General features: G+C 40.8%; 2 protein-coding genes across 2 annotated transcripts; both read right to left on the minus strand.

Annotated features, from left to right (window-relative positions):
* Positions 1 to 28481: 28481 nt before the first annotated feature.
* Positions 28482 to 31388, minus strand: LOC133830444 (protein NRT1/ PTR FAMILY 2.10-like). Its single transcript, XM_062260418.1, has 4 exons — positions 31186 to 31388; positions 30853 to 31070; positions 30218 to 30777; positions 28482 to 29685 (listed from the first exon to the last, which is right to left on the minus strand). The coding sequence occupies exons 1-4, from the start codon at positions 31289 to 31291 to the stop codon at positions 28788 to 28790; spliced, it is 1782 nt and encodes a 593-aa protein (XP_062116402.1). The 5' UTR covers positions 31292 to 31388; the 3' UTR covers positions 28482 to 28787.
* Positions 31389 to 34444: 3056 nt separating this feature from the next.
* Positions 34445 to 34867, minus strand: LOC133832191 (secreted RxLR effector protein 161-like). Its single transcript, XM_062262566.1, has one exon. The coding sequence runs from the start codon at positions 34865 to 34867 to the stop codon at positions 34445 to 34447; it is 423 nt and encodes a 140-aa protein (XP_062118550.1).
* Positions 34868 to 72089: the final 37222 nt, after the last annotated feature.

The raw sequence follows: 72089 nt of genomic DNA on the forward strand, positions 1-72089 counted from the left end.
GGATGAGGTAGCCTAGGCCCTGATCATTCGCCGCAAGGTGGAGTTTACCGGATTCCTAGAGGCCTTTAATGCCTTCCAGCTGATCGTGGATCGATTGGGAGCCGAGATTGGATTTTGGCCTAGATTAGGGTAAAATGTGGCCCCGTTTGCTGCGGACTTACTCGCCCAAGTGGGGACGTCCATGTCCACTCTTCAGCTCAAACGCTATGCCACATTGGCTAACAATGATACCTTCTTCATCTCCCAGGCCATTTGTCATCAGGCCACGGCAGTAACCTATTTTTTTGTCTTGTTTATTTACTGTCGTTGTCTTTTTGTGTTTTTTCTAACTCTACTTTGTTTCAATATGCCATACTGGCTCATAGAAATGCGGACCTTGTGGCTGAGATGGCCATGAAGTTGGAGATTTCTCAGATGGATTTGGAGGGGGTCATTAACCAAAGAGAAACTGCTAAGGAGGCCCGTACCAAGGAGACTGCCTGGGTCCAAGCTTAACACGAGGAAGTTTTGTCCAGGAAGGATGTTGACCACAAGAAACTATCCCGTGCATGTGGCTCAGAGGCTTTGACCAAGGCGCTCTTGGAGGTGGTTGTGGCCCAACTTTGTCAAGAGCAGGAGAAGGTGGAATCTCTCAAGGCCCAAATCCAGGCTTTCGAGGTCCAAGCCCAGCTGAAGTCGAAACAGAGCGAGGAGGCTCGCAAGGAGAATGAGTAGGCTGACGAGTTGCTGGCGGCCACTTTTGAGGAAGCCATTTATATGGTCTAGCTCAAGGACAAAAATATGAATCTCCTCCTTTACTTGCAAAAAAGGTCGAGTTTAAGACTAAGGAGAAAGAGGATGTGGTGCTCCTTGATGGGGATCAACATGATGAAAACGCTCCAGACATCCTGGATTAGAACAAAGCCGAGGCCTGAGCCTTTGTACTTTTATTTGGGGCTTCCTCTCTCCTTTTTTTTTTGTAAACATATTTTTTATGGGCGCGGATGCACTTAAGACAATTGCTTATCTTACTATATTGTTTGCCTTTGCACAATGTTGACGCCGTTTTTCGTCAACAGTGAAATAAGAGCACGAAAACAATAACTGGTTATGGCCAAGAAAAATATGATAACACAAATGAGATTTTTTACGTGGTTCAGCAATTAACTCTGCCTAGTCCACGAGTCTTTGTTATTAATACTTAAGATGATCTCTGGAAATTCTTCAAGAATAAATTCTCCAAAGTTTTCTCTCAAGATCACAAAAAACCGGTCGGTCCTTTTTCATGGTGCATGACCTCTCTATTTATAGAGGAAATTCCATAATACTATCCCACATATTTCGGGAAGTTATTATGTATATGTAAATAAATTTAATGGCATTAAAAGCCTGTAATCCTATATACAAGGAAACATCCCCTGAAGATCAGGGGGCGTATAACTGAATAATAGATATCCCTTCATTATAGGGGATTTACAACAATCAATGTAGACAGCGTCTCTCCAAAATGACTCACTAGGATATTCAAAGTTATCAATCTACATTGTCAGTGCTGTTCCCACGCAGGTCTCTTACTGACTTTCGAGTTGTAGCACTTCCCAGAGATCATGCGACTTCGAGCTCATACTTATGTCAGGCTCGGAGCCCCTAATCCCAGGCCATCTGAGAACAGACGTGTTTTGTTGTCTGTCTTTCGAGCTTGTAATGGTTTCAAGGCTACCATCTTCGAGCTGCCCGCTACTTGTAGGTCTGGTGCCTAACGAATCCAGCTTTCGATATCACAATTCTTAGGGCTCGAAATCTGGGTGTACCATTTTGCCCCCTCAAAAGTATTTGTTCGAATCCTATGAGAAGGAAACTTTTGAACTACTTTCTTCGGGAATCGCACCGTCACACATTTGAGAATGGACACGTGTCAGTTGGGTATTGCTCATCCAAGGTACTCGAGTACCTTGGAAATCCGCCCACGATCGTTCGCCTGCCACCTTTTCGGTGCCATCATGTCATCAGTCCCTAACCGTCGGATTTTATAAGGATTCTAGCCAATGGCTCAGATTAATCCCTTTTTTACCACTTTTTACCATCTATATATAAGGCCCAAGTCATCGTCCTCCTCTTATTTTACACTCATCAGAAAAAAAATAAAAGATGCAAAACCAGAAGCCATCTCAGAGAGCTTTTTGCTTGTGCATGTTCTCCCTGCCAAAGAAACAAAGGACCGCCAGTTTGTTCGAGACCGTAAGGTTAAAGTTGCAGCCTCTCCTTCAATCAACGATTTCTCTGCAATCACCATCATTGTGTAAGTATCTGATGATCTTTTCGTTTTCCTTTATGCCGGTTTCTGTCTGTGTTGTTCTTTTATTTCTGGGAATGCACTAGTTTATTTTCTTAGTTTGACACGCTAGGAAGCTTTTGACCGATAGGCTTTCACGTTTAAGTCTCCATGCTAGGTTTAAGTCACTGGTTCCAAATCCAGTTTTGATGTAGAACAAGGTCTCTTTTTTCTGGGTTTTCAAAATTTGAAAGACATATCTTGCACACCAAGATATCGGGTACAAAATCTTAGTTTTAAAGAACGCATGATACCCAAGATTACCATTTCTGAATAACTGTCACCCTTTTTCCCTGATATTTTGGGATTTTCAAAAAATTTATCCACTCCCCTCCTTTTTCTCGTATAATACACGTTCCGATTTTCAATTGGGTTTTTAGTATCGAGCTCGTTTCATACCCGAGCATTCTCCGAGCTTGTCTTGTCAAGCTCTCAATTCTTGAATCCTTGCATGCATGGCCCTCACCATTTTTTCTTTCTCGCTAGATGTCACAGAATCTGGAAAGACGGTGGGGGTCGTTGCTGGCAATTCCTTACTCGCCAAAAACTCCGAGCTCAGAATCGCTGTTTGCTCGGAACCAACGTCTGATTCGTGAATACGATCTCGCGCGTGAACAAGAAGAAACCTGAGCCCACTATCGCCGCCAAATCGTCGAGGTCATAGAAAAGAATAGGAGAATTCTTTGAGAGGATCTTTATCCGGAAACTGATTCAGGGCCCAGGCCGATCCCCCTCGACCCTAAGTTAAGAGTGACCATCGCGTACAGTCCGGGAGAGCTCCAATTTTCACTGATGGGGGGGCCTTCTACCTCGCAGCCGAGGAGGGATTTCTTCGAGGCCGAGCACTACTGGAGCTCGGTTACCTCACTAGGTCAGATAAATGATATCCTGGCCTTCCATGGTCTCAGACTGTCCGGCTCCTTGAGTAGCTGAGCTCCTTCCTCACAAGAGCGAAGCTGTTGCGTCCCAGGACATGGAAATCCTGATAACAAGCTGAGGTATGCAGCTTGGAGCCAGGAGCATATGAAGGCAGGAGTGTTACTGCCTTTGAAGTCTTTCTTCAAGGACTTCACAAACTTTGTTGGTTTGGCTCCATTCTAGCTCAATACTAATTCTTACAGGGTTCTGTCTGCCCTGAAGTCATTGTACCACGAGTTGAAGTGGGAAGGACCCACGCCAGAAGAGATCTTGTATCTCTTTTGCTTGAAAAGCAATCCCTCCCGAGCTCGGGGAGGGGATGGCTTCTACTATCTTTTGAGCTACCCCAAGGAGAAAAAGGTGTTCGAGGATCTTCCCAACCATCCTCCTGACTTCAAGAAGGCCTTCTTCTGGACAGATGGCCTGTCCCCGTCTCGATACTATTCATTCAGGCGGATTCGTAAGTACCCCAACCCTCTTTATCTCTGTGCTCGAACTTTTGTCTGCAGGCTCATACTTAGTTGAAATGTGTTTTATTTTCCAGCAAACTATCTGTAACGACCCAAATTCACTAATAAGGCTTAAGGGCCTTGATTAGTGTGCCAGGAGGGCATTACTGGAATAATTGTGATTTAATGAGTAATTATATGGTTAATGATGCTTATATGATAATTGATTATATTATGTGATAATATGATATGTGATATATGCGAGAACCACATTATGATGTGGATGAATCTGCAGCCGGTGACTCGAGGCGATCCTAGGGCTAGATAGCGGGAAAAGTCACAACGGGGTATTATAATTTACTTTGGACAAGTCAGGGGTATTTTAAGTATCAGGTAGTGATTTGGATTATCGGGTGATGAAAATAAATAATTGGAGATATATTTGAGGTTAGGGTGTCTAGGTGGGATTATTGGGGGATTTTACCGTTTTGGCCTCGGGGACGTTTCCGGTACCCCGAGCCTTGGGATTAACTTAAAGGGTAAGTTAGACTTAAGGAAGCCTTTAGAAGAAAACACAAACCGACTAAGTATATTTCTCTCAGCTCACTTACACGCTCAAAGGAAACCAAAGGAAAGAAAAACACAGAAAAACAAAGGAAAAACTACTGAGTTTGAGAGGGAACTGCTGGAATTGAGCTGTGTCTTTGGGAATTGAAGGAAGTAATCTGGAGGATTAGCTCAGGAACTGATCAAGGTCTGAGATAGAGCTAAGGTAAGTTTTGAATTTTCATTTTTGAGGTTAGGAACTTAAAGAAATGGCTGAGTTTTAAATGGTTATGGTTTTGACATTCAAGGTGGAAATTGAGGCTTGGGACTTTGAAGATAGGTCAGGGGACTCTTGGAGAATCGATTCTACAGCTGAGGTAAGGTTTAAATTATAGTTTGATGGTTGAATTTGGGGGTTATCATGGCTGGTTTTAAGTTCTTTGGGTTTGGATTTCAGAAGTTGGAAGGAAGAGATTGAAGTGTGTTGGGCTGTGTTTTCTGGGGAATTATATTGCTTAGATCATGTTAAAAAGGTTGGGAGTTAATTGGTTTTGGTTTGGGTGCTTTGGGATAGCTTTAGGTGAGGTTTGGAGGTTGAAAATGGTGGTTTATTCTGGGTTCGAAGGGTCGGGCCGCGGCATGGTCCAAGCAATGCCGCGGCCCTTACCTGTTTTTGTGCCTGGGATGGCTCTGTTTGGGGGCCATGCCGCGGCATGGGTGGCCTATGCCGCGGCGCTTAAGGGATTTTGGGATTTTGAGATTTTAGGCTTGGGAATTTAACCTAGGGTGCTCGGGGTTGAGTCTTTTACCATATTTGGTAAAGTTCAATGTTTCGAGTACTAGAAGTTGGCTTGGAAGCTCATTTAAGGTTGTTAATGGTGTCTTCCTTCATGGTTGTGACTAGGTGTTGAGCTAGGGCTCGAGGATCGGATCGCGCTCAAGGAGTATCGCCCGTAACTAACTCATTTGAAAGCTAAAGGTAAGAAAACTGCACCCGAGTGTATGATTGTATTGGGACTAAGTGCTCCCGAGAGTTGTATTGTGTCAATGTTGGTATTATGCCAAGGGACACGTAAAAGCGGTCTAAGAGTACCGTACATGATTTTAGCGCACGGGGCGCGAATTGGCCACTGGGAGCCAGAAACAATAGGATAACAGAGGGAGCAGCCTGTGAGCGCTAGCCCTGGTTATCGTCTGTGCATTATGTATTATGAGATGAGATGCTTGGTATATGTAATACTTGACTGATGACATACTTGAATTTATGAGATGTTATATGTGTAATTGACTTGTCTGCTAATTGTTCATGCTCTGTTATTGCTGTGTTTTCTTACTGGGCCTTGGCTCACGGGTGCTTCATGGTGCAGGTAAAGGCAAGAGCAAGCTGGACCAAGCCTGAGGTGGAGAGCTCCGAGGTGAAATGTACATAGCCAGCTGTTCGATCACCATGGTCGAGTAGTGTGTCAGGACAGGGATTACCTAACTGCTCGTTTTTACCTTAGTATGGCTGGTCAATGTATTTGAACTTTGTAACTTTTGTAGATGGCTTTTAAACTGTCATTTTTGGGATCCCGTGTAAACAAACAATGTTTAGTAGTGAAAATGTAACTTTTGAGACCAAAACACTTTTAACCCTAGTTCCTCTACTGTTTCAGTAACACGATTTTACATTAATGGCTTGATCAGCAAGTCTAGCACTTTATGAACACACAGTGTAACGATCTTGGCTATCCAGGGCGTTACACTATCATCATCCTACTCCTACTGACGTGATGAAGAAGCATAGAGAGGCTCTGCTCCAACTCCCTTATGGCAGGAGGTCTCTCTCATATCTTTTTCATGAGAGTAAGCTCCGAGCTTGCGGGCTTTTGGGAGATGGCCAGTCCCCCTTGGATTGGTCCAACAAAAAGTACGACCTCTGGGAGCTCGTGCCTTTGCCAACAGGCATCCTCCCTCCAAGGAGAGAGGCAAGGCCCCTGCCTCCGGTTCGCCAACGGAGCCTGCAGTTGGGGAACGAGGCCAACGACGAAGCCTCGAGCTCGAGCTCGGATGATCAAGGTACAGTCATCCTAAGCTCGAAAATGTGGTCCCCCTCCCTATTAAAACACAAACCCAATAGGTTAGTATTAGGCAAGGATGATAGGGATCATTTCTATATATGGACTTGGGTAGATGATCGGGTTCATAGGTTTGATAGTTGGCTCGGGAAGTATGACACTATGTACAGTCTGAACGAGGTGTTGGACGGAATAGCCGTCCAATATGGGACCAATGACTATAGGGACCTTTCGAGGTTGACGTCCACCTATAGGGAAGGTACTCCCCCCGCCTCTTCTGAAGATGGGGGAATTTCGTGGTCTCCGAGTTCAAGCTCGGAGGAGAGTTCCAATTAGGTTTCTCTCCACTTGGTTTTTTTTTTATCTTCCAAGTTTGTTAGCACTATGCTCAACCTCAATTGGAACTGTGCAGGTACTATGGATTCCGACCTCGACAATATCCTCGAGAGTGGCGGTGCCAAGAGGAGTAAACGCCCCAGGGGGTCGCGAAAGGTCGACCGGCCTACCAAGGTCCTTAAGAGGACCGAAAAGACACCTCCTCCCCCGGCTCCACCTGCCACAAGCTCCACTGTGGTACCGACCTCACAGGTCAGTGCCTCCGTTATGGCCGAGCCTCAACCTCCTGTATTGGTTCACCCGACACTCGGTCCACCTCCCAAAAAGCCTTTTGCTTCTCTAACTCACAAGCTGTCAGTTTCTACTCACGTTGAGGAGTATGTAGTTGACAATGCTGTTGGATCCCATGGGGCTACGCTGGGCTCGGACGTCTTGTCCTGAATCGGCCAGAGCTTTAGCAGTTTCGATGCTCCCCAATGGCAATTTTTGAATAACGCCCGAGACTGCACCGCCCTCTACGAGAAGAGTATCGAGCTTGCCACCGCGGTAACTTTTCTTCCCCCCTTTTCTTTTTCTTAGTTATATTTATAGACGGTCCGAGTGTTAATGATGATTTTTTTTTTTGTCAGACTCTTGCTGTTTCTGCCCAGCTCAACTATAAGTTGAACAACGAGATCCATTCGAGCAAGTCCTATGCTCAGGAGGCGAAGGATCTTCAACTCAAAGTGAGTGATGACCTGAAGGCAGCAAATGCAAAGCTTGAGGCAGGATTCGAGGAGCTTAAGGCCAAGGTATCCGAGCTTGAGAAGCTGAATGCTAGGCTCGCGGAGCTTGAGAAGGAGAATGCCAGGCTCGTGGAGCTTGAGAAGGAGAACACTCGGCTCCAAGAGGCTAACAAAAAGCTCAAAGAAGACCAGGCTGCCACTTTTTATATAATTGAGGGTGAAAAGGCTCGCCTCCTTGCCGAGTATAAAGAGAAGAAGGACCAGGCGGTTGATTTGGCCATGTACAGAATGTGGGCCAATAATGAAGACCTCGATACCAGCTTCCTAGGTCCTCTTGAGGCAAAGCTCCTTCATAAGTGGAATGCTCGGCTTAAGGCGGAGGAGGCTGCTCGGGAGGCCGCCACCGAGGTTGCTTAGAAGGATAGTCATGCTATTCGTCCTGAGGGGTCCAATGCCACTGATGCTGGGAAGGCCAAGGAGACTACTCCTTCTTGAATCTCATCTTGGGGTTGCGTCCCCTTATTTTTGTAATTGTTTTATTTTATGCCCGTAGGGCTGATACAATTTATTTTTCTTTTAATACTCATGCTTTTTATTTCTTGGTTTGAAATATTTTGCACATTCTATATTAAAGAATCGCGTATGTTTATTTATTCGTATAAACATAATTTGGATTTAGGCTCGAAGCTCAATGCATTCATGCACAGTTTGCTCGAATTATTCGCTTCCGATCTCGTTTTTCATCAAGGTCGGATATTACTTTAACCATGAACCCGAAAGTACTTGTATGGTGTGTAATGCAAACGGTTTAGTTATATCTTTTTGTTTAGTTACTTTTTCTCGTCCTCGGTTATCTCTCCGAGGTTATGAGTTCGAAACTATTTTTCCATAAGATATTCCAGCCTCGATCTCGACTTATCTCGAAGTAGGTTTAGGTTCCAACTTATCGTCGATTAGTTCTAGCTGGTTTGTTCCAAACCTTTTAAGGTTGTGATTGGTTTGTAATCCAAACGTATTTATATTTTGATGATTTGGTTACATCCAAACTATGTAAGCTCGCGCGTCTGGTTACATCCAAACACTTGTACGTTTCTGATAATCGGTTATATCCGAATTACCTTAGCTCGCACATTTGGTTATATCCAAACACTTGTATGTATTTCGTATATGTCATTTTATTTTTCAAGATGATGGTATATATACCAATGATGCCCCCTTAATATCCTATGAGTGTGACCATAGGTTATTAAATTAAGAGAGATTGCAAAAATAAAGAGAAATATAACATATTGAACGAAATAAATCTTTATTTGATGGAATTCAAAGGTAGACAAAATAGTACAGATAAACAATCATGGTTACAGGCAACATCCTTCCTATACTATTGGTAGTAAGGTCTTAGGTGTTCGTCATTCCATGCTCGTGGTACCAGGCTCCCATCCAATCTCACTAGCTTGTAAACACTGGGCCGGATGACTGATTCTATCTGGTATGGTCCTTCCCAATTTGGCTCGAGCACACTAGCTGATGACTCTCGTGTTGCCAAAAATACGCGTCTTAACACCAGATCTCCCACACCGAACTTTCGATCTCGAACCCTCTTGTTGAAGTACCTGGAAGCTCGTTGCTGGTAGGCAGCGTTCCTCAACTGAGCTTCGTTTCTTCTTTCTTCAATCAAGTCTAAGGTTTCTTCGAGCTGAGTGTGGTTCGAGTTTTGGTCATAAATGTGAGTTCGGATTGTAGGAATTTCGACCTCTATAGACAACATAGCTTCGCAACTGTATGCTAGAGAAAATGGGATATGCCCCATTGACGTTTGAGCTGTAGTCCTATATCCCCAAGGACTTGGGGCAACTCTTTGGGCCATCGTCCCTTTGCTTCCTCCAACTTTTTCTTTAGCAAACTCTTGAGAGTTTTGTTTACAGCTTCGACCTGGCCATTCGCCTGAGGATGAGCTACTGATGAAAAACTCTTTATTATTCCATTCTTCTCGCAAAAGTTGGTGAACAAGTCGCTATCGAACTGGGTTCCGTTGTCGGATACAATTTTCCTCGGCATCCCATATCGGCATATGATGTTCTTTACTACGAAGTCAAGGACCTTTTTGGAAGTTATTTTTGCCAATGGTTCAGCCTCCGTCCACTTTGTGAAGTAATCTACGGCAACTACAGCATACTTCAGACCGCCCTTGCCAGTTGGGAGAGAGCCTATGAGGTCGATTCCCCATACCGCGAATGGCCATGGAGAAGTCATCATGGTCAGCTCGGATGGTGGAGCTCGAGGAATCGTGGCGAATCTCTGGCATTTATCGCATTTCTTTACGTACTCGAAAGAATCTGATTTAATGGTAGGCCAGAAATATCCTTGGCATATGATTTTCTTGGACAGGTTATGCCCCCCAGTATGGTCTCCACAGAACCCTTCATGAATTTCTTCGATGATTTTCTTGGCTTCGGGTGGAGTTACGCATCGAAGTAATGGCATGGAATACCCACTTCTATACAGCTTTCCGTTCAAAATGGTGTAACGGGGAAGTTGATACATTAACTTTAGAGCCTAGTTCTGGTCTTTTGGAAGGACTCCGGTCTCGAGATATTCGACTATCGAGGTCATCCAGGTAGGCTCAGACTCAATCATACACACATCTTCCTCCTCCGGCTCGTTAATGCTAGGTGCCGAGAGGTGTTCTATGGGCACAACGTTTAGCTCGTCATTCTCAGTGGAAGTAGCGAGCCAAGCTAAGGCATCTGCATTTGAGTTTTTCTCTCGGGGAACCTGTTCGATTGCATAAAACTCGAAATGTTCCAATGCGGATTTTTCCTTCTCTAAATAAGCTGCCATTTTCATGCCACGAGCCTGGTATTCTCCCAAGATTTGATTAACCACAAGCTGGGAGTCGCTGTAGCAATGTATTGCTTTAGCTTTGAGCTCTTTGGCTATACGAAGTCCCGCCAGTAAAGCTTCGTATTTGGCCTCGTTATTCGACGCCTTGAAGTCGAATCTTAAGGCAGAATGAAATCTGCTCCCTACGGGGGTAATCAAAATGACCCCTGCCCCCGATCCATTTTCATTAGATGAACCATCGACGTAAAGTTTCCACAGCTAGTGGGCTGGGGTTATAACTTCATCGTTGGTCATGCCAGTACATTCCACTATAAAATCTGCCAATGCCTGGGCCCTAATGGTCGTTCTCGGATGGTAAGTGATATCGAACTGTCCGAGTTCAACCGCCCATTTAAGAAGTCGACCTGAAGCCTCCGGTTTAGACAGGACTTGCCTAAGTGGTTGATCAGTCAACACATGGATAGGGTGCGCCTGAAAGTAGGGTCGAAGTTTACGAGATGAATGAATTAAGCTGAGAGCCAGCTTCTCCATCAAGGGGTATCTCGACTCTGCCCCCAGTAACCTTTTGCTGATGTAATAGACGGGTCTCTATACCTTCTCTTCTTCTCGCACGAGCACTGCACTTATTGCGTGTTCGGTGGTGGAAAGGTATAGGTACAGTACTTCTCCCGTAACAGGTTTTGATAAGATGGGGGGTTCTGCGAGGTGCTTTTTAAGTTCTTGGAAGGCCAGCTCGCACTCCTCCGTCCATTCAAATTTCTTGCCTCCCCTCAAAAGGTTGAAAAACGGAAGACAACGGTCCGTAGATTTTGATATGAACCTACTTAGGGCCGCCATCCTGCCAGTCAAACTTTGGAAATCCTTGTGTCTTCGAGGTGAGGGCATGTCAATCAGGGCCTGGATCTTGTCAGGGTTGGCCTCTATTCCACGAGCATTCACGATAAAGCCCAAGAATTTTCCTAAAGATACGCCGAAGGTGCACTTATGAGGATTTAGTTTCATGTTATACTTCCGGAGCACGCCAAAGCACTCTTCGAGGTCATCAACATGGTTATTGTTAAGTTGAGACTTGACAAGCATGTCGTCAACATAAACTTCCATGTTGCTCCCTACTTTTTCTGAAAACATCATATTTACGAGTCGCTGGTATGTGGCCCCAGCATTTTTGAGCCCGAATGGCATGACATTATAGCAGTATAGCCCCTTATCCGTTATGAAGCTCGTATGTTCCTGGTCGGGGGCATGCATGGGAATCTGGTTATATCCATAATAGGCATCCATGAACGACATCAGTCCATGCCCCGCCGTAGCATCCACGAGCTGGTTAATCCTCGGTAATGGAAAACAGTCCTTCGGGCAAGCTTTGTTGAGGTCTGAATAGTCAATACAGGTTTGCCACGTCCCATTAGGTTTTGGGACCAACACTGGATTGGCTACCCAGTCAGGGTAAAAAGCATCCTTAATGAATCGATTTGCTTTTAACCTGTCGACCTCCTCCTTCAGTGCCTTCTTTCTGTCGTCATCCAGCTGTCTTCACTTTTGTTGCTTCAGAGGGAAGCTTTTGTCTATATTTAGTGCGTGGCTTGCTATATTCGGACTTATCCCTACCATGTCTGAATGTGACCATGCGAAGACGTCCTGGTTTTTCTTTAAAAAGAAAATTAGTTGCTATTTTGTCTCTTCCTGGAGGTGTTTTCCAACCTTTACCTTTTTCGAGGGATCGGACTCCTCGAGCTGAATCTCTTCGAGCTCTTCTAAGGGTTCGAGGTCAACCTTCTCTTCAACCCTTGGATCGATCTCTTCATCAATCTCTAAGATCGTCCCGTCTTTACTTTGAATAATGACAAGTGCTTGTGCGCTCGTCTGTTTCTTTCCTCTTAAGGAAATGATGTAGCACTCCCTTCCCGCTAACTGATCTCCCTTAAATGTCCCAACGCCACTAGGGGTCGGGAACTTAATGGCCAGATGCCTTACGGACGATACTGCCCCCAGCCCAACCAGGGCGGGTCTTCCGAGCAGCACGTTGTAGGCCGAAGGCAGGTCTACTACCACGAACTCCATCATCTTGGTTGTTGAGACTGGGTAGTCTCCCAAGGTCACGGGGAGTTCGATGGACCCCATGCAAGCGGTTCCTTCTCCTGAAAAGTCATATAGCGTAGTCGCACATGCTTTCAGGTCGCGAAGGGAGAGTCCCATCTTTTCAAGGGTTGCTTTATAGAGAATGTTAACTGAGCTCCCATTATCTATGAGAACTCGGTGGACCCTTTTATTTCCAGCTGGAGAGTGATGACCACCGGATCATGGTAAGGAAACTGAACATGGGATGCGTCTTCCTCAGTGAAGGTTATTGGTTGGGATTCAATCTTTTGACTTTTTGGAGCTCTAGGTTCGGGTTCATAGGGAGACCCGTCCCCAGTCTTCAGCTCGTTAACGTATCTCTTTTGGGCATTTCTTCCCATGCCCACAGGATGAGGCCCTCCCGAGATGGTTATCACGTCTTCTCCATCTATCAGCGGGGGCCTATCTTCTTCCCTAGCTCAGGAATTATTGTTTTGTGTGGGATGCGGCGTGACTGCTCTCTGGCTCGTGGTCGCTTGATTATTATTCTGGCTCTTGACATATTGCCTGAAATAACCTCTCGAGATCAACCCTTCGATCTCGTCTTTCAGCTGTCGACATTCATCAGTAGTATGCCCGGTGTCTCTGTGAAACTGGCAATATTTGCTGGAGTCCCTCTTGGACTTCTGATTTCTCATTGGGTCTGGACGCCTGAAGGGGGACCTGGTTTTCATTAGCCAGGTATATGTTCTCCCGAGACTCATTGAGCTCGATGTACACTCTGTACACGGAGAAATATCTCTCCCCCTTCTTTTTATTTCCTCCGTCGGCCTCGGGGTTACTCCCTTCGTTCTTTTTTCTCTTGGAAGGGTTTTCCGCAGGAGGCTTTGAAGCCGGTGGGTCTACCGAGGTTGAGGCAAAGTTCACATTTATCGTTGTAGTTACGGGCTGGGAAGCCACATTAAGTGTCAACCTCGCTTCCTCTACATTGACAAACCTTTGTGCTCGTTTGTTAAACTCGGTTAGGGACCTCACCAGTTTCCTCTGCATGTCATCCCAGAGAGCACTTCCTAGCATAACTCCAGCTTGGACAGCCATTAAGTGACCGCTATCATCCACATTCCGAGCTCGGGCAACTTCCAAGTTAAACCTTGTAAGGTAACTTTTCAATGTCTCTCCTGGCTGCTACCGAACGTTAGTCAGGGTTGACGCCTCAGGTCTAACCCCCATCATGGCTCTGAACTGCTTCTTGAAGTCTTTAGACAGCTGATCCCAAGAAGTTATTGAGTGTCTTATATATTTTTCGAACCAGCTTTTGGCTGGTCCTGTCAGTGATGCTGAAAATAACATGCATCTGAGCTCGTAACCCACGTTACTTGCTGTCATTATGGTATTGAATGTTCTCAAATGGCTGTATAGGTCGGACTTTCCCTCAATCGTTGGGACGTGAGGGATCTGAAATCCTTGGGGAAATGGAGTGTTGGAAATATGGGGAGCAAACGGTTCAAGCTCCTCATCAGAATCTTCATATCGATCCTGACCTTGCTCATTTTCATGAGCCTGAAGGCCTTTTCTAACTGATCAATTCTTTCCTGGACTGGGTCCGCGGGGGGTCTTGTCTGGAATCAGTTGTCATCGATCACAATTCCAGGTTCGCGCCTCCGCAGGGGGTCTTTACGCCTATTTAAGCGATCCCTCAGGTCCGGGTTTGTCGGGTTAACATTACCCCGACTTTGATTCAAGTGTTCCCATAGGTCGGAGCGATTCCAGCGGTTCCCAATATTCTTTCGACCTCGATCATGCATGCTGACCGATCTGGTTTCTCCAGAGTCATCACTAGTAAAACTTGTCGCATGATTATTTCGAGATGGGTCTTTTTCGTGCCGACTCGTTTCTGCCATGCGAGACCGAGACGTTTGACTTTTTTCAGATAAGGCGCCTCTCCGCTCCTAGAAAGCTTCCCTGTTTCCCTGTCTCCTCCCCGCACGCCTTTCGTCCTGATCTCAAACTGGTTGAGCATTCTTGCGAGGAGGTGAAGGATATCTTATAGGCAATGGAGGGAACTGTATGGGTGACGGTGGCTGCCACCCATTTCATGGTCTGGATGGTCCGGAGTTTGCCCAAGATGGGTTGGTTGCATTTTGCGCGTTCCCAGGGACTTGAGTCCGAGCCTCTGCAGGGGCTCAGTTGTTCTCAGTTCCCGCAGGTACCTCCGCAGGTGGATTAACCGAGGCCCTAGCTCGGGTACTTCTCTGGGGTCTCAAGGGAGCGGACGGCTCTGCTGGTGCCGGAGGTTGTTCCGGCCTTCTTGTGGCAGCATTCTTTCGTGGATGCCCACGAGGCCTGCGGGGAGGGACATTCACGTCCCTAGGAGGGGGGGCTTGGTTTTCACGTGGAGGTGGGGGCTGAGCTGCCTGTGCCTCTGCGGCTATCCTTGCTAACTCCTCATTCCGCTTGTTGGCTTCTGCCAACTGCTGTTTCAGCTTCCGGTTTTCAAGTTCCACAATGGGAACGTACCGCTCAGGATTATAATACATATCCTCATCCCTTGGTGGTGCGGGTGGTCCCCGAGAATCGGAGGATCCGCTTCTCTCTTCAATATCTGGGTTTACCATCGGCTGTTTCCCAGGGCGTCTTAGATAATTTTCTTCAGGAACGTTCTGATCATTAGCGGCCATAACTTTTTCAGGGACTGAATGCTTAAGGCTCTCAATGAAAGCACCAAACTATTGACGCCGTTTTTTGTCAACAGTGAAATAAGAGCACGAAAACAATAACTGGTTATGGCCAAGAAAAATATGATAACACAAATGAGATTTTTTACGTGGTTCAGCAGTTAACTTTGTCTAGTCCACGAGTCTTTGTTATTAATACTTAAGATGATCTCTGGAAATTCTTCAAGAATGAATTCTCCAGAGTTTTCTCTCAAGATCACAAAAAACCGATCGGTCCTTTTTCATGGTGCATGACCTCTCTATTTATAGAGGAAATTCCATAATACTATCCCACATATTTCGGGAAGTTATTCTGTATATGTAAATAAATTTAATGGCATTAAAAGACTGTAATCCTATATACAAGGAAACGTCCCCTGAAGATCAGGGGGCGTATAACTGAATAATATATATCCCTTCATTATTGGGGATTTACAACAATCAATGTAGACCGCGTCTCTCCAAAATGACTCACTAGGATATTCAAAGTTATCAATCTACATTGTCAGTGCTGTTCCCACGCAGGTCTCTTACTGACTTTCGAGTTGTAGCACTTCCCGGAGATCATGCGACTTCGAGCTCATACTTATGTCAGGCTCGGAGCCCCTGATCCGAGGCATCTGAGAACAGACGTGTTTTGATGTCTGTCTTTCGAGCTTGTAATGGTTTCAAGGCTACCATCTTCAAGGCTGCCCGCTACTTGTAGGTCTGGTGCCTAGGTTGCAGACACGTGTTCCAGACATTACGAGCCCATTCCTAACGAATCCAGCTTTCGAGATCACAATTCTTAGGGCTCGAAATCTGGGTGTAACACACAATGATTCCCGCTTTATATTCATTTATTTTTTCCTTAAGAATTCACTAAGTGTTTTACCACCACGCATGAATTTTTTGTGTGGAGTCTTGGTTCCAATGGCCAGGACCATCATGGAAAAATTCTCAATTGCCTAGACCATTTTGGACTTACCAAACATAACTTAATTGGTTTATCCTGACTCTGTGGCTCAGGTGACCATTATGGATTTCTCAGATATGACTTAGTTAAATAACTTAACCCGAACCCGAGGCTCAGGTTCCAAGGAATTATCAAATTTTATCTGCTTAATTTGTCCTAAATCTAATGTTCAGGTTCCAACGGCCTAAACTGTTTAAAAAAACTGAATTTAATCAATTTAAACCTAAGATTCAAGTTCCACCAATCCTGGACCATTGTAGGAAAAAATAAATAAAGGTTAGACTATCCTGGACCATGTTCGGTCTGGACCAATCTTTTGGGAATTGGGTTTTGAACTCCCCAGACCATACGAATCCTGATTTGGATTGGGTTTTGTGCCTTAAATCCTTTTTATACGAATCCAGATCAGGACTAGGCTTTGAACCTTGCATCCTCTTTTTTTTTAAATCCTGGATTGTATAGATGGTCCTCCCCCCCCCCCCCCCAAGTGACCAAAGAGTGTAATCTTAGGTCAATTGTTCGTGTAAAAATTAAAGACAAACATGAACTTTTTCCTTCCTTAAAACATTCCTCATAATGTTTTGTTCACACCATTTTCATAAAATAAGAAATGGCCCTGGGGCATACATTACTTGAAAATAAAAATGTTAAAAAAGAGCAGGGCTAAATTCTCCCGACTACTGATAATACCGGCGGAGTTGTTCACCATTCTAGGCCCTTGGGACCTCTGTTCCGTCTAGCCGCTTTAGTTGATATGTTCCGGATCTCATATAGTCCTTCCCTGTTAGGTCCTATAACCCCCACTCCCAAATCTTGAGATGCAGGGAAGACTCTTCTCAGGACTAGATCGCTGGTTTCGAACATTTGGCTCTTAACTTTTGAGTTAAAATGCCTTGCAATCTTTCCTTGACACATCTTCAGCTGCACTTGTGATTCTTCCCAGATCTCTTCGATGAGATCCAGGGATTCCTAGAGTAAGGCGTGATTTTGAACTTGATCGTACGTATCTCGTTTGTGGGACAGGACCGTAGTTTCTAGTGGGATGACTGCTTCACATCTGTATACCATTGAGTAGGGAGTATGTCTGGTCACAGTTCTATCTATGTTCAGGTATGCTCATAGGATGCGGGTAAACTCTTCAGGCCACTTGAACTTGCAAGCTTGTAGCTTTTTCTTTAGTGTCCCCTTCAAAATCTTATTCACGACCTTTGTTTGCCCGTTTTCTTGAGGTCTTGTGACTGCAGAGAAGCTTTGATGATTCAATGTCTTTCACAAAAGTCAGTGAAGTGGATGTTATCAAATTGCTTCTCATTGTCGGACATGATTTAGTGAAGGACGTCGTATAGGCACACAATATTGTTGATGACGAAATTCAGAGCCCTTTTGGAGGTAATGGTGCTTATTGGTTTCGCTTCGACCCACTTGGTGTAATAGTCGACGGCTACAATGGCATATTTCAATCCGCCCTTCCCAGTCGAGAGGGATCCTACCATATCAATTCCCCAAACTACAAAAGTTTAAGGACTGGTCATCAAGGTTATCTCCGTGGGAGGAGCTCACGCGATCTTCTCATACCTTTGGCATTGTTCGCACTTGTGGACGTAATCCATGTAGTCCTTCTTCATTGTTTGCCAAAAATATCCTAGTCTTAGGATCTTCATAGACAGGCTGAGTCCGGCTGTGTGATCTCTGCAAAAGCCTTCATGCACCTCATGCATAATTGCGCTCATTTCAGTTCTGGATACGCATCAAAGATACGGCATAGATAACCCCCTGCGATAGAGCTTGTCATTCATTTTCTGGAAGCCCAGTGAGCTCTACGACAAAGTCTTCTAGAGCTTGTCCTTTTACTGTTGCTCGTGGTGAGTAAGAAATTTCAAACTACCCAAGCTCAAATGCCCATTTTAATAATCGACTAGCAGCCTTTGGTTTCTGTAGAACATGCCGTAGGGTCTGGTTGGTGAGCACTGTGACAGGGTGAGCTTGAAACTATGGCCGCAGCTTTATGGAGGCTAAGATTAAGCAGTAGGATAATTTTTCAATGGGCGGATACCACAGTTCTGCTCCTATTAGCCTTTTTCTTATATAATATACAACTTTTTGCACATTTTCCTCCTCTCTTACCAAGACAGCACTAGCAGCACATTCTGTGAAATAGATGAACAAAGTTTCTTTTTCAACCGGCTTAGATAGGATTAGTGGCTGTGACATAGGAGACTTTAAGGCTTGGAAAACCCACTCACACTCCTCCGTCCACTGAAATTTCTTATTGCCCCTAAGTAGATTAAAAAATGGGACGCACTTGTCCGTCGATTTGGAGATAAATCTACTTAGAGTGACAATCCTCCCGGTTAAGCTTTGAACATCTTTTATCTTTGTTGGAGATTTCATATCGACCAGGGCCTTGATCTTTTCGGGATTAGCTTCAATACCTCATGAGTTCACCAAAAATTTCCCTAATCCAACTCCGAAGGAACACTTGAGGGGATTCAGCTTCATCTGATATTTGTTAAAGACGCTGAAGCACTCTTGAAGGTCCCCTATGTGTTCTTCTGCCTTTTTCGACTTAACAAGCATGTCATCAACATATACTTCCATGTTTGTACCGATCAGTTCTTTGAACATGTGATTGACTAATCACTGGTAAGTCACACCAGTGTTTTTCAAACTGAAGGGCATTACTTTGTAATAGTAAAGCCCTGTATCAGTCCGAAAGCTAGTATGATCCTCATCAGGTGGGTTCATACTGATCTGATTGTGCCCAGAGTATGCATCCATGAATGATAGGATCTCATGCCCTAAAGTGGCATCAACCAGCTGGTCGACCCTTGGGAGCGGGAAGCAATCTTTTGGCAGGCTTTATTAAGGTCTGTGAAATCCACACATGTTCTCCATTTTCCATTTGACTTGGGTACTAGTACGGAATTAAAGACCCAAGATGGATAAAACGCTACCCTGATGAATCCATTCTCCTTTAGCTTCTCGACTTCGTCTTTTAGAGCCTTCGATCTGTCTTTGTCGAGTAGCCTTCTTTTCTATTGCACATGTGGAAAGCTTTTATCTATGTTTAGGACATGGCTGATAACTGCTAGGTCAATTCCAATCATGTGTTTATGTAACTAGGAAAATACTTCCTGGTTTTTCTTCAAAAATTCCACCAGCTTTTGCTTTATTGTTGTCTCTAAGTTTTTACCGACTTTCACAACTCTAGTCGGATCTGCCTCATCGAGTTGGACCTCTTTGAGGTCCTCGATTGGTCCTACTTCTTCATCAAAATCCCCAAAGCGAGGATCTAAATCCCTATCCTTAATTTGGAAAACACCCTATTTGGTAACGCGCTCACCTGATTGGGCTTGTATTTCATCAGCCGATTGCATCTCTTTTCCGGCGACTTCCGTCGATCTACCTCTCTTTGCCTTAGTAATCGTGTAATTATAGCATTCCCTCGCTTCTCGTTGGTTTCCCAGCACGCATCCTACCCCTGCATCAGTTGGGAATTTTATGGCAAGGTGCCAAACTAAGGCTACAGCTCGCAGGTCGACCAGAGCAGGTCTTCCAATTACAGCATTGTATGCGGAAGGACAATCAACTACTATAAAAGTAGTGAGAAATTTCTTGTTCGCAGGCGCAGCTCCCGCTGTAACTGGAAGCCTAACCAACCCCGTTGGTGCGAGCCCTTCACCAAAAAAACCATAAATGGTTTGGTTGCATGGCTCTAGGTCCTTCACTGACAACTCCATTCTCTCCAATGAAGACTTGTACAAGATATTTACTGAGCTCCCTGTGTCAACTAACACCCTTTTGACCATCATGTTGGCTATCTGGACGTCCACGACCAGAGGGTCCGAATGAGGAAATCAGACATGCTGAACGTGAAGCTCAGAGAAAGTTATTATCTCTTCCTCTGTTCGAGCTTGTTTGGTAGTTCGATCCTCCACATTCAGCATCTTGATGTCCTGGTCATGGCGTAAGGTCCGAGCGTATCGCTCCCTTGCCTTCCCACTATCTCCTGCAAGGTGTGGGCTGCCACAGATGGTTAACAATGTACCTGCCACGGGCGCTAGCTGTAAAGGTAGCGAGCGTTGGCGTACAAGCGCCTGCTCGTTGCCTCCTTGAGCCTCTCGCTGAGAACCTCCTGTGGCTCGTACGTATCTCCTCAAGTGTCCTTGTCTAATAAGGAACTCAATCTCATCTTTTAGCTTGTTACACTCATTAGTGTCATGACCATAGTCATTGTGGAAACGACAAAACTTTGTTGTATCTCTCTTGGAGATATCCTTTCTTATAAGCACTGGTCGCTTGTAAGGGACATTGGAGCTGGTCGCCTGGTACACCTCCTCTCTACTTTCAGTAAGGGTCGTATAGTTGGTTCACCTTGGCTCGTACCTGTTGCCCTTAGGACGCTTATTCTCGGACATCGAAGGCTCATTGTTTTCCCTCTTTCCACCATTTTTACCGTTCCCGCTGCCTTTGCCATTGCCATTGGGTTTATCCGACCCGTTGGAAGATTTAGCGGGATCTTCCTTTGGCCCCTTGTCTTTCGTGGGTGATTTCCCTTCGTTGGCAATTGCATCTTTGAGCTTTATGTACCGGTCCGCTCGATCAAGGAATTCCTGGGTACTCTTTACCCCATTCTTCCTTAAATTGTTCCAAAGGGGAGAGTGGTGCTTCACTCCAGCAGTAAGGGCCCTCATTTTCCCTTCATTGCCCACAGTCTTAGCCCCAGCTGCTACTCGCATGAAATGTTGGACGTACTCCTTCAAGGATTCCCCCTCCTTCTGGCGTATCTCGACCAGTTGGTTTGCTTCGATTGGGTTAACACGACCAACATAGAATTGCCCGTAGAATTCCTTCTCGAACATTTCCCATGACACTATGCTAGCAGGAGGGAATTTAAAAAACCACTCCTGAGCAGTGTCAGATAGGGTGGCCAGAAAGATTCTACAGCGAGCATCATCCGACACCTTCTGGATGTCCATCTGTATCTCAAACTTGTTCACATGAGATACTGGGTCCCCATATCCATCAAAATTTGGTAGTACTAGCATCTTGAATTTGCTGGGGGTTTCTGCCATTGCTATTCTCTGTATGAAAGGAGTTCCCCTTCTCCGATCATACTCGATGTGGGATGTCCGGCTACCTACCAGCTGCTAGACAGCCTGGTTTAATGCATCGATCTGGGCCTGCACGGCATCTGGGATCGCTGAGGCGACTGGTGCCGGAGGAGCGTACTCATCATGCCTTTCTCGCCTATCATTGAGCACGTCCCTTAGGTCATCATCTCTGCGCCTTTGCTCGCTAGCGCCCAACCAATCAAAGACGTTAGGCTACCCCCAGAGTTCTGGCTCGTAGGCCTATTTTCTCTTGGTGAGGGATTCCTTTCCCCACCTCTTTCTCCTTGACCTCGACCAGCATTCCTTGTGCCGGATCTACTTAATTATAATCATGACCATCTCTTAAATGCGACCGACTATGGCGCGACCGGCTGGCACACTGTTCCCTCCTCTAGATGGCATCTCCCAAGCGTCAGAGGGATGCCTACATTGGTCGGTGGGTCCCCGGGCATTATTATGCCATGGGGGTCCCTTGACCGCAGAGCCTAACTCGGCGTGTCTTCTGTTAGCAGAAGGGCATTGCCCCCTGCTCGATGGATTTGGTTCCTCAACCGTTGGGCGTCTAGGGCTTCGGGGAGGCTGCCCGGCCCTATTCTGCCTTTGACGCTGGGGATTATCTCGACCAGCACGAGAAGGTGGCCGCTGCTCCAGATCCTGATATAGGATATCCTATTGAGCAGCAGGTGGTTTCTCTGGCCTTTGAGGGCTTGCCAGCTGAAGCGGATGACTTGGGTTTGGGGCCTGTTGTTGTGGTGCACTTGGTGGCTAATCTGGTTGAGAAGTCGGCGCAGCTTGCCCCCGAGCCAACTGAATTGCTGCTTCTAAGGCGGCAGTGGCATCTCACTACCGGCAGTCCATGTTCGCCTGCCGCTCATTCAATTCTTAGCGTTGACGCTCGATTTCCCTCTGCTGCAACGCCAATGTCTCAGCTGCATTCCCTTTATTGGCCAACTCCTCTTGCAACACACTCAGTGTTGTCCTCAGGGTTTCAGAATCCATTTCCTCCTCTTCAAAATCCAACTGCGGTTCACTTCAGCCACATTTGGTGGGGGAGGTTGAGTGTATGCAGCGCCAGAAGTCTGCCCCATCTTCCTGGATGTTTTAGCCATTTGATTTTCTTGAAGTCTTGAGTTCGGCTCTCAATGAAAGCACCTAACTGTTGACCCTCAAATTAGTCAACAACACGAAGTCAGATAAGGGATATGAAATGAGATGAAATCAAGAAGAAAAATCAAATGGAAAAATAAATAACACAAAGGATTTATAGTGGTCCGGCCCCAATTGGATGGTAATGACCTACGTCCACTTAGTGTTCTTATTGATGTAGAGTCCCAATATTGTGATCAATGAACTAAGGTTCACGAGTTTCATAAGCCTTGGGAGAATTACAACTTCGATGAATAATCACACTATAATTTTCTCTCCAGATTCAAAGATAAAAAAAGTCCCCTTCCTTGAGCCCTTTGATTCTTATTTATAGACTCAAGAAGATTACATGGGCCGATGGGCCTCACATACCATTAAGACTTGCGTATCTAGGTAATAAAAGAAATTACAATTAATGCAAATATTACAAGATTGCACATCCAAAAGGAAGTAAGTGAAAGTATGCAACCAAGCTGGTCGCACATAAGCGTGATGCTTGATAAATCAATGACTTTTCGGTCGAGGGCCGATCAGGATGCATCCACTTAAAGCCGCCATGTGCCTACCACATCATCAGGGATCATTTTTTGGGTAAACAAACCCATACTTTTCTAGAAAAATCATCTATGATAGAAAGAATGTAATTGTTATCTCCATTTTTTGGAGTCTTTTTTGGACCCCATAAGTCTGCATGTAGGTATTCAAGTATGTCCCTTGAATTGTGTTGCCTAACTTTGAAAGTGAATCTGTGATGTTTGACTAAGACACAATTCTGACAAAAATCTACCTTGCTCACCTTATCATTTCAAAATAAGCTTTGTTGCTTTAACACTTGCAAACATTTATCACTTATGTGACCAAGCCTCCTATGCCATAGGATTTCCTTGTGATCTTCTGGTGCCTAAGCTAAAGTGTTGCTGCCAGTTACTGTTTCACCAATTAGGTAGTATAGAGAGTCCTTCTCGAGTCCCTTAAGAACTACCATTGAACCTCTACAAATCTTAATTGTTCCACGCTCTATTTTTATATATAATCTGTATCATCAATCATGCTTAGTGAAACTAAATTTCTAGACAGACTTAGAACATAACTGACATTCTTCAATGTTCGAATGACACTATCAAACATTTTGATGTTGATTGAGCCTAGTCCAATTACTTGGCAAGATTGATTATTCCCTATAATAACCTGACCACCATTCAAATCTTTGAAATCTTGAAGTCACTCCTTATTAAAGTTCATATGATATGACCACCCAGAGTCCAAGATCCAATCTTTTTCATTTTCTCTAGTTGCTGCAATTAAAACTTCAACATCATTGCAAGCTTCTCCAATATTTGATGAATCTGTATGTTCTGATTTTCCCTCGTAATTGGATCTAGCATTTTCATAGATAGAACTCTTGCTCTTTTGTTCTCTAAGCCAGAGATAACAATCTCTCTTCATGTGACCAAGCTTGCCACAATGAAAACACGCCCTTGAATTGTTTGGACCCCTAGAACCAGATTTACCTTTGCTTTTGCTGTGCCTTTTATTATGATATCCATTTGAGTTTTTCTATGGTGATTGACCCCTTGTGTAGTAGCTTTCTCCATGGCTTGATGAAGAAGATTTCTCTGATTTTAACTCCAAATCATTTGATTTTATTGCTGAAATCACTTCTTCTAAAGTAATTAATTTATGACCATACCTGATAGCACTTTTTACCTCCTTAAACGACTCAGATAAGGAATTTAAAATGATAATTTCTTGGTTTTCATCACTTAAAGCTTCTCCTTCTCCAGAGTTAGCCAACTCAATATTCATCCTTAGAAATCCATCCAAATTCTGTTCCAAACTCTTGCTACTGCTCATCTAAAATCCAAAGATTTTTTCCTTAAGAAAGATTTTGTTGGTGAGAGTCTTTTGCTGAAATAACTCATCTAATTTCTTCAAAATCTTGGATGGAATGTCTTCCTCATCAACCATTCTAATTATTGAGCCCGACTAGTGAAAAATCATAATCCCAATGGTTGATTCGAGCATTTCTTCATTTTGATCTATTGTAGTACCTTCAGGCCACAAAATGGGATCTTCAAGAACATGCAATAATTTTTTAGAAGCCAACATTCATTTAACCCTCCTTCTCCAAATTCTAAAATCCCCATTGCCATCAAACCTCTCTATTTCAAGCTTCATTTTACTCATATTGTTGTTGTAACCCCAATCTGAGACTCTTTGAATATATTCTTGAACCTTAGAACTCGATTCTTGGACTTCTTTCTTGAACGAAACTTTTTCTGTGTCACTTTCTAATGAAGAACTTGATTCAACCAGTTCTTCCCTTCTTTGTCACATTTTCTCTTGAAGTTGAACTTTGCCAATTAACCTGACTATTGATACCAGTGTTAGGAAATTCTCCTTCCTCACACCAACTTCATCTACAGACACAAAATCAACAAACCGATAGACACAATTTGCACAAATTTATTAGAAAAAATCAGCAAGAAAAAAAAATAAACACCAAGAATTATAGAGGTTCAACCCAAATAAACTTGAGCCTACAACCTTTTTAAACTCCCCTTGGGATGTTCTTCTTTGCACTACGAAACAACAATAGAAACTACAACTTGTCACCACTTGAGAACTTCTACACTTGATGGATTACAATGCCTTGAACCCAAGCAAACCCCAAGTACACTTGACCATGTACAAATAAATCTCTCACCCAATACCCATCAGAGAAACTTTAAACTTTTCCATCAGATTAAACTTCATAGATATTTAGTGAGTTATTTCATTTCCATTTTTTTTTATTTCTTGTTTGCCTTTATTTATTTATTTAATTTTTAGTTTAGCTTCTTTATGATACAGTCTATTAACTTTCATGACAATTAATTTTCTCCACATGTCCATCTCAGACCAATTACCTTATTTGGTGGTCTGCACTACTTTTTGGCCTTGCTAGTTGGATAATGAAATTGGGATGACTAATGCAAGGTATTTTCCAAGCATTATTAGGTTCTTGTGAGTGTCTTACAACTGTTTGGTAAACCCTGAAATTGTGATGTGAAATTATATACACTTAAAATGAAAAAAAACAAGAGTTTCATAACATATATGGAAGTAAGTTTGACTAATGTGAAATCTAATAATGAAGTACATAAACAAATTCTCCTAACTTTACCTGCCTATTCATTATTGTTCTTAAGTTAATTAGAAAAATTTAGTTGGACCACAAGTGACTTTATCCGAGGTTTACAAGATAAATGTGTGGTAAGATTAAAAGTATCAAGAAAAAAAAGATCTAAAGTAAGGAATAATATATTCCTCTCACTAAATTTAGCATTAGTATTATTAAAGAGAGTCTTAAGTTATGCTAGCCTAGTATCAAATAAATTGTAACGTCCTGGATAGCCAAGACCGTTACACTGTGTGTTTATAAAGGTGCAAGACTCGCTAATCAAGTCATTTAATTCAAAACGTGTTACCAAAACTATAGTTGAACTAGGGTTAAAAGATTTTGGTCTCAAAGCTTCATTTCTTTTAAATAAACATTCTTTTTACATGGGATCCCAAAAGTAATGAGTTTAAAACCATTTACAAAAGACTTAAGATTTAACTACAATTGCTAGCAATTCTAAGGCAAAACAGACAAATAAGTTTTCCTCGTCCTGTTCCACTCCTCGGCCGCGGCGGCCAATCAGCTGACTATGTACATTCAGCCCCGCATTTCTCCACCTCAGGATTGGTCCAACTTGTCTTTGCCTTTACCTACACCACGTAGCACCCGTGAGCCAAGGCCCAGCAAGAAAACACAACAACAGAGCATAATCATTCAACAGACAATCAGATAACCCATACCGCATAAGCATGTGCTCAACACTCTAGCATTCATGTTAATCAAGTATTCAACATACCAAGTATATCATTACATATTAGTAATCAAATCACACATGATAACTAGGGTTAACGCCCTTAGGTCGCACCCTCTATTTATCCCACTGACTCCGGCCTGCTTAAACCGATCTTAGTGAATATTAAGCTGTCCTCAACTACCAGTGGCCGAGCTGCGCCGCGCCCTGTGCGCAAGTATTATTTATGGCACCCTTAGGTCGTATATCACCTGTCCCATGGCATAATACCATCTATGACATCATACAGATATAGGGAGGTCTTAGTCCCATCACAAACACATAACCGGGGGCAGTTTTCTTACCTTTAGATTCGCTAGCTTTGTTCAATTTGATCCTCAAGCACGACCCCTCTTGAGCCCTAGCGTACACCTAGACACAACCATAGATCAGAATCATCACCAGACTTCAAATCCAAAACCTAGCCCCGGGACCAACCTCGAGCCCTCAGGAAGCCCTAATTCCACCAAACGGGGTGGTGGAATCAAACCCCGAACCTTCGGGCAAAAACCCTTGAAAATAACCCAAAAACCCCTTTCTGGAAACAGGGTAACGCTACAGCGCTCTAAGGAGAGCGCTACAGCACTACAAACAGAGCCTAAAACGCCCCAGACCACATAGCCTAGCGCTACAGCGCCCAGTGACTAGCGCTGTAGCGCTAGTCACAGCACAGTAAACCCTGCATTTTTCCTCCTTCGATTTTTCCCAAGCCAAACCTTACCAAAACTCTTCCAAACTTCAACCAAGCATAAAAACAAGCCTACCAGCATCTCCAACTCACCCCCCACATCCCAACCACACATAACTCAATCACATGCACCCCAAATCAAGAAAATCACCATGGCTGAACCTAAAGCTCAGAAACTCAATAAAAACAACAACTGAAACCACAGAACTTGAACTAGAATTCCTTACCTTTGATGGATGAGCTCAACCTAGGTTATTCTCCACACTAGCTTAGCCTTCACCTCCTCAAAACTTCAGCCTCAACTCCCTAGAATTCCCACAGAATTCTGCTTAGAAAACCAATCATCACCAATACCAAGAACTAAATTTTAACCTCAAAGTCTTACCTCAATTGATGAGCAACCTCAGCTATTTTCCCCAACCTAATCAAGACCCCAAGTACACAATATTAGCCTTAAGCTCCTTTGGATTCTAGCCTCAAATCTCCAAAAGAAATTGATGGAGAAGACTCAAATCGTTCTTAGAAATTGCCCTGTTTTTCCCCTTCTTTCCTTTTCCTTCTTTCTTTTTCTTCTTTTCTTCTATTAACTTCCTTCAGACTCTAGACTTTCCACTAAGGCATAAAGCCTAAAAACACTTATCCTTTATAAGCCAAATGACCAATTTTCCCTCCCTTAATACCTAAGCCTTTAAATCCACCTAGGGGCATTTTGGTCATAACACCCAATCCCCGCTAATTCCTCGAGTGTTTCTAATATTTACCGCTTACTTCCCGACACCTAACTAACCACCAATTATACTCCCCAACATCAAAATAGACTCCAAATATATATTCTCTTAATTCCCAGAAATACCCCCAAGCTCGCCCCCAGCCGGGTATAGATCCCCGTCGTGACTCTTTCGCTAAACTGCTCACTAGGATCGTCTCGAGTCACAGATTACAAATATATCCACATAATAATGTGGTCTCGACAATTTATCACATATATACACAGTTATGCCATCAACGGGCCAAAATTACAATTATGCACTTCTAACCTAATCAGGGCCTACATGCATACTAGTACGCATAATCATGCATCACAGATATTCAAATAATCATATAACATGCTTTTAGCAATTAAATCACATATAATTCAATTATACCCTCCCGGCACACTAATCAAGGCCCTTAAGCTTTATTAGTAAATTTAGCTCGTTACACAAACATTGCATCATTGCATATTCAAAGAGTAGTGTATTCTTCACCATTGATGAACTACCAAGCAGAAAGAACAAAAGTAACATAAAATATATTCATTCTTACTAAATATATAGTGACATTAAAAAAGAAAGTTTGAAATTGTGCTAACTGAAATAGGCATTGCAGCATTGCAAGTTCAGAGTTATGCTGTTCATCACTATTAAATTTATAATAAGGTCCACGTGTCAAGACAACTTTTATTGCTGTCAACAAATCATTATAAAAGGACTCACCCCTGATCTTCTTTCTCTTAATTGTCAGCATTATATTTTTACATGGATCATTCTACAAATTCAATAGTGATAACAAGTATTTTTCATATTCAAATGTTGACAACTTACTGGTTAATTCTTAGAATGTAATTTCACTTTAAGTGCCTTGATTTTAACATCTCTCAATATCAATGACTAAAGAGCATACAAGTATGAAATTTGCGAAAACTATTTTCAGATAAAACAAAGCCTCAAAAGTAGAAAACAACAGAGTTCAGAAATAAGAAGAGACATTCTTTATTTATGTACAGTGATACAAAAAAAACTGGATAAAAAATCATAGGAACTTGTATAATAATAACCTTTAAAGTTTTTGTTCTAAATTCTGACAACACATAACTGGACAGTGGCACCAAATTTTGAATATTTGTGCTATGAATCATGACTTGCATTGATCAGGTTATCAACGTTACTAACATTTTGGAAATGAGATAATATACTACTTTAGTGTTATTAACGTTGTTAACCTGTTCAAAAGATGGAAGTCTCCTGAGATAACATCAAATTTTCAGATGTATTTCATACTATGTCCTTTTCAGATTGCATATCTTTCATGTTAACTTCAAGGGCACTGGTGGAGTTTTCTTTGTACTTGTACCAGTTTGCACACACCACGAAAAAGGCAAAATTTATGACTCCCATTGCAGCAACCAAGTAGTAAAAGTAGTCCAATCTTCCCTTGTTAAGGTCTTCAGGTAACCAATTTCCCGTTTCAGAACCAGAAGTCAAATGGTGAACCAGAGACACCAAAAATCCACTCAAGTAACTAGACCCTGCAAATCCAATAAACAAGAAAGAACCACCAATGCTTCTCATGTTCTCTGGGAACTGCTTGTAGTAGAATTCAACTTGACCGACAATAGTAAATGCTTCAGAGAATCCTATTAAAGTCAACTGCGGAACCAACCAAAAGGCAGAAAGAGAAGAAATTTCCCCTCTTCTTGGTTCTATTCCCATTGGCTTTGTGAGAGCTAAAATTCTTCTATGTTCTTCAACTATGGCTGATATAATCATGGTTATTATGGAAAGAACCAAGCCAAATCCAATTCTTTGGAGCATTGTTATGCCGCCTTCTTTTCCGGTGATTCGTCTTAAAGCAGGGACAATGATCCTGTCATAGATTGGTATCAAGACTGTGAGGCCAATCATGGTGAAGACTGAGTAAGAGGCAGCTGGGATTTTGAAGCTAGTATTGCCAAGAAGTCTATTGGATTGGAGGGCTTGGAAGACCACATAAGTTTGTTGTTGGTTGGTAGCAACATAGTAAATAATGCCTGAGGCCCATATGGGAATCACTCTCAACAAACATTTTACTTCCTCAATTTGTTGCATAGTGCACAATCTCCAAGGATTAGCTGCTGATCCATCTGAGTTGATTGTGTCTTCTGGCTCAATAATTGCAGCTTTGTCTAAGCATCTGAAAAACATGTATGATTTTGGTAATTACAAAGATATCTTTCATGTTAGGCACTACACAATAATACAGGTGGGTCCCATAATATTAAATTTTCATATTGGTTAAACAATAGAGAAAGTAGTAGTGAATAATTTTCCTAAAATTTTATAATAGATTTTTCTATATTCTTTTTCTTCTTGAATTTATTGATAATTGTTCTAAATTTTATAAAATTAAAGTAAATAATACTCCTAGTTTCTCTAAAATATATTTTCTCATTTTATTGTTTTAATCCGAACAAAAGAAAATAAATTCTATTGAGTTCCAAACAAAGGATTAGCATATTGACTTTTCCAGGTTTGAGCATGTTTATATCCCTTTTACTTTCATCAAATACCTCCTAAACAAAATAGTATTATTTAAGTCAATTAATTTGACAATTTTAATATCTTTTGCACATACTTAAACGAAATAGTATATAGGGAAGTTTTCTTCTGTTGGCCAGCAGGGAATGAAGAATCACACAATACAGAAAGTAAAAAGTCTCTCTAACCTGAACTGATCACTGTAAGGAAGCTTTGAGTTGACAGAAGATTTAGGGACATGGTTGAAAAGGGACATCCATGGCTGCTCTGGCAGCTTCAAGTGTCTCTTTTTAACTGCAGCCACAATGACTCTCGCAGCGTTGGTCAATGGACTACCATCAGGCTTCACTTTCACATAAATTTTCGAACCGGCGAAGAAACATACACAAGATAACAGCATGAGGAAACAGGGAATGGCCAGACCCCAAGCCCAGCTCACATCAGATTGCACATACACAATGAATGTCAAGGATATCATCATGGCAAACGTGAAAGTGAAGTAGTACCAATTGAAGAAGCTGTTAGCTCCTCTCTTCCCAGATTCTGTATTGGGATTGAATTGGTCAGCTCCAAAGGCCAAGTTACATGGTCTAATACCACCAGCTCCTACAACCAGTAATCCAAGCCCACTTAGTAAAAACAAAAATTGCCATGTTGTAGGCCCAGAACATGTATCAATGTCCTTTGATTCACAGTTTGGAGGATGAAGATTAGTTACTGCTGCTGTTACTGTGAGAACCAACATTCCCTGCAATTTAAAAAAGCATTATAAATATTTATATGTTGATTGAACTCGTAAAACTGGTGTAATGAGGAATAGTACCAAAAAGGAAGAGACTGAAGCAAAGCCCAAAGTCTTGTAACGACCAAAGTATGTATCACAGAGAAAAGCTCCGGGTAGAGAAGCTAAGTTGGTGGTGCCATGGAAAACGTTGACAAGAGTTGCAGCAGTGACACTTTTCATGTTGAATACAGTAGTGAGATAAACCAAGAGGTTGTGTGAAGTCCCAATTGTCCCTAGCTTCTCAAAGGTTTCATTCCCTGCACATAAATATATGTACATGCTGACTTTGATGTATATAATATTGTTTCACACTAAAAACTGAAGAAGAAGAAGAAGAAGAAGAAGAAAAAGAAGAGGTTTTGTCTTTATTACCTATGATAAGTGGCATGGTTTGGACTCCCCTGTAGTGAACCTCAGGCTCATCAGTAGTGTCGATAGCCTTCTCATTCTTCTCCATCGTTTCATTATTTGGTTCCATGTAGTTGATCAAAGAGGCCAATCTCTTCAATGGAAATGTTTATAGTTTCTTTCATACTTATATTAGCTCAACCCCCAGATGAGTACAAAAAATGTGAGCCACCTGTCTCTCTTTCACACGTATTAACATTCATTTCACACATTACTCATAATATCTCTCTCTGTCTCTTCTGTTGTTTTTCCAAAAAAAAGTGTGTGTTTAAGTATCCATTTGATTGTCTCATCAATATTAATGATTGATAAAGTTGACTGTTCTGCTGCTGACTGCTTTGCTGCGTGTGCTTCAAAAATGGTATACGCGTAGGTCTTCTTTTCACAGCTGTTTATATTGCCGCATAGTGTCAATGATCGAGACACTGTGAAAGCTATAAGGAAATCTCTACATTTCATTACTTAAAACGGTAATCTTGTGATGAGGATTCTTGTTCAATCTCTCTGTTTCATGTTCTGTCAATATCACTTCAGTAAAAACATCTCATCAATTTTACTAATAATTAAGACGATTTGTATATTTATCCAAATTAGATTTTATTAAAAATAAGAGATTTAAGTTTTCAAAGCTGCTCATTATAAACATTTAAGTATCTTCAAAATTGTTAAAATATGTTTAGATTCATTTAAGTAATGATTTTATCCCGAAATGCTCACGACTTAGGGCTTATTTAATTTGAAATGAATCGGAAAGTTCTTCTACAGACAAAAATAAGTTACTCTGAAAGTGTTCATATAAATTTTAAAAAAATATTTATTCTATTTGCAAGATCTCTAAAAAGATATATGTATTCCTCACTTCCCCAATGATGGTACGTACTAGACTAAGACGAATAAGAAAAAAAATAAGTGAGTTGATTATTTCTAAATATAATAAATTATGAGACAATAAGTAAGATGCAAAATTATAAATTTGTCTTTATCAATGATATGCGTTAGGGATTGTATATGTATATTACAAAACTATCTTTATGTTTTTTACTAAGCTGTCGGGTTAAGTTTGTATTATTGTATTAAGATTATTTATGGGATTCCACAAATGAGGGCAGCCCATGATGTTATATATGATCTTATAAGTAGGTTAATCGTCATATATATTTAATGTAACACTCTTATAATTATTAGCACTACTAACAAATTATTATTGTAGTGATAAAATCAGGTCGATATGACATAAAAAAATAAATCACGTCAACCTATTTTAGCAAATAATATCGTCAATAAGTGGCAGTGGGACTGGTGGCTGTTAGATTCTCTAATACCAACTTCTTCACCTGCACAATTTAACAAACACAACAACAATAATAGAGCACCAAGAATGTCCAACAAAACAATATAATGAAGAAATTAAAAACAATGAGTACACAAGAAGGTTATTGAGGTTGAACCACATAAATTGTGGTCTACGTCCTCATGAGCTCCCCAGGAATGGTGCTCAGTTCTGCACTAGAAATTTGAATCAGAGTACAAGCCTATGCCTTTGAGAAAATCTACACAGCCTAGATGTAAACAAGCTTCTCTTCTGAACATAAATACAGCCAGTTTACCCCCAAGAAGATAAACCTCTTCTTAATTACAAAACCCTTCTTCTTGCAACCTGTTCTAAACAACTCTCTCCCTCAAGAATTCTCTCAAAGCTCACGTTACATAAAAAACTCTCTCCGTTTTTTTCTTCAAATAATTAGAAAAAACACATATATATACACATCACTACACCAAAATACTTATTTTGTGTCAATCAAACGCGTTAGTCAACACAGTCGACTAACGTCGTTGATCAAGAATCAGCATTTGTTGTAGTTGAGCACTGTCACAAATGCAGGAGCATTTGCATCAGTGATAACACTGACGTTGTTAATTGACGAAGTTTGCGTCAATGGCCAACTAACGCCGTTAAAGCATTGTTTACGTCAGTGGGCAACTGACGCTAACAGCGTGTTTGTGTGAGTGGGACATTAACGCAAAATGTTATAAAACGCGCGTTTTGCTTAACCGTTTGCGGCCCAACTGACGCAAACACACCGTTAGCGTCTGTTGCCCACTGTCGCAAATGATGCGCCCAGTATTAAATCCCAGCCATCGTCCCCTGAGCCCCTCATTCTCCCAAATTCGAAAATTAGGTTTTCTCCCAACAACCAGTGGCGCCTCCGACTTTCTAGACCCATTTTGGTGAGTTTTTTTTTATTATTTTTTTAATTTTAAGGTTAAATTGATTAATATAATATGTTTCTGAACATTATACATAGTTTTTTATATATATATATTTTATTTTGAAGAATATAGTTTGAAAAACCAAAACTCAAAAATTCTCATCATAATTTTTTTCTCTGACTGGGTTCGCAAGGGTCATAGGTGGCTGGGGTCGCGGGGGTTGAGAGGTGGCTGGCTGGGGACTGGGTACAAGGGGGTTGGGGTCGCATAAGGTGGCTGGGGGCTAGGTACACGAGGTCGAGGTTCATAGCGTTTTATTTTTATTTTTTTAATATAGTATTTGCGTCAGTGCTTAACTGTCACAAACGTGGCATTTGTGACAGTGCCCAACTGACATTTGTGACAGTTGGGCACTGACGCAAATGTAAGGCTGGTTTGCGTCATGAGATTCTGCGTCAGTTTCAAAAGTGACTCAAAAACTCAATTATGGCAATTAGGAACTGTCACAAATGACATTTTTTGTAGTAGTGTATGGTCACATCTTGAAATTGGTCTTGCCACATAAACAATAATAAGTGACAGAACTAAAACATGTGTCAAAAAATGCTTGTGGCACCTGTCTATAACAAAATAAAAAACAAATGAGGACTGAAACTTCACAAATTCCACCTCAGTGCTCATTGTAGTTATAGGCGCAAAATTATACAAAACTAAAAACACATTTCCTAGATCCCAACTCAGCCATGCTTATGTAGTGATCAACCATCTTCAATCCTTAGCAATTCAAGGCAGTGATTGAATTTGCTAAGTGTCTAGACCTTGGTGCCCATATTTGCTGGATTGTCCTCACCAAGAATTTTCTCTATTCTAATAAGCCCTTGAGTAACTTTTTCCCTCGCGAGGTGATACTTAACTTCAATGTGCTTTGTCTTATCATGGAATACTAGATTTTGACATATATGAACTGCACTTTGACTATCAGAATAGACTACTACAATACCTTAATAGAGCTTCAACACCTTGAGCAATCCTTGTATCCAAATCCTTCCTTAATAGCTTCAGTTGTTGCAACATATTTAGCTTCAGTAGTGGAGAGGGTGACAATTGGTTGTAACTGAGACTTCCAACTTATGCAATTTCCAGATACCATAAAAACATAAGCTGTGGTAGACTTGCTTGAATCTTTGTCCCCTGAAAAATTAGCATCAACATATCCTTCCACCTCAATCAAGTCTCCTACCTTCTCGTATTTCAATCCCAGTTCAGTTGTACTTGCTATATATCTCAGTACATGTTTCATTGCTGTCCAATGTGCTTTTCTAGGGTTGGACATGAACTTACTAAGCAAACCAATTGAGTAAGAAAGGTCTAGTCTTGTGTTTACCATTGAATACATAATTGAACCTACTGCAGTAGAATGAGAGACTTTGCTCATTTAATCTCTTTCTTCATCAGTAATTGGGCATTGTTGTGTTGATAAATTCAACTGACTTGATAATGGCATGCTGACTGTTTTAGCATCATTCATTGAAAACTTTTCAACCAGCTTTTCAAAGTAACTTCTTTGACTAAGAGTTAGAACATTTTGAGTTATTTCTCATCTAATATTAATTCCAAGGATTTTGTTTGCAGGTCCTAAATCCATTATATTAAACTTAGTCTTGAGTGCTTCCTTTAATTCCTTTGTGCGTCCTTTATTTTTGCTTATGAGAAGCATGTCATCTACATAGAGTAAGAGGCACTCAGAAGTCAATACATTGTCTCCTTTAAAATAAAGACATGAATCATACATGCTCCTTGTGAATCCCAACCCAGTCATGGACTCATTAAATTTCTTATTCCACTGTTGCAGTGCTTGTCTCAAACTGCACAAAGACTTCTTTAAGAGACATACTTTGTTAACTCCTGGATTATCCATATATCCTTCTGGCTGCTTCATGTGAATTGTTTCTTCTAAGTCTCCATTTAGAAATGTAGTAACAACATCCATCTATTCTAATTCAAGGTCATATTGTGTCACCATAGAAAGCATTATCCTTATGGTTTTGTATTTGACAACTGAAGCAAATATTTCTAAGTAGTCTATTCCTTCTCGTCGTGTAAAACATTTTGCTACAAGTCTTGCTTTGTATCTCACGGGTTCTCCAACCTTGACTCCATCTTTTATGTTGATCAACCATTTGTAATCTATCACTTTCTGCCCTTCAACATGTGGAACCAAATGCCATGTTTTGCTCTTCATGAGTGAGCAAATTTCCTCATCCATAGCTTTCTTCCACATTTTGGCATCAGCACTAGCCATAGCTTCTTGAAATATTTCTGCTTCCTTTTTATCTACATTCACAGCAGTGATAAAAGCATAAGCAAGCATGTCAGCTAAGGCTGAGAAACCATACCTTTGTGTAGGTTTATGTGGTTTATTTTCTCTATCTCTCATGAGTTGATAATCAACCAACTCTTTTCTAGTTTCTTGTTGATCAGGTTCTTGCTCATCTATTTCCATTTGAGTATCTTGTTAGATCTCAATATTGTGTCCCACCTGATTTGGGCTTGTTGTCATTTGAGTGCTACAAGTACCTATGTTTTCAACTAAATCTTTGCCTGCACTTTTAATGTTAGTTGTATCTAAACATGGAAATTAATTTTCATTGAAGATAACATCTCGAATATTAATAGTTTTAAACCCATTCTAATTTTTAATCCAAAGCCTATACCATTTGACCCCTTGGAATATTCCAAGAACACATATTTAATAAACCTAGGCTCTAATTTCCCTACACACTTCGATGTGCATATGCGATGCACCCAAAAACTCTCAGAAGAGACAAATCAAGTTGTCTCCTTGACAACATATATTCAGATGATTTAAATTCAATAGCACTAGAAGGACTTATATTCACTAACTAGGTAGTTTTCATTAAAGCTCCTCCCCAAAATTTCTTTGGTAATCTAGAGCTAATCATCAAACACCTAACATTATCTAACAAAGTACGATTCATTCTTTCTACTACCCCATTTTGTTGGGAGGTAAGCCTAAATGTTCTATGCCTTAGTGTACCAAAAGCTCGACAAAATTTATCAAAATCTTCATTACGAGCCATTGTCTATTCTAAAAGTTTTGATTTTCTTTTAAGTTTTATTTTCTATAAGTTGTTTTCAAATTTTAAATTTATCAAGAGCTTCATTCTTATGTTTCAATAGATAAAGGCATACTTTTCTAGAGTGCTCATCAATAATAGAGAGAAGATACACATTACCTCCATGAGTAGGTGTTTTCTCAGGACCCCACAAATCTGAATGGATGTATTCCAGCACCCCTTTTGAGTTATGACTACAAGCTTTGAAGCTTAATATGTGATGCTTTTCTAAGATGCAATTTTCACAAAACTCTACCTTGCTAATTTTGTCTTTTCCAAGCAGACCTTAGTCATGAATAATCTTGAGCCCGTTTTCACTGATATGTCCCATTCTTCTATGTCATAGGAATGCATTTGCATCTTCCTGGTTTGAAGCTATAGCAGACTCTCCAATGAAAGTTTCACCAACAAGATAATATAGACTGTTATGCTTCTTTCCTTTTATCACAACTAGAGACCCTTTGCTGATTTTCATAACTCCATTCTCAATCTTGCTAGTGTAACCTTTATCATCCAAAATTCAAACAGAAATCAATTTCTTAGATAATTTTGGAACATACCTTACATTTTTCAAAGTTCTAATTGCCCGATCAAACATTTTGATTGTAACACTTCCTGTTCCTTCAATTTGGCAGAGGTTGCTATTTCCCATCATGACCTGTCCACCTTCAGTTTCCTTGAAGTCTCTCAACCACGCTTTGTTAAATGTCATATGAAAGGTGCCCCCAGAATTCAAGTTCCAATTATCTTTTGAAGCATCAGTTGTAGCCATCAACACTTCTCCATAATCATTTCCATCTCCAAAGTTGGCTGAGTCTTGATTTTCACATGTATCAGAATGATGTGAACCGGATTCATGATATAGACCATTTTCTTTGCCTTTCTTGCGCCACAAATAACTATCCCTTTTAAAATGTCCTATTTTTCCACAATGGTAACAACTCTTTGATTTATTTCCAGGTCCTCTTGAATTTGATCTGCCTCTGAACTTGCTTTGGCTTCTCCCTCCATGATTATTTGAATATTTGTGTTGCCTCCCTCTTGCTTGTATAACTCACCACCGGTCTTGTTAAATTTATACCATCCATCTTTAACTCCATTTCTTTAGAATATGCAGCCACAATGATTTCTTCTAGCACTAGAGTTTCTTTGGAATACAATATTGTGTCTTTCATTTGATCATATTGGCTTGGCAACGAGTTGAGCAGATAGATACATTTGTCCTCCTCTTCAACATTCATATCTAAGATGCTAAGATCAGAAACTAGTTTAGTAAACTCATTTAAATTTTCATCAAGAGACTTACTCTCATCCATCTTGAATTCATAGAATTTCTTCTTGAGATACACCATGCTTGGTAAAGTTTTGGTCATGTACATTTGCTCCAATTTAGTCCACATTGCAATAGCATTGGATTCTTTGACCACCTTTCTCAAGATTTCATCTTCAAAACTGAGAATGATGGTGTTCCGAGCTTTCTTGAGAATGTCTTGCTTTTTACTTTGTTCCAGCGTTTCTGACATTTCCCTCTTTCTCTTTTGAGGGATTCATCTAGTCCCAAATTTCCCAAGTGTGCCATAAGTTTCTCCTTCCACAAGTAGAAGTCATTCTTGCCATTCAATTTCTCTATCTCAATCTTTATTGATGCCATTCTCGAATCTACAAACTTATTGCTCAAAACACGTTCTTGTCTTCTTCAGAATCCAATCGGAACCGAGAACTCTTGTGCCCGAAGTTGTACCAGCCACAACCTGGCTCTGATACCACTGTTAGATTCTCTAACACCAACTTCTTCACCTGCACAATTTAACAAACACTACAGCAACAATAATAGAGCACCAAGAATGTGCAACAAACAATATAATAAAGAAATTAAAAACAATGAGTACACAAGAATTTTGTTGAGGTTCAACCACATAAATTGTGGTCTACATCCTCATGAACTCCCCAGGAATGGTGCTCAGTTGTGCACTAGAAATTTGAATCAGAGTACAAGCTTATGCCTTTGAGAAAATCGATCTACACAACCTTGATTTAAACAAGCTTCACTTTTGAACAACACAATACAACCAATAACCCCCCAAGAAGATAAACATCTTAATTACAAAACCCTTCTTCTTGCAACCTGTTCTAAATAACTCTCTCTCTCTGTTTTTTTTTTTTTCAAATGAAAAGAAAAACACACACATATATATATATATATATATATATGTATACATATAGTCACATCTTGAAATTGGTCTTGCCACACAAACAAAACTAAGTGACAGAGAACTAAAACATGTGTTAAAAAATACTTGTGGCACCTGGTTATAACAAAAATAAAAATAAATGAGGACTGAAACTTCACAATGGCCTTCTTGTTATTGTGCATATTTCCAAATTGCAACTTGTGAGGAGCATTGAGTAATACAAGTGACAATTTACCTTACCCTATTAATGACTAAGGTTCCCACCATTTGACTATTCATGTCCTTAAAGATATGCATTAGATTTTCCCTTCCCTTAATGCCTACCAATTTTTCCAACTTTATATTTATATCGTTTGTCTTATCCAATCATGATATATGGAGAGTGAAGAGACTAAGGTACTTACGTATGTATAATCTCACTCTTAAGTGTAATAATGATATAATAGATATATATGATAGAAGCAGTGTTCAGATTGAACACTAACATTACTCAGAAGAACATATACTTATCGACAAGGAGAGAACAAGCAGCAATGAATACGAGTGTGGTCCACCTTTAGACAGGTAACTTAATAAAGATATATAAATATATATATATATATATATATGCATGTTCCAACTTGCTTTGATTAGATCAAATATCCTAGCCAATGAGCCTTGGTTGGCCGAAAGCTTATTCTAGTGCTCCCGTCCATGAATGGATACTCCAAGAAGTTAGCGTGTAAGAAGATATGTTCATACAGATCAAGAAAAACTGGCTAATAATAATAAAGTAACATGTTTTTTTTTCCAAAAAATAGATACATATGACATGTAGTGTGTACCGATAAAATATTCACATCATCATGACTGATATTAATGAATTACTTATACTAATCATTCATTTTATCAATGAATAATATTTTTTGTTTCGTAAAAAAATAATGTTATTATTAAATTTTCACTTCTTTAGGGAAAAAAAATTACCAAAATATAAGAAAAAGTACAACGTATTTTTGTTAATTTATAGAAACAAAAAAAAACAAAAAAGAAAAGGAAATTGTTACCAAAATAGATCACATAAGAAATTTGTGTGAGATATGATGTATATGTGAAATAGTAGTGGTAACCCTTATCTACGACCGGAAACAATGTTGATTTTTATTGTATTGTGTTGTAATTTTAGGGGAAGACTACGATATGTTCTTCTTTTTTAGAGGAACCGAAACGTTTTTTATATATATTATATAGATAAGCTCTAATTACAATTCTTTTATATAATAATGGTGTACAATGTAATTATAGGAGATTTTCCACAAATTTTTAGGAAAGACGGAGTTATTTAGGGAGTCAAAATCCAAATTCAAATGGCTTATTGCATGAATGCCTATTTTTTTTATACAGGTGTGAAATAGGTTGTTTGAAACTCTGATTTTGGCATTCTAAATTATTCAAAATTTCTTACAAATTTGTGTGAGGTCTCTTATAACTACAATGTATACCGTCATATCAAAAATAGTTTATACTATTTTGGACCTTATATTTTGACAAATTATTTTTTGAACCCTGAATTTTATAAAATATTTCAAATAGACTTCTTAACCTGATTTTTATCAAAGTTTTTTGAACTAAAATAAAAAAGAATTTACCAAACTAACAACTCAAAACAACAACCATTTTCCGTAACAAGTGTTTTGTTATATTTAAATTTTTGTTCATCAAAATCGAGTTTAGGAGTCTAGCACGTAATGAGACAAACTACATATTCTAAAAAAATATAATTTATATATTTTTTAATTTTTGAAAAAAAAAAAGAATTTGGTCAATAATTTAAGATATCTTATATATGAATTTTTTTGGGATCAAATTGTATTATAGTACGTAAAGTATTATTATTTGAATATATTTTTATAAATCTTTATATATATATGTATATATATATTTGAAGGAAATATATATTTAAAGTCTTAATATAGCCTCCATTAATTTAGTGATTTTTTTTCTAGAGTTCTTGAGTTATTAATTGAAGTTTCTCAATCTGGTCCCTTAGAATTGCACATGAGAAACGCATGAGAATTTTGAAAAGAAAAACATAAAATAGTATTTTTGAGTTGTCTAATCTAACCTTCTCTATTTCACGTTCTTCCTCCATAAATGAAATTTCTGTAAATATATATTGGTGCCAGATGTAAAACCGTTATTGGCAAAAAGCATGTCTTGTCCCTCTAATAAATAATAATGTGGCCAACATCATTATAATAATGTTATATTTTGTTGACAACCTGTACGAATTACTTTTGGTAGCATAAGAATGACATGTTATCTTCGATTTTACTTACCAAATGTCTTGGCGCCAGAATAATAGCTGGACAATTAAGTAATATTAAATGTTTTGAGTAAGGATAAAAATGTAATTTTATGCAACATAGGTCAGTGATGGATATGTTTATTCTAAACAGATATTAATAACACACAAGTGATACAAGGTTATTAACTAGTTTCATTTAGACGATGTTGAGTAAATAATGTAAATATCATATTTTTGACGTAATGTTAATTATTATTATGAATAATGTGTATCTATGGAATAACTATTAAGTTAATTATGAGTAATCTGTTTTGTGTTGTAATAAATACGTAATCTGATAAAATTATAGGTCATTGATGGATATATTTATTCTGAACAAATGTTAATAATGCAAAAGTGAGATGAGATTGACAGGGTTAATTTAGACAATTATTTGTAAATAACCTAGATTCATATGAAGGGTATTTTGTGACATAATGTTAACTATTATTATGAGTGTTATCCAATAAATTAGCATTGGTGACATGGCAAATAATCCCTTGACACGTGGCTGATACCTGGGAGCGTCTGCTAGAGTATCGACCAGGAGACACAGTAGAAGCAGGGCAAGACTGTATTACCCGCGACCAGTCTGGTCGGTAGCTCCATATACAAGGCAACGTTTAGGGGAAGAACTTTATGAATCCCGAACTTATCTCATACAATCTTCTGGATACCCGATTATTCAGGGAAGAATATCTGCAACGATCTCTTGTAGCCCTCCTTGAGCCTATAAATAGCAAGAGATAGCTCAAAGGAGGGGGGACTCTCTCTCACTTTTTAGTCATTCAAAACTATAGTAATTTTTCAAGTAAAATTGTATTGTTCTTTAGAAGAAGGTGAAACTCATTGAACCCCGGTTCCTTGATCATCCTTCTGATTTTACAAGCAATACTATTCTAAGTGGACGTAGGTCATTACCAAATCCTGGGGCCGAACCACTATAAACTATTGTGTTTTCTTTACTTTTGTCATTGCGTTCTTCTCCATACATCTGTCCATATCAATCACGTTTTGACTCCGTGTCAGTTGGCCAAATCTTGGGTCAACAATGAGCAATGCGTATGTGTAATGAATATTAAATTAATTGACGTAGTTTTGAGCATTTTCTACGGTATTTGTATAGTTTAGATTAGAAAGTATTAAAATGATCATTTAGTAAATAGTTTGAAGTAATTATTATTAACATATTAAAAAATAGTGAGCATTAATTAATTTGATGTAGAAACACAAAGCTAACCATAGTTAGTTAAAACAAGTTGTTGTAGATGTAACAACCCTCAAAACATACAAGACCAAAACATGCAGAAATCTAAACTTTAACTTAAAACCATTGTACCAAAAGTCCATATAAAAAAACCTTTTAAAAAGGTCGTGTGCACACACTTTTAGTTTAGTAAGTAGAAATAGAACTATTTTTCCACAGAGTTATAACAAAATAATTATCCCAAAAGATTCAAGCCTTTTCTTTTCAAAATGGTAATCCATCAAAAATCTCACAAGGTCAGGCCACATGTACATATCCACAAGTAGACTCTGGTGCTCACTGTTCCTGTAATGACCTAAAATTGCTAATAGAGCTTAGTGCCTTGATTAGCGTGTTAAGAGGGTATAATTGGATATATGTATGTTTAATTAGTTAAATGCGTGACTATGTGGCATGCATGATTAATATGATTATCTAAATATATTATATGCATGTTTTATGAGTATTAGATATACATGTGAGCCCTTTATAGATTTTAAGGTCATATTTGTAATTTTGGCTCATTAAGGGTATAAATGTGATTTTACAAGATATATTGTCGAGACCACATTATTATGTAGACATATTTGCAGTATATGGCTCGAAACGATCCTAGTGAGCGGGTTAGCATAGTCACAGCGAGATTTAATACCCGACTCGGGGGGAGCCTAGGGGTATTTTGGGAATCTAGAGAATATTTTGGGATTTATTAGATATTGAATAAGTATTTGGTAATTAGTTGGGCGTGACAGGATTAATTTGCGAGTTGTAAGATGACTTGAGGAACTAGTGGGAATTTGGGAAAAGACCACTTTACCCTTAGGGAAATAAAAAGGCTAAGAGGGTTTTAGAGGGCATTTTAGTCTTTTCTGGGTTAAGGGTAACCCGCCCTGTTTGTTCTAGTAAGGATAGAAACCACCTGAATATACAAGACCTCAACTCATTTTCTCTTCCTTCATCTCACGTTCTCACTCCCTCTCTAGAACTCTAAGGAGAACTTGAAGCTAGAAGAAGGAGAATTCAAGGTGTTAGGCTGGGATTAGATCTGGAAAATAGAGGGAATTAAGCTGGGATCAATCATGTTCAAGCTGAGGATCTAAGTTGCAATTGAGTTAAGAAATTTATGTTGAGCATGTTGAACTATCTGCTGAAACTATGTTGGAAACTAGAGTTTTCATAAGTCTTAGTTTGTTAGCTGGTTTTGGTTGAATTTGAGTATTTAATAAGAGTATTTAGTTTGTTAGCTGATTATGAGCTAGATATAATGTTTGGACTAAAAGGATGGAAATTCTAGGCTTAAATCTAGGTTTCGTTGTTGGTTTAGGGTGTGAATTGTGGTTAGGCTCGAGGAGAAATGTTGAGAAAATGGACGATTTTCTAGGTTTAGGGGCTCGGGTCATGGCCCTGTTCTTCAAGTGTCGCGGGTCGCATGAATTTTGGAGGCTGGGAGCCTCTACTCACCAGGTACGCCACAACTCGGGAGAGCAGGTTGCAGCCCGTGTCCCCATCAGAGGGGGATTGAGCCTCTATCTAAGGGGCGGGCCGCGACCCCAAGGGCAAGTCGCGGCCCGCAATGGGGAATTAAGGGGAAACAAAGTTTAAGGTTCGGGGAGGCTCGAGAATTCAAACTTTGGCGCTCAGGATGAATTCTTCAGGTGTCGCGGCTCGAATGAATTTTGGAGGCTGGGAGCCTCTATTCACTAGGCACGCCGCGACTCAGGAGAGCAGGTTGCGGCCCGTGTCCCCATCAGAAGGGGATTGAGCCTCTATCTAAGGGGCGGGCCGCAACCCTCAAGGGCAAGTCGCGGCCCACAATGGGGAATTAAGGGGAAATAAAGTTTAAGGTTCGGGGAGGCTTGAGAATTCAAACTTTGGTGCTCGGGATGAATTCTACTACCCGGTTTAGTAGAATTCGAGGTCCCAAAGACTAATATTTGTCTCCTAAGTATTTAATTGGATTCGAAATTGATGGTTACCCATTGACACTTTGTAGGTGCTCGACCTGTGCCACCTATATGCTTCGAGAAGATGCCAGTATTTAGTGGGACGTGGAATCACAGACTCAGGACATTACTGCTATGAGCTGGGATGGGTTCAGAGACATGTTCAGCCATAAATATTATAACATTGTTGTGAGGGCAGCGAAGTTGAATGAGTTTGTTGGGTTCGTACAGGGCAGCATGACAGTTGTTGAGTATGCCCTAAAATTTGACAGGCTTGCAAAGTTCGCACCAAAATTAGTTCCTACCGATGCAGCCAGATAGGACAGGTTTATTTGAGGGCTTAATGCTATGATAGTCTGAGATGTGAGAATCACAACAGTACCTGGGGTAACAATCTATGCCTAGGATGTTGAGAAGGCTTTTACTGCTGAGGAGGCAGAGAATAAGATTTGGAGGGAGAGCGCTGTGAGATGGGATGTTCGCAGGGCAGTGCCTCCATACACAGGGTCTGGTAGGGGTAGATGCCCCAGTGATCTGAAGAGGAAGACCCCTGACACTTTGACCACTGTTGGTCCTGAAAGGAGAGGTCGGGGTGCTCAAGGTGGCCGCTAGGGAGGTGGTGAGATCCCGTTCCAGAATCTCGCAGGGGCCGACAAACCTAGGGCTCAGCTTGCCCCGAACACCAAACTGTTTCACTCCCCTCAAAGGTGAAACCCTAAGAAACACATGATCACCAACCTAAAATTCCACGCTCCTGCGTTTCAGGTCTGAATAACTCTTCTGGCGACTCTGGGAGGCGAGCATTCGCGCTCTAATCTTTCCAATCGCCTCATTGGTCCTTTGAACCATCTCTGGACCCAAATAACTCCTCTCACCTGCTTCATCCCAATGGACGGTTGATTTGCACTTCCTTCCATAAAGCATCTCATACGGAGCCACTTCGATGGTCGCCTGATAACTGTTGTTGTACGAAAACTCAATCGAAGGGAGATACCTACTCCAAGATCCTCCAAAATCTAGAACACAGACTCGCAACATGTCCGCCAATATCTGAATCGTCCTCTCAGACTGTCCATCTGTCTGAGGATGATAAGCGGTACTAAACCGTAACTGCGTGCCCATAGCCTTCTGCAGACTCTCCCAAAACTTGGAAGTGAAGGTGGGGTCCCTGTCGGATACTATCGACCTCGGAGCCCCATGAAGTCGAACAATTTCCTTCACATATGACTCAGCATACTGCTCCACTGTATAAGTCGTCCTAACAGGCAAAAAGTGGGCGGACTTAGTATATTTATCCACAATCACCCACACCGAATCAAGTTGTCCCACGGTCCTCGGCAAACCAACCACGAAGTCCAAGGTAATATCCTCCCACTTCCATTCTGGGATCCCTAGAGGCTGCAGTAACCCCGCTGGCCTCTGATGCTCAGCCTTGACCTGCTGACAAGTTAAGCACTTGGCCACATAGTCCACCACATCCCTCTTCATGCCCGACCACCAATACAAAACTCTAAAATCCTGGTACATCTTCGTCGTACCCGGGTGCAAGGAATAGGGAGTGGTATGCAATTCATCTAAGATCTCCCGCCGGATATCAGAATCCATCGGAACGCAGATCCAACCCTTGTACTTCAGTAACCCCATCTCTGAAATAGAAAAGTCCTTAGTCGCTCTGACTAAGACATTCTCTCTGTGACCTCTCAACTGGGAAACTTTCCCATGCGCCTCCTTGATCCTCTCAAGGAGTGTAGACTGAAGAGTGATGTTTGCCAACCAACCAACCACGAACTCAATACCTGCTCTAGTCATCTCCTTGGCTAGTTTATTAGATATCTGCCTTGAACTAAACAACTGTCCTGGGCCTTTCCGACTCAATGCATCAACCACTACATTAGCCTTCCCAGGATGGTATAGGATATCACAATCATAATCCTTAACCAACTCCAGCCACCGCCTCTGGGGCATATTCAGGTCCTTCTGAGTAAAGAAATACTTCAAACTCTTATGGTCGGTGTATATCTCGTACTTCTCACCATAAAGATAATGTCTCCAAATCTTAAGTGCAAACACCACCGCTGCCAACTCCAAATCATGCATGGGATATCTCTGCTCATACTTCTTTAACTGTCTCGATGGATAGGCTATCACCTTACAAGCTTGCATCAACACACACCCCAAACCCTGTCTGGATGCATCACAATAAACCACAAACTTTTCATTATCTGTCGGCAAACTTAACACTGGCGCTGTGATCAGTCGCCGCTTCAACTCCTTGAAACTGTTCTCACATCTGTCCGTCCAGACATACCTTGTCTTCTTCTTTGTCAGTTCTGTCAAAGGCGTAGCTATTCTGGAGAACCCCTCAACGAACCGCCGATAATATCCCGCTAAACCCAAAAAACTCCTCACTTCAGGAACATTGCTCGGTCTAGGCCAATCTCTAACTGCCTCAATCTTACTTGGATCAACCTGAATCCCCTCCTTACTGACAATATGGCCCAGAAATGTAACTTGTGGTAACCAGAACTCACACTTACTGAACTTAGCATATAACTTATGCTCCCTTAACTGCTGTAAAACAAACCGCAGATGCTGCTCGTGCTCTGTTTCTGACTGAGAGTACACCAAGATGTCGTCGATGAACACAATCACAAACTTATCCAAATAATCCTTGAAAACCCTATTCATCATATCCATAAAAGTTGCTAGGGCATTGGTTAATTCAAAGGACATAACCAGAAATTCATAATGTCCATACCTCGTTCGGAAAGCGGTCTTTGGTATGTCCTCCTCTTTAATCCTTAACTGATGGTAACCTGACCGGAGGTCTATCTTGGAAAACACTGTTCTTCCCTGTAACTGATCAAATAAATTGTCGATCCTAGGCAGTTGATACTTGTTCTTAATTGTTAACTTATTCAGCTCCCTGTAATCAATACACATCCTAAGAGATCCATCTTTCTTCTTGACAAACAACACTGGAGCACCCCATGGCGAGAAACTCAATCTGATGAACCCCAAATCAAGTAATTATTACAACTGAATCTTCAAATCCTTTAGCTCTACTGGAGCCATTATATAAGGTGTCCTAGATACTGGCTTTACCCCTGGCACCAACTCTATAACAAAATCAATCTCCCGCTGCGGCGGCAACCCTGGCAAATCTGCCGGAAACAAATCCGGGAACTCACACACCAATCTAGTCTCTCCCGGTCCAACCGACACCACCTTAGAGGTATCCACAACGCTCGCTAGGAATCCTATGCAACCTTCCTACATCAAGTCTCTAGCCTTCAATGCTAAAATCATAGGTAACCGCGGTCCACTAGCTGTCCCCACAAATACAAAGGGTACCTCCCCTTCTGGTTCAAAAGTCACCATCTTGCGCTTGCAGTCAATTGTCGCCCCATACTTCGATAGCCAATCCATCCCTAGGATCATGTCAAAGTCATCCATCACAAGCTCAATCAGATCAGCAAACAACTCCCTACCATCTACCTCTACTGCTAAAGCTCTAATCCATCTCCTAGAGACTATCAGTTCCCCAGTCGGCAATAAAGTCTGAAAACCCCTAGCATACAACACACTAGGTCTACACAGCTGATCTATCACTCTAGCAGACACAAACGAGTGAGTAGCTCCCGAATCAAACAATGCAGTATAAGAAGATCCAACACAAGAAATCTGACCTGTCACAACCGAGGGGCTAGCCTCCGCCTCAGTCTGAGTCAAAGTAAATACCCTGGCAGGAGCAAGACTGTCACTCTGCTTCAGCTCCTCTTTCTTGACTTGAGGGCAATCCCTCTTCAGATAACTGGCACTCCCACAAACAAAGCAGGCCCTAATCCTGCACTCACCCTGGTCTTGTCGCCTGCACCGTGGACACACTGGAAAACTCCTCCAGTTGTCACTTCCACCCTGACGGCCAGTAGAAGCACCCTATGCCCTCCTGTTTGAATTGGGAGGAACAAGGGAATCTGGGGCCTTCCTCTTCTGCTCATTAGAGCCAACACCTCGACTTGATCCAATAAAAGGAGGCATTGTCCTCCTGGCATCGTGCCTAACAGCACTTTCCTTCCATATCTGATCCTCGCCCCCCTCAGCTGTAAGGGCCTTGTCTACAACCTGAGCATAAGTAGTAGTCTCTGGTTCCAGGGTAATCTTCACATCACGAGCAATCATAACATTCAAACCCCGTATGAACCTGCCCCTTCTTGCCGCATCAGTCAGCACTAAATCTGGCGCAAACTTCACCAATCTGTCAAATCTCAAAGCATACTCAGTCATGGTCAACCGATTCTGAGTTAGGTTGATAAACTCGTCAACCTTCGCAGCTCGAACTGCCACACTGTAATACTTCTCATTGAATAAGTTTCTGAACTCTTCCCAAGTCATAACTGTTACGTTCCTTCTTTGAACTACCACGTCCCACCAGATGCGGGCATCCTCTCTGAACATGTAGCTAGCACAAGCTACCCTCTCATTACCCTGAACCCTCATAAAATCTAGAATTGAGGAAATCATATTTATCCACTGCTCTGCCCGCAGTGGGTCTGATCCACCTTCAAAGGTGGGAGGATGCTGTTTCCTGAACCTCTCATACAAAGGTTCCCACCTGTTCTCCAGAATAGGTTGAACCGGCACTGGCGCCACAACCTGCTGAACTGGCAGCCCAATGACCTGAGGTGAGGCCTGCTGCCTCAACTGTCAAAGCTCTTCCTCTATTCGTTGCAGTCTTGTTTCCATCTCGGCAAACATCTCTTGCCAATTCTATGGGGCAGGTGGAGGGTCCTAACCCTGGTTGTCATCCTCGACCCTACTCCGCAGAGTTTAGATGATTGTCGAGGCATCTCAACAAGTATGTTGCAACCAACGACGCCGCTCATCAGGCATGATAACAACATCCAAAACCACCTCCCAATCACATCAGCCAACCACAAACAGTAATTCACATAACGTGCAGATAGCATATAACACACAACGGGACATGCCCTGGCATCATGCATATGTTAACCCATTCATCATGCTCTATATGAAATAAGCAGGAAAACAAGGCATTCAACACACATATTCAAGCATATTAGTCAATCATACCAACCAACTCTGAGTCGAGCTTGTCACTGACAGCGAGCGTACATGTTCAGTCAATCTCCAGAACCATAAACCTTGGCTCGCTCTAATAATAAGTTGTAACGCCCTACCTCCTTAGATTCGTTACTAAGTGAGTTTAAAACGTGCACTCAACTCGCTAATCGAGGTTTTAGGTCAAAAGTGTAATTAAATCATAAACAGGGTAATAAACTTCGAAAATAATTTCAATTACTGAAAAAACATAATGTGCTTGACACTTGGGATCCCAAAATACTGTTTAGAAATATTTACAACATATAAGTACAAATCAAGTCGACTAGACGACAAAATCTAGGTTTTAATACAATCATTTCTCAAAACCACTGGCTGTGGCAGCTACGCCGGCCAAACATGTACACGTTGCTTCATGCTCTCCGTACTCATGGTTGGTCGACTTTTCCCTTGCCCTTACCTGCACCACAGAGCACCCGTGAGCCGAAGCCCAGCAAGAAAACCCTTACAAGCAGAAAACATATGCATAACAAACACTTAGCATATAAACAGGCCATCAATAGACAAAACACATACGGCCATGCCGTCCCAGGCGCTTTACCAGGCCCTGGGTTCGCGGTCCACACCGTGAGGATATCCTAGGTATCCTTTAGGGTCTCGCCCTGGAAACTCGCACTCCACGTGCTCAACGCTGCTCCCGGCCCCTTGCCGCACTCGGCCTTGCACTCCACGTGCTTAACGTCATTCCTGGCCCCTTGCCGTTCCCGGCCCCTGCCGACCTCGGCCTGCGCCGTTCCCGGCTCTTGCCGAACATTTACATATTTGCATTCATAGCATAATAAAGCATATACTGAACATGAGCAAATTACATCAAAGGGCTACGCCCTGCAATAAAATCATATTGGGCTCTGCCCTGCATACAAGCTCTATGGGAACAGTGGTTTTCTTACCTGAGTCCCGAGCACAGTCCCCTAAACTGAGCCTCGCTGAAACCCTAGTCACAACACATTAACAATATTCATCCATCAAGTTCTAATCCATTAAATAGCTTTGAGTTACAATTCTAATCTCTGGGACCTTGAATCCTATCAATCCCGGTGATAAAATCCATCCCGAGCCTTAGCAAATAGGTTCCCAAGTCAAAACCCTCAAGTCACCCTGCACCTTGAACTAGGGCCGCGGCCCAACCCCACAAGTGTTGCGGCTAGCCTCAAAACAGAGGCTAACACCTCCCTGAAACACGCACGGGCCACGACGCACTTGGCGAAGCGCCGCGGCACGCCTCGAGCACCATGGCCTCCCAAGGCCTCGCATGCACACAGGTCGCGGCATGCCCCTCTTAGGGTCGCTACCCTCGCCTCCAAACCCAGAAAAACACCATTTTTCCCTGCATATCCTTCGAGCCAACACCTCCAACCTCAGAATTAAACCTAGAATTCATATTTATGCAACCTAAACATACCAACAACCTCAAGAACCAATTCCCACACCCACCAAACAATCAAAACCTGTCCTAGAATCCAAACCATGCATACTCTATGAAAACCAGCAGAATTTCCAAGCTTAATCCTTATAATTTAAAGCTTACCCTTGGTGGATTGAATCTCTGAATCAGCTTCCTAAGCTCCAAGCTTCAAGCTCCCCTAAATCCCAGCTGAATTCCTTACCTTCAAGTTAGCTTCACCAAGTTTTCCCTTGATATGCTTTAGAGAAAGATGAAGAGAGGACAGCTTCAAGAGAGGGAGAAAGAGTCGGTTTCTAAGTTTCTAAAAACTTCCTAGGCTTTGTTTTATTTAACTTAAGCTTTAAGGTTACCTCAAGGCTCGGGGTGCCAAAAGCATCCCCGAGGGAAAAATGGTAAATTTCCCCAATATTCCCTCCTAGGCATTCTAACCTCAAATATATCTCCAAATATTTATTTCCATAACCCGATAACCCCATAATACATCTAATACCCAAAATACCCCTCGACTCGCCCTGAGTCGGATTCTCAAACCCGTTGTGACTTTCTGGCTAACTACTCCCTAGGACTGTCTCGGATCGCGCTACACAGATATATATCACATACATATCACATTTATACCCTCAACGGGCTAAATCACAGACATACCCCTAGTATCCAAATGGGGCCCACATGCATATCTAATTCAACTAAACATGCATCTCTATCACATATTCACATAAATTCACATATTATAACCATAATTCACCTATTGCCCTCCAGGCACGCTAATCAAGGCCCTAAGCCTTGTTAACAAATTTGGGTCGCTACAAACAAACTTTACACATATCATGATAACATGCACTCAGAAAATCATAGAACATTCGGCATATATATATCTATAATTATAAAATTAAATCTCAACAAACATAAAGGATCCTGGCTCCAACTCGGATTTCCTCTTAACGTCCTGGCTCTAACCCAGACTATCTTACCATGTCCAAGCTCCAACCTGGATTCCGTCTTAACGTCCTGGCTCCAACCCAGACTATCTTACCATGTCCAGGCTCCAACCCGAAATTTATCTTACCATGTCCTGGCTCCAACCCATACTATATTTTACCATGTCCTGGCTCCAACTCGGACTATATTATATCATGCCCTGGCTCCAATCCGGATTATATTTTACCATATCCTGGCTCAAACTCGGACTATATATACCATTTCCTGGCTCCAACACAGACTATATTACTATGTCATGGCTCCATCCTAGACTATATTACCATGTCCTGGCTTCGACCCGGAATCATTTACCATTTAGTCATAGAATGTATAAGCATTACAAAGGTAGGCATTAATCATACCTTGATCATAACGACCCAAAAAAAAACTAGTGTAATCTACTACAACAAGAAAACACTAGTATATTCATGTTGTAGCCAAGAAAGAGAAAGCTAACTTACTTAGAGTCCTTAGCTACCAGCTTAATCTTTAACATCAATATTCATTTTCCCTTTCGCGGTTAATGTAATTAATACAGTGTACTTGGATTAAACTACGACATACTCTTATAGATAATATTCTATGATAGCTACAAGCAATAAAGTTCTCTTAGAGACTCTATACTATAGCCTCTTATACATCTTACAATCTATAAAAATGGATTTCGTTTTGGCCTCACCACAATACGCTCTCTGTGCCATGCATCTTCATATTATTCAACTAAAGAACTCTCTTACCAGATAACTTGTATTTTAATTTTAGGAAAATGACTTTTACCCAACTCATAACTTGAGAAAAATACCAACTTGTCGTCCTCTTATGAAAGTTTACCGTTTTCTATCATTTACCAAAATACTGCTTTTTGGTCCTTTACAAATAATATCTGACAATTTTATCCCATTCTATCAAAGGTTCTAGAAAACCCAACTCCCATTCTTACCATTTTTTTATCCATAACCTAGGATCTATTTTTATGTTATTTTTGAAAAGAAGGGAAATTGGACCCTTAACCTATAAAATGGTAAAAATTGACTTTTAAATTAACTCAAGCTGATTTGGAATTGGCAAAATCTCCAAATCCTTAGTTGTCTTTGCAAGTGATTATTTCTTCTCATTTACAAAACTTTACTTCCACTATTCAATTTAATGTGGTAAAGTTTCCTTTTCTTAAACTTTTGTCCCAAGTTAAACTTTTGGCAAAACCCGTTAAATTATCATTCACGTATTCTGTATCATAAGGACGGGAACTAGGCGAAAGCCTCATGCCAAAACTTGTTTTAGGTTAAGAGAACTAACCTCCAAAAAATCACTTTTCGTTATGGTTCGAAATTGCTATTTTTTAGTTTTTAGGGCAAACTTAGAAAAATCATTTCTCTTAAACCGTGACACATTTTAACTAATCCCCTCAAGATTTCTGGAATTTTGGGGTTTCAAATCCCATTCAAATTTTTAAACCAATCTGGGCAGTGCCTGCTACCCAAAAGTTTTTCTAAGATTTTAAGGTAACTTTGAAAATTTATTTATCTTACACCGTAGACCAGTTCTTTTTGAAATCTTACAGGGATCTTTATACATGTCTAAATTATATTCCTTCAAAATTTCAAAATTTTTGGAGAAATAGAACCTATCAAAATGTTTAAAGCAATCTGATCAGTGCTTGCTGCCCAGAAGTTTTGTTTCAAGATTTTAGGGAAAATTTTGAAAAATCATATCTCTTATACCTTAACACATTTTCCTCAACAACTTTCTAGTGACCCTTATACATGTTTAAACTAACATCTTACCAAATGTTATTTATTAGTAAAACCCATTCTAAAGTCAAAACAATCTGGGCAGTGCATGCTGCCTAGAAATTTTCCAGATTAACATAAAAATGCCAAAACGTGCATAACTTTGGTTTAAAAGTTTTACTATTTTTGAAAGCCTATTGTCAAGTAATCACAAAGAAACATGCAACTATATAAATATTTTCACAAGCAGAGGTAGTGGAGTGTGATCTTACCCATTGGAAGCTAGACCACGAAATTTTGGTAGCATGCATTTTCACTCACACTCAATAATAACATGCTTTCTAGCATAAACCCTAGCCACATGCATGAAAATCATCATACCACAAAAAATCTCAACCTTAAACATAAAATAAGCTCAAAAACAATTGAAATACCCTATACAACCAGATCTACAAGAATCTCACAGAACATAAAGAAAACAACCATATACTCACCCAGTACCCTATGCAAAAGATCCATGAATGTCGCATGCACATTGGTGAGTCCAAAAGACATCACCATGAACTCGTAGTTTCCATACCGAGTTTTGAATGCGGTCTTGAAAATATATGATTCCTTGACCTTCAATTGGTGGTATTCAGATCTCAAATCAATCTTTGAGAATACTGATTCCCCCTCTAGTTGGTCGAATAGATCATCAATTTTGGGCAATGGGTATCAGTTTTTTATCGTCACTTTGCTGAGTTCGCGGTAGTTTATACACATTCTCATGGAGACGTCTTTCTTTTTCAAGAATAGTACTGGGGCTCCCCAAGGAGAATGACTTGGTCATATAAATCCTTTAACCAGGTAGTCTTGTAATTGCACTTGCAATTCTTTGAGCTCTGCCGGTGCCATCCAATACGGTGACCTTGAAAGGTGTTGTAACGACCCAAATTTACTAATAAGGCTTAAGGGCCTTGATTAGTGTGTCGGGAGGGCATAATTGGAATATATGTGATTTAATGATTTAAAGCATGTTATATGGCTATTTGAATATTTGAGATGCATGACTATGTGTATTAGTATTCATGTAGGCCCTGAATAGGTTAGAAGGGCATAATCGTAATTTTGGCCCGTTGTGGGCATAACTGTATATATATGCGATAATTGTTGAGACCACATTATTATGTGGATATATCTATGATCTGTGATTCGAGACGATCCTAGTGAGCGGATTAGCGAAAAAGTCACAGCGGGGATTTATACCTGGCTCGGGGCGAGCCTGGGGGTATAAATGGGAATCTAGAGAGTATATTGGGGTTAATTTTGATAATGAGGAATATAATTGGTGATTAATTAAGTATTGGGAAGTAAGCGGTAAATATTAGAAACACTTGAGGAGTTAGCGGGAATTGGGTAAAATGACCAAAATGCCCCTAAGTGGATTAAAAGACTTAGGATTAAAGGGGAAGGCATTATGGTCATTTGGATTTTAAGAGATAGGTATTGCTGAGGCTTTATGCTTAGTGGAAGTTGTAGAATAAGGTAGAAGTCTGAGAAAAGAAGGAAAGAAAAGAAAGAGAAAGAAGAGAAGGAAGGCAAGGTCGGTTTAGGCTTTTTCCACCATTTTCTTGAGGGTTCTTGGAGCAAAGTTCAGAGGAGAGCTAGATCAAGTTGAGCCATAAGGTTTCTGAGTTAGGCTTGAAGAGTTGGCAAGGCTTAGAAAGAACACACAATCACTTAAGGTAAGACTTTGGAGTTTTCAGTTTCTGGTTTGGATTGTTTGAACTATGGTGTCTAAGTTGAATTGATGGGAACTTTAGGGGAATTCAAGCCAAGGATTGAGGAAGAGCAAGCTAAGGAGGTCTAGAAGCTAACTCAAGGTCGAAATTCCATTAATGGTATGAAATTCTAAAGCCTTAAACTTTGAAGTTTTGATTGTTTTGTTGAGTTTCTGAAGTCTAGGAGCAACTATGGTGAATTTTGAGATTAGGGATGCATGTGCTTGGGTTTTGAGTATTTGGGATGAGTGGAGTATGTTAATAAGCTTTTTTTTAACTTTGGTTGAGGATTGGAAGAGTTTTGGTAAGGGTTGGCTCGAGGAAATCGCAAGAAGGGAAAATGATGTGTTGCCTATCTGTGACTAGCACTACAGCGCTAGCCTTTGGGCGCTGTAGCGCTAGGCCAAGTGTGCTGAGGGCATTTTGGTTCTGTTTGTAGCGCTCTAGTGCCCTCCAATGAGCGCTGTAGCGCTACCCTATTCTCAGAAAGGGATTTTAAGGTTATTTTCAAGGGTTTTTGACCAAGGGTTCGGGGTTCGATTCCACCACCCCGTTTGGTGGAATTAGGATTGGTCCCGAGGGCTCGGGATTGGTCCCGAGGCTAGGTTATGGACTTGAGGGTTGGTGATGACTTTGGTCTATGATCGTGGCTAGGTACGCACTAGGGCTCGGGAAGGATCGTGCTTGAGGATCTCATTGAACAAAGCTAGCAAACTCAAAGGTAAGAAAACTGCACCCGGTTATCTGTTTGTGATGGGACTAAGTGCTCCAAATATCTGTATAATGTCAATGATGGTATTATGCCATGGGACATGTGATAGACAGCCTAAGGGTGTCGTATATAATATTTGCGCACAGGGCACGGCTTGGCCACTGGTAGCCGAGGACAACTTTATATTCATTGAGCTCGGTTTAAGCGGGCCAGAGTCAGTGGGATAACGGAGGGTGCGGCCTGAGGGCGCTAACCCTAGTTATCATTTGTGAATTGGTGTATGATATGAGTTGATATGTGTAGTATGTTGAATACTTGGTTATTCTGAATGTTTATATGGTTGAGAACATGTTCATGCAATATGAAATATTGGATTGTCTGTTGATTGCTTATGCTCTGTTGTTGTGTTTTCTTGCTAGGCCTTGGCTCACGGGTGCTTCGTGGTGCAGGTAAAGGCAAAGGCAAGTTGGACCAATCCTGAGATGGAGAGCTGCGGGGTTGAATGTACATAGCCAGCTGTTTGGTCGCCATGGCCGAGGAGTGGCTCAAGACAGGGATTGCCTAACCGTCTGTTTTGCCTTAATATGGCTTATTATTGTATTTAGACCTTACATCTTTTGCAAATGGTTTAATTCTATTATTTTTGGGATCCCGTGTAAACGAAAACAGTTTATTTATAAGAAATGCAGTTTTTGAGACCGAAATCTTTTAACCCTGGTTCCATTATAGTTTTAGTAACACGCTTTTGATTAAATGACTTATTAGCAAGTCTAGCACCTTTATAAACACACAGTGTAACGGTCTTGGCTATCTAGGGCATTACAGGTGTGGTTCCTAAATTAACTCAATTTCGAACTCAACTTCCCGATCTGTGGGTATCCCTAAAAGATCCTCATGAAACACTTTCGGAAATATGCACACCACTACTACCTCAGTTGGTTGTTGCTTAGACTCCCTATTCTTGTCTATTATGTTCGCCAGGTAGCTGATACATCGATCGTCCAGTAATTTCCTAGCCTTCAAGGTGGAGATTATAGCGAAATTCTTCTTGCGGGCTGTGCCTTGGAACACGAACAGTTCTTCCCCAAGTGGGTTAAAAGTCACCTTTCTTTGTTTTCAATTCACCACCGCCCCATATTTGGTTAGCCAATCCATACAAAAAATAACATCGTACTTATGAAAATCTAAAACTAGCAATCCACGGCCAACTTCCGACCTTCTACCCAGACTGGTACGAATCTAACCCAAGACCGTACCATCCTCCCCCGAAGGTAAGGAAACACCACATACATTTCCCATAGGCTAAGGCTTTCTATCTATCTTATCAACATAATATGTAGCAATAAAAGAACGGGATGCACCAGTGTCCATCAATTCATATGTTGAGTTATTAGCTATAGGAAGCTGATTTGACACCATGTCTGAAGTCTCAGCTTCTTTATCACCCTAGGTGAGTACATAGACTCGCGGCTCAGTTTCTAGTGGCTTTGGTTGGTCGTTTCCTCTCTTCTGACAAAGATTCGGGTAGTACTTTGAAAAATGTCCAGGTTTTCCACAGGTGAAGCAATTACCGTCGTTACACTCGCCTAGGTGGTGTCGGTTGCATTTATTACATTGAAGTCAATAGTTGTTTTCTCTCCTTGGATGTTTGTTGAAGTTCGAGCTTCGGCTTGGTGGCTCCATTCTTTTTTTATTATTTCCACGATTGGGAAACCAAGAGTTTCCTGGTGTATTGGTCTTCCCCATACTTCTATTGCCTCTGTATGCAATTCTTTCAGAAGGGCCACTTTGGTTACTAGAGTACCTCCCCCAGTCATTGGAGACATGTGCTTGTTCTTCATCCCTGTAGACCTCTTTCTTCTTATGTACCAGCCATGACTCTTGGAAAATTGCTCGCTTCATGACTTCATCATAAGTATCTGGGTGGTCTTCCCAGTATCCATGAACTGAGCTACCTGTAGGCCTGTAGGCCTCTTTCTTTTCAACCCCTTCATGAATTTGCGTACTTGGTTTGCTTCAGTGTTTACTAGGTTTGGAGAAAATCTTGAGGGTTGGTCAAACTTGGGCACGTACTCCTCTACGATAGATGACCCTTGGACTAGGTTGGCGAACTCAACCACCTTCCGGTCTATCACTGTCTGGTTGTAGTACTTGGCATTGAATAGGGTCAGGAATTCTGCCCATTCCATCTGTGCAACATCACGCCCCTTCCTATCAATATCCCACAATATGCAAGTGTCCTTTCTCAACATATACACTGCATATATTACCTTTTTCCTTTCGGTAGCCACCACAAATTCAAAGATTCTCTCCATCTCGCTGACCCACTCTTCTGCCATTAAGGGGTCCGAAGTCCCTTCGAACACAGGTGGATTTTACCTACAAAACTGTTCTGAGATTGGTTTTGGCTGTTCTGTTCTTGGTGCATCTGCTGGGGGAGTTTCTCCCACCAGTGGGTCTTCTAGTGCTGGAAATTCTGATTGTTTAGGAACATCTTCCCAAGGTTCTGAGGGTGCGGGGTTGTGTGGCGCTTCCGGGAATCTCCGTATCAATGTCTCGAACATCTGAGCATCTGAGCATTATGTTCATGCATAGTCCTTCTAGAATCCTCTATCTGAGTAGTCGATTTGGTTCTGGCTGTGCTATTTGTCATTGGCCTCTCCCTCGACCTTGATCCCTTCCTCTGCCTCGACCACAACCTACATCCTGGTCAATCACCGCTCTCTCGACTGGGTCTGCTGGATTAACAGCTCGACCTCCCATGGCTCGAGTGTGAGGCACCATCGCGAGTCTCTATACAAGAATGTTTTAAACATTCAGGTATACAAGTTTCCCACACACAAGGAAAAGAAAAGAAAATTGTAACGATTCAACTCAAAACGGGTTGTCATAACATTCAGGGCTATAACCTAGCAATACAAATTGATCATGACAGAACATGCCATAAGGTTTTAGTTAGCAGCAAGATAAATACTAAAGAGAAGAGAACCCTAGCTACATGTCGAGTTTCTACATCTGCCAGCTACAACAACACAAAAGCCCTACAACCTAGTAGGTTTGCCAAGTCTTTACTTAAAAGTATCAACAAGACCCTCACAACATAACCTAATCTAGGCTATCCATCAGCATATCCAACTCTAGGTCTGTGTACACGTCTTGCTGCTTAGGATCCTCCTCTGGCTTGATCTCGTCGTCTTCCACTAGGTCCACTACTGGCTCGACCATCTCCTCCACCACCTCACCATCTGCTGCAACTGCCTCAGCAGGCTGGGGTGGCTCCTAAGGTGCAACTCCTATGTGGGAGCTGTTGCTGCCAGCTGCTCCTCTCGATACCTCTCCTTCCATTGAGACATGTGGAAGTGCGGCCCAAACGTGAGCTCGATAGATGCCCTGAACGCTGACAAGGAGACGGTGGTGGGGTCCTCGTAGTGATGTTGGAACCAGTAAAATACCTCGTCTCTCAAATATAGGCTAGCCAACCTAACCTGGTAGGTAGGCTGAATCTCCATATCCCAAAGGATTATATCGATCACATACCTCCACTCCAATACATCGGACTAAGAGTCATTTTCTTCAGCAAACATGCATGGGTATGCGCTATGGAAGGTCTGATGAAAGCAGAGTCTCTATGCTAGAGGATACCCGAAAAGTGGGTCCTCTAGGACCAAATTAACTATCGCTGGCAAATCTTCCATCGCACCTACAATTTATAGAATTGAGGTAAATAAAAGAAACTAAGGAAACAAATATGGAAAGACAATAGTTACAGTGAATGCCCGTCTATCTTGCAGAATGTAAATGTGAGTTTGTCTACAGAATTTGCTCAACTCAAGCTTTGATAGCACTTGTGACAACCCTCAAAACATACAAGACCAAAACATGCGAAGATCTAAACATTTACTTTAAATCATTCTACCAAAAATCCATATAATTTTTTTAAAAAAGGTCATTTCTGCACACTTTTAGTTTAGTAAACATAAATACAACTACTCTTCCACAGAGTTATAACAAAACAACTATCCCAAAAGAAATACCAAACTTCCAGCTTTTTCTTTCAAAATGGTGATCCATCAAAAACCTCCCCAGGTCAGGCCACATGTACATATCCACAAGCAGACTCCGCGCTTACTGGTCCACTTTTCTTTTGCACTTACCTACAACATGAAACAACTAGTAAGCGAAAACGCTTAGTAAGCATAGCCTTACACACAAGTATACTAAACTTAGTAACGGGTTGACCTAAGGTAGTTATTACTACCAGTCATTAGGGTATTGGATAAGTTCCAACTCTATCATAAAATTCTCAAACAATAGCCAAATCAGAATAAAGTACTTTTATTGTACCTAACAACCAATGTTACACATAACATGATAACCTCCACTTAGAAAATCCAATAACATTCGAGATATATATATAATTACAAAATTAAATTAACTCAAGAAACATAAAGGATCCTGGCTCCAACCCAGATTCCCTCTTAACGTCCTGGCTCCAACCCAAACTATCTTACCATGTCTAGGCTCCAATCCGAACTTTATCTTTCCATGTCCTGGCTCCAACTCGGACTATATTTTACAATGTTCTGGCTCCAACCTGGACTTTATTTTATCATGTCCTGGCTCCAACTCAGGCTATATTGTACCATGTCCTGGCTCAAACCCAGACTATATTGCCATGTCCTGGCTCCAACCCAGACAATATTACCATGTCCTGGCTCTGACCCGGACTTCTTACCATTTAGCCCCAGAATGCATAAGCATTGCACGGGTAGGCATTAAGCATGCGCTGGTCTTAACAATGTAAACAAAACTAGTGTAATCTACTACTACAAGCACACACTAGTTATGTTGTAGCCAAGAAACAGAAGGCTAATTTACTTGGAGTCCTTAGCTCCCAGCTGGATCTTAGTTATCTTTGCAAATGATTATTTCTTCTCACTTCCAAAACTTTACTTCCACTATTCAATTTAAAGTGGTAATCTTTCCTTTTTTAAACTTTTGCTCTAAGTTGAATTTTTGGCAAAAACCCTTAAACTATCCTTCATGTATTCTATATCATAAGGATGGGAACTACGTGAAAGCCTCGCATCAAAACTTGTTTTAGGTTAAGAGAACTAACCTCTAAAAAATCACTTTTCATTAAGGTTCGAAATTGCTACTTTTCAGTTTTTAGGGCAAACTTAGAAAAATCATTTCTCTTAAATCGTGTCACATTTTTCTCTAAAATTTTATAGGAGTCCTTATATACATTTTAACTAATTTCTCTCAAGATTCATAAATTTTGGGGTGCCAAAACCCATTCAAATTTTTAAACCAATCTGGGCAGTGCCTGCTACCCAGAAGTTTTTTCGAGATTTTAAGTTAACTTTGAAAATTTATTTATCTTATACCATAGCCCAGTTCATTCTAAAATCTTACAGGGTTCTTCTTCCATGTCTAAATTATCTTCCTTCAAAATTTCATAATTTTTTTGAGAAATAGAACCTACCAAAATGCTTAAAGTAATATGGGAAGGGCTTGCTGCCTAGAAGTTTTGTTTCAAGATGTTAGGGAAAATTTTGAAAAATCATATCTCTCAAACCATAACACATCTTCCTTTAAAACTATACAGTGACCCTTATACATGTTTAAACTAATACCTTACCAAATTTCATTTATTATTAAAACCTGTTCAAAAGTCAAAATAATCTGGGTAGCGCATGCTGCCCATAAATTTTCCAAATTAACATAAAAATGCCAAAACGTACATAACTTGGGTTTAAAAATACCTTTTTACTATTTTTGAAAGCCTATAATCAAGTATGCACAAAGAACTATGCAACTACATAAATATTTTTCACAAACAGAGACAGTGAAGTGCGATCTGACCCGTTGGAAGCTAGACCACGAAATTTTGGCAGCATGCATTTTCACTCCACTCAACAACATCAAGCTTTCTAGCATAAACCCTAGCCACATGCATGCATGAAAATCATCATACCACACACAATCTCAACCTTAAGCATAAAATAATCTCAAAAAAAATTAAAATACCCTATACCACAAGATCTACAAGAATCACCACAAAACATAAAGAAAACAACCATAGATTCTACCTTTTGAATACCTTGGTTGGAGATGTATTACTTAGCTCTTCAAAACCTTCCCTTGGTGCTCTAAACTCTCAAAACTGAGCCTCAAGTCCCACATACAAATTTTTAAGAAACGATTAGGGTAGAAAAAAACTAGATGGGGGTCAAGAACATGCAAGCTTACAAAAACCTCTTACCTTGCTTTATTTGATCACAATGGTGCTTAACTTTGAGATCCAACCAGTAAGGCATCTCTTGAACCCTTAAACACAAGAACAAGGCCATGCATGGATTTTAGATCACATGCATGCACAAGGAACCCTGGGGTTTTAGGCTTGAAGAAGAAGGAGAAAGAATGAAAAACAAGAGAGGATGTCACTTACCTTGAGCTTGGTCTTGATTATGATAGTACACTATCTTCAAAGGATTCCTTCCTTGAGAGAGAAAAGAGAGTGGGACGAAATGAGAGGGAGAGAGCCTATTGTTTTCACAGCTCCAACCAGCTACTAATGGGTGTTCAAAACACGGGATGTTATAGTAGATCTATTGTTTTAACTCAATCAATATTTCATGTTATGGTAACACAAATTTATTTCATTATAATGTGGAAAAGTCCCTAAATTAAAGTCTTACTAACTCGATTGGAAGGAGTCTTGTGTCGAATTTTCATGGTAATCGAATTGAAAAGAGTCGTTGTAGTTTGATTCTGATAGGGTTGGAATGTATGTGTCATCATTTGTTGAAGACGAAGGCCCTGCACGAGATGTAGAGGGCATTCCCGACCTTTCCGCACATGTACGCATATTAGGATCTCTCCACAAAGTGTGCTTTGCCTACCGCTTTGTACCTAGTCATTTGAATTTTGTGATTTTAATACTTTTTTAGACTTGACTTGGGTACCCATGCCCCTCGTCCTCACTGCTACTATAATGTCCTACTACCCAGGGACCATTACTCTGTGCATTTTAAACAGTGATAAACTCGCTAAACGAGTCATTTGGCCATAATCGTGTTACTAAAAGTGATTAACAATTTAGGGTTAAAAAAATTTTGGTCAAAGATACAATGTTTCACTAAAACGTTTACTGTATACATTGGGATCCCAAAATATATTTTAAAGGTTAATTACAATAAAAGATTTACAACCTGCCGACCTAAGCGGCAAAATAAGGTATGACCCTAGTTCCTCTTTAAACCATCGGTTGTGGTGGTTGAGCAGCCACATATGTACACATCGTCACCTAAGCTCTCCAACTCAAGGATGGTCTAGCTTTCTTTTACCTTTACCTGCACCACATAGCACCCGTGAGCCGATGCTCAGCAAGAAAATTTAAACATGCTTATAAGAAGATAATAACATGTCACCAAACCATAATAAGCATGCCTAGCAATAATAACCCTATTCACGCATGCAAGCAGGTACAAATAAATAATTGTGGAGTTCTGCGCTCTTAGTAGATGACTAATAAGTCTCTCTCTCTGAGAGAGATGACTAAAAAGTCTCTCTGAGGTAGACGACTAATAAGTCTCGCCCTGAATAGATGACTAATAAGTCTCTTTCTGGAGTAGATGACTAATAAGTCACTCTTTGAATAGATGACTAATAAGTCACTCTCTGGATAGATGACTAATAAGTCACTCTCTAGATAGATGACTAATAAGTCACTTTCTGGGGTAGATGACTAATAAGTCACTCTATGAATAGATGACTAATAAGTCACCTTCTAGATTGATAACTAATAAGTCACTAATAAGGCGCCCCAAGCCATGTGATGTTTCAATCACCTGAGCCTTTTTTGCCTTGGCTTTAAGTAACTAGCCTTTAGACTAGACAAGCACTTTATTTTTCTTCGACCAATAGGCCGGTCAAGCAGTTAATGCTCATATTGATTAGATTTAATCATTTCGGCCTGTATTAAACACGGTAATACCACTCTTGACTCATAAGCCAATACCATACGACCAGTGCTCAGTACAACAACCGATCTTTACTGATAAGTCACAGCTTCACAACTAATACTAAACACCAATGCCATTCCCTGACTAATAAGTCAGTGTTGTTCACAAGTAAGCCATGCTGCCAAACATATGTAATGAAATCAATGTCCATTTATAGAGCACTTAACATGCCTCATTAAAATTCACCAGCATAATTATAATCATGCACATTCCAAATATCCAGATATATGACATTAAGCATACTTAACCAATATTCCCAAGCATAATCATAATCAAGCATAATTATAGAGACTCCAACTCTAATCAATTCCATATTCAACATTCATGCCATGCCATAATCACATGCATCACATACTGCGTGTAGTTTTCTTACCTTTGGTCCAAGCACAGGTTACCAATAAACAACCCTCAAGCGCGATCGTGTTCCAAGCCCCTAGCAATTACCTAGTCACAACCATAATATAAAATCCCATAAAAATGAGTAAATAAATACTTTTGGACCGAAACCAAGGCTGCGGGATGTCGAATCCTACCAAACTTGGTAGTAGGATTAATCCCAGGCCCTTAGAGTTAAGTTCCCACAACTAAAAACCAAATCTGGGCAAAACTACACAGGCGGGTCATGACTTGCTCCCCAAACAGAGAGCCTCTGCCTGGGATTCAAGGTGCTGGCCGCGACTTGGCCCCCCTTGAGTCGTGTCCCCCCCCCCCCCCCAAAGCATCCTCCTCCTGGTTCTGGCTTCATCCAAGTCGCGACTTGCAAGAACAAGCTCGCGACTTCACCACGAAATCAGGTTTCCAGAAACCTATCCAAACATATCCAAATCCCAAAATAAAAGTTCCCAAACATCCCAATTAACCAAAACCATTAAAACCCAAGTCTCATACCATCCAAAAACTCATCAAAACATAAAATCCAATCAAAGCTTAAAAACTTGAAAACTAAAACCTTGGATTACCTATGATTTAGTCGTTTCCCAACTAAATCCTCTGGCTAATAAGCTTCTAATCTTCCCTAGATACGCTATGCCTCAATCCTTGCTTGAATCCAAGTCCTAAAACTCGAGTTTCCTTAAAAAATGCGAACAAGTGTCGAAAAAGGAACGAGAGAGAGAGAGAGAACGTTCTTTTATAATTCTAACAGGTTACTTCGAGCATAAGTAACCTCAAGCAAATCCTAATGCTCAGGGTTCCAAAAATGCCCCGCGGGGTAAAATTGTTGAAATTCCCATAATTCTCTCTTGATCTCACTAACTCCCAATTTATCATCAATATTTATTGACATTATCCAATATCCTGGTAATGTGCAAAATACCCAAAATACCCCTTGACTCACTCTGAGTCAATTATGGATCCCGTTATGAGTTTCCCACTAGCTTGCTTCCTAGAATCGTCTCATGTCGAGTAACCTAAACATACTCACATAATAATGTGGTCCCACACATAAATCACATATATGCGAAATATACCCAAAACGGGCCAAATTATGAAAATTTCCCACTTAAACAGAAATGGGCTCACATGCATATTTAATACACCTAAACATGCATATCAAGTCATATTATAATATAACTCACATAATCACATAATGATACACATAAATATCATATAATCACATAATTACATCATTTGCCATCCTGCCCCCCTAATCAAGGCCCTAAGCCTTATTAGGAAATTTGGGACGTTACAACTATCCCCTCCTTACAAAAATTTTGTCCTTGAAATTTTATTTGACTAGCCCGGATTATCAATCCCGCATATCTAATTCGAGCTCCTAGGTTGCTCCCTCGACCTTACTGTTTTTATATAATCCTTAACTCAAGGTACAACTTTGTTCCTCAGAACCTTGTTCTTTCTGTCTCATGTCTGAGCTGGCTACCCTTCACAGGATAACTTAACCTCCAATTCCAAATCCTTATAACTCAACACATGAGTCTCATCTAACACACGTTTCCTCAACATGGAAATCTGAAATACACTATGTACGGCTGACAGTGCCAAAGCTAAGGCCAATCCAAAGGTAACCTGACTGATCCTTCATAGGATTTCCAACGGTCTTACTAATCTAGGGCTCAACCTGCCCTTATTTCCTCACCCCTTTCCATGGCGATCTTTTAAGGAAGATACATTCATCCACTTGGAATTCCATGTTCCTACATTTCAAATTAATATAACTTCTCCATTTACTTTGAGAAGGGAGCATCAAAGCTATAACCTTTTCAATAACCTCAATGGTCCCTTAAACTACCTCAAGATTCAAATATAACATCTCACCCATCTCATCCCAATGAATGGGAGATATACATTCCCTACCATGCAGCATCTCATAAGGTGCCCCTCCAATAACTGGATAACTCTCTCTGATTTACCATTAGTCTAAACTGTACTAAACTCCAACTAAATACTCATCACCTTCCGTAACCTTCCCTAAGAATTGGAAGAAATAACAGGGTCCTCATGTAATAGGATAAACCTCGAATTCCATGAAGGCATACTATCTCTCTCACATAGAGATCTGCATACTGATCAAATGTATTACTCATCCTTACTGATAGAAGTGAACTGACTTTGTATACTGGTCCATAATAATCCGAACCAAATCATGATGGCCTACTATCCTGGGCAACCCCACCATGAAATCCATCGTGATGTTCTTTTACTTCCACTATAGAATACACAAAGGCTATAATGTCCTTACTGGTCTCTGATACTCTGTCTTAACATACTAACAGGTTAAGAACTTTTCCACGTATTCAGTCATGTCCCTCTCCATCCCAAGCCACCAATATAAAGCTTTCAAATCCTTGTACATTTTCATGATGCGTGGATGAAGAGAATAAGAGGTAGTATGAGATTTATCCAAAATCCCCCGTTTAATCCCAGTGTCCACCAGATCCCAAGTCTGATCCCTATACCTCAATAAATTCATACCTAGCACTGCATAATCCTTAGTTAATCCAGCTAAGACATTCCCCTCAATTTTCCCCATTTGTGGTTCACTTAACGATTTTCCTTTGATCCTCTCTACAAGGGTAAACTTAAGGATAATGTTGGCCACCTGGCAAACTACTAACTCTGCTCTAGTTCTGGTCACACCCTTTAATTAACATGATCCACATGCAATCATCTTTTCTTGTCAATGAGGAGGTGTCACAATAACCTACAACTAGTTATGATCAGTAAGAAGACTTAGAACGCCTCCACAATATCCTGCCCGTCCAAGGAAACTCCTGTCCTCTGAGGCATTTCTTGACCTTGGCAAATCTCCAACTAAGAGTGTGCCACAATATCGTCGATCAAGATGATCACAAATCCAATTTAGGTAATCTTTGAATACTATGTTCATTTAATCCATCAAAACAACTCAGCATTAATCAAATCCATAAACATAACTCAGCACTCCTAGTGCCCATATGTAATATAAAAGGCAGTCTTTTGTATATCCTTGTCTCTGATCTTAAGTTGGTAATAACCAGATCGAAGATCCATCTTAAAGAATATTGTCTTACTCAATAACTGAGCTTCTAATTCTTACAACTTTGCTGAAGCCGTTCAATACAGTGCTCTAGGCCTGATTCCATCCTCAGCACCAACCTAATCACCATTTTATCTCTTTGTGTAAAGGTAACCTTGACAAATCCCCTGGAGATACATCTAGAAACTCACAGACTAATCCAGTCTATCCTGGTCCCACTGGATCGACCTAAGTGGTATCCACCACACTAGCTAAGAGTCCAATGCAACCTCCTACAATAGGTCTCTATCTCTAAATACAGATGTCATAAACATACAAGATACATGCACAGTGCCAACAAATACAAGGGTTTCTCACCCTCAAACACAAGGATTAGTATCCTTTCCTTACAAGCTATTATTGCCCCATACTTGACTAACCAATCCATATCCAGGATCATATCGAAGTCAGTCATAACTGACCCTATCAAGTCAACTGATGAGTCCCTTCTCATCATAACATAACCCATCTCTTAAAATTACCAATAGAATATCACATTCTCATCACAACATAACCATGTAATCTACATATCAAATCTATGCCTTCCTAGATGGAATAAGAAAAGAACAACATGGCACCAAAACTAGCTAGCATAATACAACAAGAAAAACTAGAAAGTTGACCTGCCACCACTGATGAACCAACCTCAGTCTCAGTCTCAGTCTCCGAATTCATCGGAGCGAACACTCTAGTTGGAGTCGAGCTGTCTGCCCCCTTTTTTTTATCAGTCCTCTGTCATGGGAAATCCTTAATGAGGTGCCCAACCATATTACAAAAGAAACATGCCTTCGCTCGACATTCCTTCAGATGATGTCTCTTGCACCAAGTGCCTTTTGGGTAAGACTTCCAATTTTCTTTCTTGCCCCGATGGTGTACCGTAGCACTTCGGAACCCCTTTTCTAAATCAGAGGTACGAGATACATTGATAACTCTCCCTTCCTAATCTCTGGGATCTCCGCCCCTTCCTGATCCCTCAAATGGTGGCATCACTACTTGAGTACTACGCTCTCCAGCACTCTCCTTCATATTTCCTATGCTCTCAATGGCAAAAGCCTTCCCTACCACCTGAGTGTAGGTTGACTCTAACGCCCTAAGCTATTCTAGGATTCAATCCCTAGATAAACCTTTTTTTCTAAGCCACATTCGTGGGTGCCATATCAAAAGCAAACTTGGCCAACCTATCGAATCTATTAACATACTCGGTTACTGTTGCATTTCCCTGAACAAGGTTCAGAAACTCATTCATTTTAGCAGTCTTGGCTACATCACAGTAATATCTTTCATTAAAAAGATGCATAAATTCTTTCCAGTCCATCACAGCTGTATCTCATGTCTGAGATACTACTTCCCACCACGTCCGTGCATCATTCTGTAATACATATGTAGCCAAGATAACTCTATCGTGACCTACCACCCCCATACTGTCGAGGATGGAATTGATCATGCCCATCCATTGCTCAGCTCTGAATTGATCTAGGCCGATCAAAAACTGGTGGGTAGTATTCCTGGAATCTTCTACAAATAAATTCCCACCTGTTCTCAATCCTAGGTTGAGCCAATACTGGTGCCATTACTGGCATAGCAAAGGAAGAGGTGTTCCCTGACAGAACCTACTGTTGTTTCAAACACCTAATCTCTTCCTCTTGCCTCTGCAATCTTAATTGCATTTCTATAAACATTTGCTGGAAATTCTGAGGGGTGGGTGAAGAACTCAAACCCTGGCTGTAATTCCTAGCCTCAGTATATCTACCACCAGATCTCATTAACTGCCTTGGGTTTATAACCTCTAATTGAATCTGCAGTCAATAACTTGACCCATTAAAAATTATGAACATATTCAAAAGCCTTCCCCATGAGAACAATCTTACCACACTACATTCAAAAACCAATGTAGTGCAAAAAATATGCCCATGGCATTCATACATCAATCATAATCCCTTTTCTTCCAACATACATACCATGCCTCCAACTTCAGCATGCAAATAACAGATTAATATAATCACTGAGCAGGTAATCACATAATCATATTCAATATTCAAGGGCTAAGCCCTAATAGAATCTCATGCTCCCTAATAAGGTGTGCAGATAAAGCATTTACATTCTATTCACATAACCACATAAATAGTTACCATACCCTGAGTGAAGCTTGTCTTTAGTGACGAGTGTACATGCCCAGCTTATCTACAGGAACCCTTAATTTTGGCTCGCTCTGATACCAAGTTGTAATGCCCTACTACCTAGGGACCGCTACTCTGTGCATTTTAAACAGTGTTAAACTCGCTGAACAAGTAATTTCACCATAATCATGTAACTAAAAGTGATTAATAATTTAGGGTTAAAAATTTTTGATCAAAGTTACAACGTTTCACTAAAACGTTTACTGTATACTTTGGGATCCCAAAATATATTTTAATGGTTAATTATAATAAAAGATTTACAACTTGCCGACCTAAGCGAAAAAATAGGGTTTTGCCCTGGTTCCTATTTAAACCTTCAGCCGTGGTGGTCGAGCAGTCGCATAAGTACACATCGTCACCTAAGCTCTCCAACTCAAGGATGGTCCAGCTTTCTTTTACCTTTACTTGCACCACATAGAACCCGTAAGACGAGGCTTAGTAAGAAAACATAAACATGCTTATAAGAAGATAATAACATGTCACAAAATCATAATAAGCATGCCTAGCAGTAATAACCCTATTCACGCATGCCAGCAGGGACAAATAAATGATTGTGGAGTTCTGCACTCTGAGTAGATGACTAATAAGTCTTTCTCTCTAAGGTGGATGACTAACAAGTATCTCTGAGGTAGATGACTAATAAGTCTGGCCCTGGGGTAGATGACTAATAAGTAACTCTTTGATTAGATGACTAATAAGTCACTCTCAGGATAGATGACTAATAAGTCACTTTCTGGGGTAGATGACTAATAAGTCACTCTCTGAATAGATGACTAACAAGTCACTCTCTGCGGTCTCACGCCCCAAGCCATGTGACGTTTCAGTCACTTGAGCCTTTTTGGCCTTGGCTCTAAGTAACCAGCCTTTATACTAGACAAGCGCTTTAGTTTTCTTCGATCAATAGGTCGATCAAGCATTAATGCTCATATTGATTAGATCTGATCATTTCGCCCTGAGTTAAACACGCTAATACCGCTCTTGACTCATAGGCCATTACCATACGACTAGTGCTCAGTATTACTGCCGATCTTGAATGATAAGTCATAGCTTCACAACTAATACTAAACACCAATGTCGTTCCCTGACTAATAAGTCAGTGCCATTCACAAGTAAGCCATGTTGCCAAACATATGTAATGAAATCAATGTCCATTTATAGAGCACTTAACATGCCTCATTAACATTCACCAGCATAATTATAATCATGCACATTCCAAATATCCAGATATATGGCATTAAGCATGCTTAACCAATAATCACAAGCATAATCATAATCAAGCACAATTACAGAGACTTCAGCTTTGATCAATTCCATATTCAACAATCATGCCATGCCATAATCACATGTATCATATGCATCACATGCATCACATACTGGGTGCAGTTTTCTTAAATTTGGTCCAAGCACAGGTTACCAATAAACGACCTTCAAGCACGATCGTGTTCCAAGCCCCTAGTAATTACCTAGTCACAACCATAGTATAAAATCCCATAAAAAATGAGTAAATAAATACTTCCGGACCGAATCCTATGCTGCGGGACGTCGAATCCTACCAAACTGGGTAGTAGGATAGATCCCAGGCCCATAGAGTTAAGTGCCCACGGCTAAAAACCAAATCTGGGAAAAACTACACATGCAGGTCGTGACTTGGCCTTGAGGGTCGCGACTTGCCCCCCAAACAGAGAGCCTCTACCTGGGCTTCAGGGTGCAGGCCATAACTTGGCCCCCTTTGAGTTGTGGCACACCCCCGAGGCAGCCTCCTCCTAGTTCTGGCTTCATCCAAGCTGCGACTTGCTAGAACAAGGTCACGACTTGACCACAAAATTGGCCATTTCCTACATTTTTTTTTCCCACTTAAAACCTTCCAAAGACCTATCCAAACATATCCACATCCCAATATAAAAGTTCTCAAACGTCCAAATTATCCAAAACCATTAAAACTCAATTCCCAAACCATCCAAAAACTCATGAAAACATAAAATCCAATCAAAGCTTAAATACTTGAAAACTTAAAACTTGGATTACCTCTGATTGAGTCGTTTCCCAACTAAATCCTCCAGCTAATAAGCTTCTAATCTTCCCTAGAATCGTTATGCCTCGATCCTTGCTTGAATCTGAGTCCTAAAACTCAAGTTTCCTTTGAAAATGCGAATGTGTGTCAAAAAATTAACAGGAGAGTGAGAGAGAGAACGTTCTGAACATTCTTTTATAATTCTAACATGTTACTTTGAGCTTAAGAAACGTCAAGCAAATCCTAGTGCTCAAGGTCTCAAAAACACCCCTGGGTAAAATAGTCAAAATTCCCTTAATTCCCTCCTGATCTCACTAACTCCGAATTTATCATCAAATATTTATTCCCATT

Source organism: Humulus lupulus, chromosome 4, assembly GCF_963169125.1.
Source record: "Humulus lupulus chromosome 4, drHumLupu1.1, whole genome shotgun sequence".
Lineage (NCBI taxonomy): Eukaryota > Viridiplantae > Streptophyta > Magnoliopsida > Rosales > Cannabaceae > Humulus > Humulus lupulus.

Bases quoted from the DNA above. Each gene is read 5' to 3' on its own strand.
- LOC133830444 (XM_062260418.1), bottom strand. From the start codon at position 31,291: ATGGAACCAAATAATGAAACGATGGAGAAGAATGAGAAGGCTATCGAC. The intron at 30,778-30,852 runs GTACTATTCCTC...TTTAAATTGCAG, and splicing joins CTTCAGTCTCTTCCTTTTTG to GGAATGTTGGTTCTCACAGT. The intron at 29,686-30,217 runs GTTAGAGAGACT...CATGTTTTTCAG, and splicing joins CCTTACAGTGATCAGTTCAG to ATGCTTAGACAAAGCTGCAA.
- LOC133832191 (XM_062262566.1), bottom strand. From the start codon at position 34,867: ATGAGCAAAGTCTCTCATTCTACTGCAGTAGGTTCAATTATGTATTCA.